At 45.5% G+C, this 72,089-nt stretch overlaps 2 protein-coding genes and 1 long non-coding RNA gene across 6 annotated transcripts in view; 1 reads left to right on the top strand and 2 right to left on the bottom strand.

The window, feature by feature from the left end:
- Window positions 1-6,948: 6,948 nt before the first annotated feature.
- Window positions 6,949-36,333, bottom strand: LOC111840205 (extended synaptotagmin-2-like). Of its 4 annotated transcripts, XM_072710837.1 has the most exons (24): window positions 35,345-36,333; window positions 27,492-27,533; window positions 26,118-26,252; window positions 25,928-26,004; window positions 25,759-25,831; window positions 24,384-24,473; window positions 20,665-20,720; window positions 18,643-18,763; window positions 18,157-18,333; window positions 17,675-17,757; window positions 17,516-17,564; window positions 17,211-17,300; window positions 16,818-16,913; window positions 15,472-15,573; window positions 14,301-14,363; window positions 12,560-12,634; window positions 12,354-12,440; window positions 11,719-11,868; window positions 9,826-10,232; window positions 9,468-9,566; window positions 9,255-9,386; window positions 9,015-9,120; window positions 8,853-8,902; window positions 6,949-8,305 (listed from the first exon to the last, which is right to left on the bottom strand). In XM_072710837.1, the coding sequence occupies exons 1-24, from the start codon at window positions 35,747-35,749 to the stop codon at window positions 8,260-8,262; spliced, it is 2,811 nt and encodes a 936-aa protein (XP_072566938.1). In that variant the 5' UTR covers window positions 35,750-36,333; the 3' UTR covers window positions 6,949-8,259. The 4 variants fall into 4 exon arrangements, with proteins under 4 accessions (XP_072566938.1, XP_072566940.1, XP_072566939.1 ...); XM_072710839.1 differs by lacking the exon at window positions 15,472-15,573; XM_072710838.1 differs by lacking the exon at window positions 14,301-14,363.
- On the top strand, window positions 34,698-49,867 carry LOC140588779 (uncharacterized). The gene is made up of 3 exons (XR_011989978.1): window positions 34,698-34,789; window positions 41,765-41,821; window positions 49,785-49,867. It is a non-coding gene; the product is annotated as an uncharacterized lncRNA (long non-coding RNA).
- A 20,618-nt stretch (window positions 49,868-70,485) lies between these two features.
- vipr2 (vasoactive intestinal peptide receptor 2) overlaps window positions 70,486-72,089 on the bottom strand; it is a 21,108-nt gene continuing 19,504 nt past the window's right edge. The window contains exon 13 of the mRNA XM_023804725.2: window positions 70,486-71,694. Coding sequence (XP_023660493.1) covers window positions 71,521-71,694 — 174 coding nt within the window. The 3' untranslated portion in view covers window positions 70,486-71,520. The remainder of the gene's footprint in view (window positions 71,695-72,089) is intronic.

Raw genomic sequence — 72,089 nt, forward strand, 5'->3', positions numbered from 1 at the left:
GTCACATTAACACTGTCACGATACACAAAGTAGGCGTTGATGAAAAGGTGTGTCTAAGAACAACTAGACACACAACACTGATGCTCCATCTGGTGCCTAATGCCACAGCAGAGCCAAGATGGTGCCCAAGGGAGGCCAAGGAGACCCGCTTGTCTGTGTCAACATGTGTCAGGGTCGCGGAAGGTTTCCTCCGTGTCGCCCTCACACCTGTCAATCACTCCGAAAGCCCTCCCTCAAACCCCCTACAGAGCACCTTTGCTCTTCGAACCCCGAACCGGCGGCATGGGAGATATGCGAGCCATGGATGAGGCTCTCCAGAGCTCGTACGGGATGCAGAAATGAATTTATCCCTACACTGGCACATTAAGCAGCAATTACACAGGCGGGCCGTGAGATGTGATGAACGACCAGCGAGATTCGGCATAACGATAAAGGGCAATTAGCAGATTGGCCTATAAGGTGCCATTAATCACAGGGGAACTGGGGGTGATTGGGTCCGGCCAGGAGTGAGCGACGGCATCGATCTCCCAGATGCGTCCTGCGGCAAAGTTCACTGGTGAAAAGACGCCTTAATCCCTTATCTGTCTGTCCAGTTCCCATGAGGCAAATCCGGTGCCGCAAGGAGCCTACAAAGGCACTAAATGACCAGATCTGGCTGCCGACAGAGTCCCACAAAGATGGAGGCTGTCTGAAGACTGTAGCGGGATGTTTCTGAGGTGACTGCTGTAGGCCTTCAACAGGTTGATGCAGTGTAACTCATGTGGGAGTTTTACTTACATAAAAATGTTCTGAGGGCAGAACAAAAATGATTGGTTCAGAGAGATAACCAATTAGATCGTAGATGAGGTGGGATCCAAGCAACTAGAGGAGGCGGGACTAAGACATCTGATTGGTTAGTCCTGCCTCCTCTAGTTGCTTGGACCCACCCCTTCTACAATCTGATTGGTTGTCTCTCTGAACCAGTCATTTTTCATTCTGCCCTCAGAACATTTTTGCAAAAGTAAAACTCCCATGAGCTAAAGGAACACTTACCTGTTACATACAGCCAAGGGCCAAATAAGTAATTCAGACACTATCAATTACATTCATTTTACAGACTTGACCTGCATAACCACACACACACTCCCAGATTTGGCCAATAAGGCCTTCCCCATTGGCTGAGAAACATGGCAGGCCATCCCCATTGGCTGAGAAACGCGGAAGGCCTTCCCCATTGGCTGAGAAACGCAGCAGGTCACTGACATGGTGCAGTCCTAGTGAGATACCAGGATATGACAGAGATATGAGAGCGCTGTGTCTATTTAGGAACAATGTGATTCAGAAAAGTGTTATTATAGTTGTAACCTAAATACATACATGGATATATGAATTTCCGACAAACGCCTTTGTTTGCTGTGAAAGGCTCCGGACCCTGTACTAGACAAGCAGTTATGGAAGATGGATGGACGGGCATTTTGATGTTCTAAAAGGAAATGCTACTAAAGACAGTTATTACATTTCCATCCCATCAGGGTGCCTGTCTAATCAATGAGAAAACCGCCTCTGAGAACATTTAGGAGCCAAGGGAGGCTGTTGCTATGGAAACGCATCATCGCTGTACCTGCAAGCTGTGCTTCAAACAAAATCCTGAAAGACGGGTCCATGCTATTTGTGTATCCCCATCAATAGAGCACGAACGGCGCCATAATCTCCTAACACCACGCGAGGCTCGCATTCAGAAACACACAAGGAGCTCAGCAGACTGGCTCGACTGGAGTAATACCGGGTTAGGCTTCCTGCGATACCACAGACCTCTCTGTTTCACTCAATGCTATCAGACCTCACATTGTCTTCTCAGAATGGGCGGCAAAGAACAGCAACAAGCCTGGGGCTGCCCCACCTTGTGAATTAACAGCAGATTTACAGCAGCACTACTAGAAAAAAACAACAAGCACGGCTATCTCTTCTAGGTGCAGACAGAGCTAGAAAAGTGCAACGGACACTTCCTGGAGGGGAAAAAAAAAACATGGCAATGTTCGACAAGTGAAAATGTCGAGTTCGGTATAATCAGACTAATTCGGGGGCTGAATAGGTCGCAGGCACACATTTTGGTGTATATGTCGACATTTTAAAGCAGTACGCAAGAAGCCTGGACTTCCTGTCACGAAATGAGATAAGGAAAACAAGACATGCTTGATGCAAGGAGCCTAATTGGCTTTTCAGGCGCAATGCACAGCTCTTTTCTCCAGCTCTGTACTGTTAAAGAATGATTCTATAATTCACTTCAAAGAACAAAACTCACATACTGGGAAAAACAGATCAGTCTGAGTATTTATCACATGCTTCTGTGCTTAATTATTCCTCCAGAACTCCGACGGGTAAGTCATCCTGACACATTTGCCATCCACATCTTTTGGGGACGTGGGTATCAGTACAGGCCAATGTACTACAAATGTTTCTCACCGAGAAGTGTGAAAGGGGGGGGCGGACTGTTAGATGTACTTTAACAATACAACATTGGGGGGGAAAAAAACCTTGGTATGTGTTATTATTCTAAATACCACAACTAAAAATGGACTCGAATCTGTTCGATTGACAGCGCGCTCATTCAAAGACTTCTTTTTCCCATTCATTGCTTTTAATTTATTTTCGGGTTTTCTAAGTCAGGATGCGTCTTCAATGACAAATATTTCATGAACACTGTTATCAATAGTGTTGCTGGATTGCGGCAGACAGAGATATAATATTCTGGATGTTTGGTCAATAACTTCAAAAAGATCTCAATAGAATTTCCTTTTATCAAATTACTCCGGTCTGGCAGATGAAATGAACATATGAGCATTGCCACAATCGCTGTGCCGTCCTGTCGATTCTACATTGGATTCCACCTTATCTCACTCCACATTGACAAGGAACGGATGACATGTTAAATTAAGTGTGGCTGATTCACAGATTCATTCATCAATAGACTTCCTGACAGTGATCTAAAGGTTGTGCTACGTTTTTCAGACACCTGCATGGTCACCCAAGAAGGGTACAGACTTAGACATAATTAGCTGAAGACCCAGGTGCAGTTAAAGAAGCAATTGAAATATTTTTCGACAGGTGAGAGTCTTCGACTTAAGTCTTCCAGGGTGTCACCCCCAACCACACTGTACCTGCAGGACGAGACACGAGTCAAAACGGACTCATCGTATTGTACTATTGGAAACTTATTCGATCAAATAGACTGAGTGCTGCTGGACGATACAGCAGTTAGCTGATCTCTCGTCCACGCAACATGCCCAAATGTTTCTCGTAAGACTAATTCATGTATTCTTTCAAAAAACTCTAGTAAAAAAAAAAAAAGATCAAAAGTATGCATCTGGAATATGAAAAATTGCTTACGGGAGCAACCAGATATATTATTCATATTTATATCTTTAAACATACAGTCGAAATCAACACTTGCAGAACGCTTAAAAACGCCAAATGGGATGTACTTTCTGCCGACTGATGTATACTGAATTAAAAAAAGTAAATGCCATAAATGTGTAATTGAGCCGTAAAGCTTTGCAATATGTCGTAAAATACCCAACCTTTCATAATATTGCAGGCAAACATAAGAAGATGCAATAAGGCAAAGATCCACAAGATGGCGCCAGGATACAGGAAAACTTAGCTACACGTCGATAAACTCCATTTAAAATTCCGATTGCTGGGATTTTCACGATTACAAGCCTTTCAGATTAATAATTTATTAAATTAATTAATATGATCAGTGATCATTAGATAAGTCATGATCATCTTACCTCAAATGTACTAATCAGGTGTTTGTGGTTCATTGGGCTACGCCTGTGTACCTGTAAGGTCGCCGGTTCAAACTCTGCGCTGCTACGGGTGGCCGCCCTTCGCGGATAGCTTGCTTCTACGAAGAGCAAGTTGAAGGAGGCGTAAAAAGAGTTTCCCCACGGGGATCAATAAAGGAAGGATGATTATTATTATTTAAAGGAAGTCTACAAATAGCGCTGCAGCTAAAACGGCCCTACTGGTGCCGCTGAGGTATATATTACTTTCCTAAATAGACACGAGAGTCCTGGTAGTCGATACTGGATGAGTAAGCTCCAGTCAACAAATGTAGATTCATCATTGTTTACGTTATGTAATATTAATTTTGATGCAATGTACATGTTGCCATATCTATCCATTTTCCATACCCGCTTTTCCAGTCGAGCATGACAGTAAGCAAAGAGTCTATCTTAAGAAACAGAGAGTGAAAGATGGGGGGGGGGGCGCAGCGGAGGGCAGGGATGATACTCGCAAACAGACACGCGCTCATGGCAGTTTAGTGACACTAATTCCTCTAACCACATGCGGAGAGAACATGTAAACCACTCGCCGCGCCGGACCTGCTGAGGACAGAGCGCTACGCACTGAGCACTCGCCCCGGCTTCACGTCCATGTAAATATTGTGCGTTGTGGTGCCAAATTAAGAAAAACAGAAATACATACATTTGTTCCAGTGGGTATGCATGGATAGGGGCAAGGGCAGCTCTGGAGTATTTATATAGGTGCATCTGAAGAGGAAAAAGTAAACTTCTTTCTAAGAAAACACCGTCTATTCTTAGCTTACACAGTAATCGTGACTGAGCAGTATATTGAGGACAGCAGTATACCTGCCTGTTCATGTAGTTATCTACTCTGCGAGTCGCGTGGCAGCAGCGCAGTGCATAAAGTCATGCAGATACCGGTCAGGAGGTTCAGTTAATGTTCACAACAGAGTGTGGGGAAAAAAATATGATCTCCGATTCGTTTATTGGTGCCAGACAGGCTGACTCGAGTATTTCTGTGACTGCTGATCTTCTGGGACGTTCGTGCGCAACAATGCACAATGCAAACAATTTACTCAGAATGTGCCAAAAGCAAACAAACAAAAACAAACATCCAGTGAGCAGCAGTTGCGCAGATGCAAATGTCACGTTGATGTTAGAGATCAGACGAAAATGGCCAGACTGGCCCCAGCCGACAGGCTATGGTAACTCAGATAGCCACTCTGTACAACTGTGGTGAGCAGAGATGCATCTCAGAATACACAACATGTTGAACCTTGAGGCAGATGGACCACGACAGCAGAAGATCATGTCGGGTTCCACTCCTGTCGGTCAGAAACAGAAAGCTGAGTCTGTAGCCGGCAGAGGCTCACCAGAACCGGATAGCTGGAGACTGGAAAAGCACAGGCTGGTCTGCTGACGCACACAGATGGTGGGGTCAGAATTTGATGTCAACAGCTTGAATCCATGAACCCAGCCTGCCTCGTGTCAACAGTCCAGGCTGCTGTCGGTGCTGTAATTGCGTAGGGAATGATTTCATGACACAGTGTGGGCCTATTAATACCAATCAATCACCACATGAATGCCAGAGCCTATTTCGGTGATGTTGACCATACACATCCCCTAATGCACACAATTGACCCATCTTCCAATGGCTACTTCCAGCATAATACACTAAGTCACATGTTCTTCAGTGGCCGTCCCAATCAATGGATCTGAATTCAGTAGAATATCTTTGGGATGTGGTAGAATGAGAGATGTGCAGCATGGATGTGCAGCTGACGAATCTGCATGATGATGGATTAAAAATGAGAAAATCCAGGCCAGGAGGAATTGTGGCTATTCTGAGAGCAAAGGGAGGCTCTATACCCGGTAACAGTGCAGTGTTTCTAATAAAGCTCTCAGTGAGTGTTATTCAATTCTGAGAACAATTATAGTTCTGGGTATTTGGAAAAACCATTCCATGTTCTATGATTAACACCGGGGGGGGCATGGGGCTCCGCCTCTGGATATGGCCAGTAAAACACACGGATGACCTACTGCGCTCCCCTAGCAAGAAAACAACTGATCACTCGGGCGACTTTTTGCGGCAGTTTTTTCTTCTTTTAACTGATATCGATTTTCACATTAAGCTTTTCTACATTTATAAATTCTTTGTGATAGGCAGCCGGCAGAGGTGAGCTCGCGTTTCTCCATCTCCAGCACAGAGTAACTCAGGCATTAATGAACCTTTGCAAAGGGTGGCCTGTTTTTTTTTTTCTCCATCCTGACCTGCAGTTGCACTTTCTACGGGAGTTACACGCACCCACGCCGCAGCCCGGCTAGATCCTCACTGCAGGGCAGCTGTTAAAATGGGGCACGCTGTTGCGCTCTCAGGAAAAGCACTGACCCTGCACCGCTCAAGCAAAAGCGTAGATCCTTTCATTAAGAAGTGAACCAGAGGGGAAGAGTAGCGGTGTGTGGCTCAGCGGACCAAGACTCTGTGCCGGTGATCAGAAGGTCGTTGGTTCAAGCCCAGCCTCGGCACATCAGTGGCTCATTGAGCAAGACCCTTAACCCCCAGCTCCTGGGGTGCTGCTATGGGTGGCTGCCAGTTTGCTCTCACCTAAAGAGAGCAAGTTGGGGGAGGCGTAAAGAGAATTCACATATTTAGAATTATGTGTATAATCCCATAAGGGGTGCCATGAAGGGGGGGGGGGGTAAATCATGACAATTCTAAGGGCTCCTCAGTGACAGAGGCCCATAAAAATCTGGAACAAAACTGGATTAGTTCAGATTATGGGCCCAATATGATGTGCTTTCATGGGGTCCAAAATCTGTCCCCTGCAACCAGTGACCCAGTAAAGGGACACAGTGACCCTGCAGTCCGTCCCTCTATGCAAAGGAGACACGGCTGCATGCCCCATTTGCAATTTAGAGCCAACAGCTCACATACCCACAAGGTTTTCAGCAGACATGCAAACTGCATGCGTAGACCCTGGGCTGATATTCCACACCAGGGCCCAGAAGCTTCCGGCTGCAGCACTGGCCACTGTCGTCTTCACTGCTGGTGCAGCGTACTTTTATGTTATGCAGTTAAAGCAGTTACGTTAAAGCACATGACACTTTTACAGGAATAACCTCAAAGAACAAAAACAGCATACAGGCCCAATGCCTTAAGTACAGTAATAGCTCATTTATTTATTTAAAAGCTTTTGAGGAGACAATCTCAAGTACAGAAACCTTAAAAGCGTCTTTACATATCTGAATAGTCTTTTTTAAGGCACCAGATAAATAAGTTACAGAGGCATATCAGCTTGCAGTGGAAGTAGGAAAATACCAAACAGACAACTTTCATTCTCATGAGTTCCCTTTTAGAGAAAGGAAAAAGGTGATAGAATATTTAAAGATCTGGTAACGACATCATAAAATGACGTGGTCCATTTAAAACATGAAACTGTCCGAAACCTTCTCTGTAGCCCCGACTGTCATTCTGATTATACGTTACAGAGATACAGGACATCGATACCCAATATGCATTCAAAAACATTCACGTAATTAATGTGTTTTGTGACAATTACAGCAGTGAACCCCGTCGATACACGCAGATCAACGTAATACCTCACTCAGAAGGCATGTCGCGTGCAGTGCGGCGAGGTCGTATTAAATATGAAGTGTGCGTAAAATACGTGCGCTTAACTAAATCTGCAGTGAGACTACAAAAGAACATCCATATTGGAATAAAAAGTTCCTGGCTGATTTCTGAGTTGGGCGGCCATATGAAAAAATGGAAGCAGAATAATCTGATGTCCAATCGCAGAATTGCGCAAGGACTGTTATGCGTATAATACAAACAAAAAAATTAAGATAAAAACATACCATTACGAGAATGAAATTTAATACACGAGAGGAATATAAAGCACGACGTACAGATGCATTTGGCTTCGAACCGCACCGGAAACACGATGAAAAACTTGCCTCTTTGGTTGTCTTTGACAGATCGTAAAACCGGCCGGCGCCAGCTGACTGGACTGGGTCCAAAGCTTTTACGTTTCATTTAGTTCATTCAAAAGCACAATGTACATTTTCCTTCTTAAAAAATACTTGATACAGCTCATCAGGTAACACTGAACACCCCCATCGCTGGCCCATCTGGACGATGCTAATTACACGCCGTACGCGGACCACAGGTAGCGCGACACTCTCCATCCATCCCGAACATCATTGCTTTGAAACGCTGACCCGTTCTTGGGTACCACGTACTTCCTTTTTTACCTATTGCACACAAAGCATTAGCAAAAAACGGGGGGAAACAGGGACATTTATAAAGGTATAATGATATAAAAGGAAAATTAGGTTTCGTGTGTTTTAAATAACAACGATCGTGATGGCTAAAATGTAACACTTTAGAATAGGTTGTTACATCAGTGATGATTTTAAAAACGGAACAAAGTTATATGACGAGTGCCTCTCCCATCCCCGTATCACTCCTTTAAGTATCAAGAGTTCTTCTCGAGCCATCCTCCGTCAGCTCAAACCTGATGGGGGAGAAGAAATGGAAACAAACTATTAGTTGTAATTAACAGTGTATCGATTCACTTCGCTAGTTATGATCGTGGTTGATGCAAAAATTTTGCAGCATCCAGCAGGGGGCAACAAAACTTAACACCCAAAACCTGCAGATTAAGCGCCTTCATAAGATTCCGCCACCGTCGCTTCTGCGCGGTCAGATATACGTCGTTTTGATATTGCGCAGTGTTTTTAATTCTAAGACTTTCGTGGTCTATGTGCGTAAATTAACATTCTTCATGGTTTTATCAGCGAAGACAAAATGACACCGAGGTTTGCAAAATATATGAATAATACGGTAATGTAGCTGATTATTGTTGTTGTTACCACAGGCATAGAAAAAATACAAATGTCAGCCTACTATTTTTCATGCACTAAACTGGCATTAATCTCATCTTCCGGACCATTTAAGTAATTAAAATTCAGCTTATAGAGAAGAGCCGATCTCAGCCTGTGACCCTATTCTGTTCAGCAGCGCACAGCAGCTGACGGATGCCAGTGGGAGAGGCTGTTTACCACTGAGTCCAGCCTTTGGAGATGTCGTCACACATCAGATCGACCATCACCTGCAAACGGGGATATTTTCCATCGTTAAAAGTTGCCACATTACAGAAGGCCAGTTTGGGTTATTACCACTAGGGGGCACTCCGGTTGTCGGAGAACAAGCAGCGGCCGTACCTTTCCCAGAAGCCCCTTGTGTTTGGACAGCAGCCCGCCCCCATTTTTGACAGCCACGTCCAGGGGCCTCCTGTGGAGCTCCGCCAGAGAGACGCTAAACTCAAACCTGCCAACAAGCAAGGATACAACTGCTGTTCAGCCACTGTCCAGCAGGAGGCATCAGCGAGCCCGAACCAGGTGGGTAAAAACCGCGATCGCCCATGAAGGTGCGGAGGTGACCCTGTGAGGGCCGGCACTCACGTGTGGTCGTACACGGGGTTCAGCGTCTTTTTTATGGTGTGGGTTTTTCTCCTGCCGGAACGCCGCTTGTCGGGAAGCAGGTACAAACGCACGTAGGGGTCCGAGCCGCTCTCCGTGAAGGCGATGAGGTTCCTGCGTGAACCAGTACTACGCTTAGAGCCACGTCCAGGGCTTTGCTTTCGGGAGACTGGCGCCCCCTACAGGCAGACTCACCTACAAGCATGAACCACCACCATCAGCTTGTTTCTCTGGGAGCTGTGTCTCACTGTCAGCTGCACCTCGCCCAGGGGGACGTGGTTGGGGGCTGAACCACTGCGGGAGGAAAGGAGATGTTGATATCGCCATGCCCACCGCCCCACACAAAGCCAGCAGATACTGGCCGAAGACCAGCACGGCTCTGAGAAGTTGACGTCGATTTAGCGATCCTGCGTATTTTATAAATACATCCTGACGTAGTTGTGAGAGAGGGTCCTCTGTCTAAAGATACCCGACCGCATGAATTTAAAGTGAGTCGACCCTTTAGACAGCTGCAGCCTGTTGGGGGTGGGTGTGGGGGGGGGGGGGGGCGTACTTCTGCAGCTGCCGTAGCCTCTGCTGCAGCTCCTGGGTGGCGAAGGGGTTGGAGATGTCGGAGGCGATGCTGGGAGTGGGTTCCTTGGCAGCCAGCTGGGTCTGGGAGCCGGAGACGGCCAGACTGGAGGAGCTTAAGCCCGCCCTGGCCAGGTGGGCGGGGCTACTCGGGCACTCCGGCACCTGCCGCTCGTGGTCGCAGGTGGGAGGCGCCGTCGCGGGGGTCGGGGGGGCCGCCACGGAGTCCGGCGTCTTGCTCGCGGTCGACTTGGCCACAGGGGTGGGGGGCTGCTCCTTTCTGCCACTAACCCCCCCTGTCTTGTCACCGCCGTTGACACTGACGCTGGCCTTCCTCACCTGGACCGAGGACGGCTGGTGCGATGGGTGAAGTTTCTCCAAGCAGAGAACCTGGATGCGAACGAGGAGAACGCTTCACACACTATAATATACAAGTATGGATTCATCTGCTCATGTACGCAGAGACCTGTACACACACACACACGTCACTCGTCTGTATTGTTTTATCATCAACATTGGATGTTCTTCTACTTTTGCATTTGCCTTGTGAGTTTTGATTTGAACAGCTCTCCTGATGTCAGGTTCTTGCCATGTTCCTTAAATGTACTGTACAGCTCTCCTGATGTCAGGTTCTTGCCATGTTCCTTAAATGTACTGTACAGCTCTCCTGATGTCAGGTTCTTGCCATGTTCCTTAAATGTACTGTACAGCTCTCCTGATGTCAGGTTCTTGCCATGTTCCTTAAATGTACTGTACAGCTCTCCTGATGTCAGGTTTTTGCCATGTTCCTTAATGTACTGTACAGCTCTCCTGATGTCAGGTTCTTGCCATGTTCCTTAAATGTACTGTACAGCTCTCCTGTCAGGTTCTTGCCATGTTCCTTAAATGTACTGTACAGCTCTCCTGATGTCAGGTTCTTGCCATGTTCCTTAAATGTACTGTACAGCTCTCCTGTCAGGTTCTTGCCATGTTCCTTAAATGTACTGTACAGCTCTCCTGATGTCAGGTTCTTGCCATGTTCCTTAAATGTACTGTACAGCTCTCCTGATGTCAGGTTTTTGCCATGTTCCTTAATGTACTGTACAGCTCTCCTGATGTCAGGTTCTTGCCATGTTCCTTAAATGTACTGTACAGCTCTCCTGATGTCAGGTTCTTGCCATGTTCCTTAAATGTACTGTACAGCTCTCCTGATGTCAGGTTTTTGCCATGTTCCTTAATGTACTGTACAGCTCTCCTGATGTCAGGTTCTTGCCATGTTCCTTAATGTACTGTACAGCTCTCCTGATGTCAGGTTCTTGCCATGTTCCTTAATGTACTGTACAGCTCCCGCCCAAGAGCTAACTTGTATTTGGTTCTAGTCCCTCACTGGAAGTTTAACATGAAATGTTAAACTTGGTTCTGCTCCAAAGTGACAAACGCGATTGGATCAGAGAGCAGGATCAGCCAGTCCCTGCAGCGATGGGGCTTAAAAGCCTCGTTTGAGGACCCTGAAGTGACATCACTCTACCAGCCATGGGAGTTGAACCAGTGACCTTCTGATCACAGGCACAGTCCAAACCCATAGAGCAGGGGGTGTGAAACTGCAGTCCCTGAGGGCCGGAGCCCTGTGTATCTTAGTTCTTCCCCTGTTCCACCACAAACGACTCAAGAGCTGTGTGGTAATTAGCACAAGAAGTTGAATCAGGTGGGTTAAACCCAAAAATGTGCAGGGCTCCGGCCCCCCAGGACTGGAGTTTGACACCCCTGCCACAGAGCCTCATCTCATCGCACAAATACATCTATTAAAAAAGTATATGTCAATACAAACAAAAGTAAATTTCATCACACATCTGAATGTGCGTAAAGACATGTGCATAAGCGCGGCCTTCATCCTCACCCTCAGCACCACTTTCATCTTCAGCGTGCACTCAGGCCCCGAGTTACAGAGCGGGAACCGCTGGTCGAGTGTCATGTCTTCAGTGTCCAGCAGGCGGCGCAGGGGGAGGGACAAGGTGCCCAGGGAGCAGGAGTGCTTGTCGTCCTTCACCTAGAGAGAGATGCACGCGGCCGGATTAATGTCACTTGCAGATAGAGACATCCACGTTTTGTCGTTCGCTGGGACAGGAAAGCATAGTGACATGGAATATAAAGATATAGACACACATTATCCTGGTATGGTTGCTAACACACACACACACACACACACACACACAATGTTGGTGTACCTATCAAAATGGGGACCGTCCATTCATTTCTACGGGAAAAACCCTAATCCCAATCACGACACCCTTAACCCCTACCCATCCCTAACCTTAACCATAAGTAACCAACCCAAATACAAGACTTTTGGCATTTTTACTTTTTTGATTACATTCACAGATTTTTACAGAACTGAGGTTATCCAAATGGGGACCTCAAAAGATGTCCCCAAAAGTAGGGAAATTTCAGGTTTTACTACACTTTGGGGACAATTTGGTCCTCAAATGTGATCTATGCAAACCCACACACACACACACACACACATTCCTGTACCTCCACCTCCAGCTCCTGACTTCTGGGATTGTGTATAAGGAAGGTGAAGGCCTCCTCCCACACCGGCTCGTTGGTCTTGTGTCGGGTCTACGACAGGATAAGAAGGTCGCATGTATTATATCTGTACACTGGAGCCAAAAAGCGCAGCGACATTGCAGACACAGGAAGGGGGCGCCCTTGCTCCCATGCCCTTAGGACCCACTCACCTTGCTCTCGAAGGTTTTGTGTCCAACAGTAAACTGGATGAATGGGTTGGGATCACTGCTCACCTTCTTGCCGGACTGGAGGTTAAAACAAATTAACGTAATTCCAAAATGGCCGGCGTACAAGCTACTAGAACAAAACAAGCCAGCCAGAGTTCAACGGGCCTCGCGGTGCCTCGCGGACCTCAGCCCATTAGCCGTTTCACGTGAAGGGAAACGGGAGTGTCGTGAAGGAAATGACCCTGCAGAAAGTCATCATCTACTCAACATCAGACAACTTCGGCTGCTTGATGTGTTCCTTGACGCTCCCAAGTAGTAGCACTTACAGGCAAATTTTACTGTCTTTCATTGTTTGAAATGACTTTGAGGTGACTGACTTGGATGGACGTGGGGATTAATTCCTTCCAGATCTCTGGAAGCCCTCCCAATTAAAATAGTCTGACAAATGCTGGACTCTCAGGAGTGAGACTGATTGCATCTAAATATACCACAGAACTCGTGACGACGACATAAATATATTGATTCCATATATACATGTATACAAACTAAACATGTACTATGTATATACCAATATATCCGGAGTACGACATTACAAGCGACGTAATGTCGACATGTTCGTCTAGCCAGCTGTGGTCGCCGGCCACCTGCGGCAAACGGAACGTTCGGCAGAAACTTCTGGAATCCTTCCGTTTCTAGGCTGACTGCATGTATGACATAAGAACTACACCAGTCAATAATCCCCTTGGCGATTCCTTTGCCGAGGAGGTAAATTTAGCTCTCGTAACATCCCACAACGCGGAGAGGAGGAAAAGCCCAGAGCAGCGTTTTAATCGTTTTATCACTTGGGCCCCTGAACCTTGGCAAAACCTTGATGGTCATATCAAAAAGGGAGATCAAACTGGGACAAGGAGGAGTAAAACTGGATAAAACCAGGCAAACTGGATAGATTGTATACATGCCCTACTGAGACCCAGAAGTGAGTTTTTCATATCAAGAGCTTGAAGGTCATTCCATTAGGATGGTTAGATATACAGCATGGAACACAGATTCAGTTCACAGGCGTTAGAGGTTTTAGTCGGTTCTGTTAACATACCAGCTGGGCAAACAAATGCACAACCTGCCTCACATACTGTCCTAAAGAAGAGTGTTAGTTACTCATGGTCAGATCTGTACAAGGGAAGAAACGTTCCTGAGGGAAACGCAAAGGAGGGACGAGTGTGCACTGGGTGGGTGGTGACCGGGTCAGTGGTGTGCTCAAGGGCACTAGTGCAATCACTAAATGTCACGTTGACATGTATAGTCGTAGTCACACATTAGGACTAAGTGTGTGGTCATAGTGTGTCGTGTCATGACAGTGTGTGGTCCTACTGTGTCGTGTCATGACAGTGCATGCTCATACTGTGTCGTGTCATGACTGTTTAGTGTTTCATGCCATGACAGCATGCGGTCATAGCATTTCATGTTATGACATATGGTCATAGAGTGTCACGTCATGATAGCGTGTGGTCATAGCTGGTCACATCATGATAAAGTATATGTGGTCATAGCGCATGACAGAGTGTGTCAGTTCGGTACTGAGTGCCGTCACGCCATGTCCCGTCATGAGGAACCCTTACAGGGAGTGCCGTGTTCTGCATGAGGAACCCTTACAGGGAGTGCCGTGTTCTGCATGAGGAACCCTTACAGGGAGTGCCGTGTTCTGCATGCCTTGGTTCAGGCCCACATGTGTGTTCTGGTACTTTACCTTGAGGGCCTTATTGACTGAGCTTCTCTTCAACCCGTCATGGTTGAACTCTAACGGATTGCGCTTTCCAGGCAGGAGAGAATGAACACACCAGGGTTATTTAGGCATGCAGAGATGAGGAACGTACATCAAAACCAGGCCACAGAAACAGACACACAGACACACACTGACATGGTTATGGAGTTAAAGTAACCCCCCCCCCCCAGACAGAAAACACCCAACCACAGCACCGAAAACAGGCACAAACTAAAGGAAGCAACACAAAACAGCGAAAGGACAAGACAGATGTGATGGCGGGTTCAGCGGCGAGGGAAAGGAATGATTAGAGGGTTTTGAGTCTCTGCTGTCGGGATTAGATGAGATTCCCACAAAAATAACTGGACTTGTGTAGGTTGGGTTGGTCGAGATAAAGTTGTGGTGTACAGACTCCTAGCTCTTCCCAGAATGACAGCTTGACTTGGGAGGAGAGACTGTACAGCCCCTGATGAAGTCTGACAGTGATTAAAAAAAAAAAATACACAAATAATAACAGCCGAAATGAATCACGTGACAAAGGGATGACTGCTCAGCTCAGTCTGTATGCCTTCAGTGGCTCTAACTGTGGAACAAAAGGACTTAATGGAACGAACAGGGAGGTGGTGTGGGCCACACTGGACATTTCTGGCATGCATATTATGACTGGAATTCGCAGAGGGGTTATGTGTGCACAGAGAAGCCTTACCCAGCATGCAATGGGCTTGCTCAGAATGCGAGGCAGCTGATAGGACAGAAGCAGCAGCAGCAGGATGGGGGAAAAAAATACAGCCAATGAGATGAAGGGATTATGACAGCATGGTCCAGAAAGAGGTCAGACTAGAGGGGTCATGTTTATCCATTTAAAAAAGGACTGTTTTTTTTTTTTAATCTATTCCCCAATTTTACCTACATGGCTTCCGCCAATAAGTTCACAACATTACTGAACTACAAGCAGGTAAACATCACTGAAATGCCGCTGGCTTCGAAAACACTGCGCATGTTCAGCCGTGTTAAGCATCTCAACCGTGCAGCAGAGGCATTCGCACATGCGGGTTTTTTTTTTTCCTCTCGCAAACATCCTTGTTGTTTTGGTTGCCACGACAACACCCAATCACACTTCGGCTAATGCTAAAAGGCAAAATTCCAGGAGACTCACAAATAACGTTCTATAGAGTGAGGTAGTATTCTCACAAAAGACTAGGCCCGAAGCTCTCCTCTCTTTTAAGTATCCACTGCCAAAGCTGCCTTCGAAGACACTCTTAAAGGGGAGGAAATGGAGAGAAGAAAGCAGAGAATCATGGGACTAAGAGACGAAAAAGCCCCGCCCCCCCCCCCCACAGTTACCGCTGAAGCTCACCCGGCGCTAAACACAGAAAGCATCGCTGTAGGGGTACACCTTACATGCATTAATGTGTGCGTATCTGTACATGTAACACGGCATGCAGACCTGTCGTGATGGATGTCTGGCCGTTGGAAGCTGGGCCGGAAAACGGAGGGGAGGGGGGGGTGGAGGCAAGTTCAGAAAGGAGATTTGCGGTTTGGGGAAGGAGCGGGACTTTAGTAATGGGGGGCGCGCAGTGAGGATGAGGTCACGCACGGAGAAGGCAGGGGGAAGCACGCGCGGCGTCACGCCGGGCGACGCTGTCGATGAAATGCATCGTGGGACGTGGCAATGCTGGCGGGAGGCTGGGCCCGGGATGGGCGGAGGATGTAGCTGCGTTTCGCTCAGGTACATGCTTCGTGTTAGCGTTTAGCACTGCTGGTCCACAATCCATGCTAGCCTCAAGTTTCTGTGCAAAGATGGCACTATGATGGCGGAAGACGTTCTAGCGTGTTAAAAACTGAATTTTAGTTACTTGCATCTTTAGCTAATATATTGAAGCAACCTGAAATTTTTACTCATTTGTACAGCTGAGAATTTCACTAGTGGAATTCAGTACTTGGGTTGGGAACTAACAACCTTGTGGTGCAGAGAGGTGTAGTACTGGCTTTGTTGCCGCAATTATTTTTTGCCACCATCAGTGGTGTCATCCCCCCCCCCTCCCCACCTTAGCAGGGCTGTGATGTCATTGTCATGAGCAGGGGTCCCAGCCCTGGGGGTAGACATCCCTAGTCACTTGGGAGATGAACCCAAGTCGTTCCTCAGCTCAGCGCTGTGCGAGGTTCAACCCGAACGGCGGTGGCTTGTGTACACTTAGCACGCTGCCACTGTGACTCAATTTATTAAACATTAATAAACTGACAGGCCACACTCTGGGCAGACACACGCAGACACGGACACACAGAGAGACGCACCGCAAGGCCACACACCAGATACGCATTTCTTTTAATGCTGAGGAAGCCCCAAAAACATTCAAACTAACCAGAAACATGAAGGTACTCGCAGTAATTACACTGATACACATGTAACGCTAAAACCTTCTTCCCATAAGCCACTTGGCAATTAGATTCGGAGGTAAAAAGGCACCGACTGGCGGGGGGAAGGGGGGGGGGGTTACTCACGGGGAGGTTCCGAGCCGAGTCCAGGTAAATGAGCAGAATTGCAGAGGAGAGGCCATCGTTGGCCTGCCCCCTGTCCGCCTTGATGCTTGTCAGCACCTGCGGGGAGGAGAATTTGGGGTGCGGGGTGGGGGGGGGGGGGGGGATGGTGTTACCACACGGCACTCCAAGCAGCCTGACCAGTTACGGTGTTTCTCTGACCCACGCACAGCTGGAGCGCACTGCCAGACAGGAAGCCCCCCAAAAATATCCGCAGGGGCTACACTGCAGCCACTGCACCACAGCCACTGCACAGCAGCCCAGCACCCGAGGCCGCCGAGCTCCGCCGGAGGGTGAGGGGCGGCGCCGCCCTGTCTGCCTCGACTGGCAGCGCGTCTCAGCCAGTGGGAACCTCACCTGGTCTAGCTTCTCCGGCGTGGGGAGGAGGGAGAGCCACTCCAGCTTCAGGTGAAGTTTCCCAGTGGAGACTTCATCTAGCTCGAACCACTGGAAAAGGAGAATGGCAGGAGAGCTTAGAAGTCTCTCCAGAGGCTGCCGCTTCTTATTCAGGCAGCAGGGGGCGTAGTAGTTAAGTGATTCGGTGCTCTACCCAGCAGAAGGTTCCTGTATCTGGATGTTCAGTTGCAACAATCGGCTGGGATATAAACTTACTGTTTTTTTTACTCGGATGAATGTTCTCATAGGATTTCTGTAAGCCTCACCTCATCCACCCTCTGCTCCTTGTGTAGTTCCGTCATGTCAATCATTAAACTGCAAGAGACAAAAAAAAGAAAGAAAAAAAAAGTATTAATTGCAGGGCAAGGCTGATTTAAGGAAAAGCAGATAGATGAAAATGGATAAATGACACGATGACATTTTACCTGCCCAGGAAGTCGTCTTTGTCTGGGTCCTCATCAAAAACCTCGATTTCCACGTGCTGTCCTGAGTGCTCGTACACGAGGGCCTGCAGAGAGGGTTAGGGTTAGGGTTAGGGTAATGAAGACAGCAGAACAGCAAGGTCGGGTGATGGGCAGAGAGCCCTATAGCACAGAGAGTGGGTATGGCGGCGGGCAGAGACAGACCACAGCACACCCACACAAACAGAGAGGCTGACAGACAGCAAACAGGACACCTCCACAAACGGAAGGTCTCTCAGACAACCAGCTCATTAAGGGGGAAGCAGCTCTTGTGCTTCACCGCAGATGATATTTCCAGTCCCCAGGGAGCGACAGACCGCTTTCTTCCCTTCATCCCTTTTTAGGTCATGTTCCACTAGAAGCCGGCTTCACAGCTCCAAGACGGTGAAATTTCACAGATTTCTCTTGGGCTGAAACGCTCGTCTGACCACACAGGCCCGGCGTACCTCGTAGACCTCGTTCCACTTGGGGTTGACGGTCTCTTTGATGGTCTTGCTCTGGAAGAGCTGGTTTCCAATCTGGACCACACCGTAGGGGTCCGACTTCCCTTTGATCAGCCCCCTCAAGAACTTGTCTTTGCCCAGCAGGTCCTGCGCCTCCAGGAAGTGGATCCTCAGGATCCCCTGAGAAAAGCATAGGAGGAAGAAAGTGTCAATATGGGGGCAGTTTCCATGGCTACAGAACATGTGTGTGGGGGAGAATTATAAACCAATCCATGTAATCCCGATAATAATAGTAGACGCTGCCAGCTAGAGAAGTAGCAGATGGGGTCCCTGCACAAAAAACCAGACTAAGTGTGGGTTTGTATACGACATCTATCTGCAAGTTCAATGTGTTGGGTCAGGAGGCCGAGTAGTGGGCGGAGTCAGGGTGGACTGTGGGTGTGGTCACTTCCAGTGGCTGGTGGGAGGGGCCAACAGGTGGCCTCTTACCTTGGGCATGGGGAAGCGCAGCTGCGACAGCTGCACCTGACCCACCAGAGGTATGGTGATGCGGTTGGGCATGACCAGGTTGTTGCAGATGATGTCCTGGATCAGGTTGTCGCACAGACCACTACCAGCAGAGAGAGAGAGAGAAGGGGGGGGGGGGGGCAGGACGTTACCCCCACAGCTGAGCTATCGCTGCCTCCGAGGTGCACAAACCCTCCTACTGAAGGCGTGTATCTGTCAAAAAAAAAAACTGGGCTGCGTTCACGCCAGAGGCAAATCGGGGCCAGAGACCCTACTTTCCAGCGGAAGTTCAGAACATCTATGAATAGAGCTCCTTTACAGTGTCACCCACTTCAAACCCAGCACCAGAAGTGGGGGCCGGAGCACCACGGAAACTACACAGCAGAGTAAATGAAAATATCTCCCGAGTAAAGTACAAGGCAGGAGGGTGCGCCAACACCTCTACTTCCTGCTTAGCTTTCGGGCGACCACACCCATGAGAGCATCAGGAGACGTCAAGAAACGCCTCAATAACGTTCATCTGTTAGAGCAAACAAACCACCACCTAAGATTACGCAGTGAACAAAATGTCAACCAAACAACTGACAAGATTAATGCGATTTTACCAGTTGTTCTGCAGAGGGCGATAATTCAGCCACAAATAAGGTACGAATAGTTACGGTCTGTGTATATTGGATACGTAGAGCTGAAAATTCAGATTTTGTCTCATTGTGTTCACAAGACTGCTAGGCTTCCCTTTGCCACCAGGGGGCAGAGGCATACTTTGCATCTGACTCCAACCAGAGGGCTTGTTTTAAAGAACGCCCCCCCCCTTTCCAATGATAAACCTTAATCCCTCCCCCACAGGCTCCCTCACTGCAGAAAAATGCCAGACTTACAACATATTTAATTGCGGCCACTGAAGGGAAACAGAGAGCGAATGTGCATGGAAAAGACTAATGAACCACCCCTTGTTTGTTGGGGGGGGGGGGTGGAATGTCAGACTGCAGCAGAGGGGCTTAAATCATCGGACACTTATTCCCCAGAACATCACGGTTTTCCAGACAAATACAACCACCGTCCACTAAAAGTTCATTAGCGTAGCATGCTAGCATTTTATTTCAGGAACCTCTGGATGAGTGTGCATGCTAGAAAAACAATAATAGGTTGAAACATTTTTAAATGGTGACAGGGGGAATCTTGTGACTGGAAACTTTAATCCTTCTTTGTGGGTCAGACACACTCAGGCACAATAATGTAGGGGTCGGGGCAAAATTGGGACACCACTTTTCCCAAAGCTGCCCTCTGACAGGCAAAATGACTTAAATAAAATAAACTAGATCCATTCCCGGAGCCACGATCCCCTTTATACATTTCTGGCACGAACTACAAATCACCCAAAGGTAACCTGAGACACCCAGCCCTGGCCCCCCCCCGCCCCGGAGGCTGTGATGGGAGAGGCCGAGGCATCCAGGGGGTGGCGTCGGGAGGGGCAGGTGTTGGGTTGCCAGCCGGCCTGATTCGTCCCATCAGCTCCCAGGGACTGCAGGGGAGGGGGGGGGCGTCTTCAGAAAACATGACATCACGGTCTTGAGCCAATGGCTTCACAGCAATTCTTGTCCAAAAACAAAAATAAAAGTACTGGAGGGGAATTGGAGGTAAGATCATGCTGCTCGAAACCAGATTTTTAGAGCGACATAGACCAATGGCAGAGCTACCACAAACCTACATTCCAGAGCAAAGGACTGAGAGCAATTTTCACAACAGATCCTCCCAGGGATGAAGGAGGTCATACCAGCCTGAGCGGTTGGGATGTCAGCGCCCTACTGCCCCACACCATGCTGATCACGGTGACCCACTCTTGGGAACTTGACGAAGTAGTGAAAGCAGCTGGGCTGGACTGTACCATTTCTGCACTTGAAGGGGGTTTGCTATGCCGCACAAACTTCGAGGGTTAAACCAAAGGCAAATCGACCTCTGCTGATGGACAAACGAACCAGATACGAGAGTCTCTCCAGAACTTACTTAAGCCCAGGAATATCCAGCATGTTCGTCAGGCCGGTCCAGTTGATGTCCAGAAGCTGGGGGGGGGGGGGGGAAACAGAACGGAAAATACTAAATACAGAGTGACCTTCTGAAACACAGACGGCTGCATTATAGCACGGGATTTATGCCTGCGAGGATGAAGTGGGGGGGTGGGGGGGGGGGTTAGGTTAATGAAGTGGCACGCGACACGTCCCCGATCCTCAGGAAATGAACCAGTGACATTGAGCAACGACCTGAAGGAGAACGAGCAGGGAGGAAGGTGCTGGGGGCACGGCAGTCGCTCGGGCAAGCTGCGGCCGGGCTACACCCTGCACCCTACACCCTGCACCCTACACCCTGCACCCTAAACCCTGCACCCTGCCCTTTAATCTGTTTAAAACCCATCTCATTATGCGCAGCTTTAATTGTATCAGAGTTGCTATCAAACGAAGATTCTAGAACAGGTCTGTCAAATCAAAAAGCTTAAAAAAAACAACAAGCTTTTCTCTTGCTGACTGTGCTGACAGGACGATTACAAGGGCAATATCTGTCACATGACTAAAAGCATGGGTCACGTGACCTGATCTCCTACGGAACACTGCAATGCACCGCGAGGCCTGCTGGTGGCGCCCAGCAGAAATCACTCCTTACGGTCAGCTACAGCTTCAGCAAACATTTTCCTTTCTTGAAAAGGATCAAAGGTGGCTCTAAACCTCGGACTCTACAGATTACCATGGAACTAACCGAGGGGAGAAACAGGACGCACTGAATGTGACGCAAGATCTAATAAAATAAGTCACGCAATGTGACGTTTTTCTTCTGGGACCTCGAGAGACTGACTATGCAGTGTCACACAATGATGGGTCGGGGGATTTGCAACGAAGGTCTGCCAGAGGATACAGCGGCAGGAAGTGCCGCTGAAGCAGCGCATATGTGCTGCTTCAGCCCCCTGCGGTCGCGTGTTTCACGCTCACGGTCACGCAAACACTTCGAAATCCTTTAAAAACACCTCAGGAGGGGAGTGAAGGTAACCAGCAGCGGACATGGGATCTGGATGCAGTTGGCTGGCTGTTTTTTTTTTTGGAAATCTTTGAAATATTCATCTGTATAAATTTGGGAAAACATATTAAAAATAAAAACGAGACAATCTAGGTCTTTAGGTGCCTAAATAATACCACAACAGCCCGAGCCAGTGCAGGACAGACTGGGTGCTCCGGTAACAGCGGGAGCCACAGCCCGTCTGTGGCTGACAGCTGGAAGTGACGATTTGCATCATGGCCACACCCCCGTTAAAGACCAGCCGCTCTCACCGGGGCAGGTCGCCACGGTGACACCACAGACGAGCTGGCTGCCCACAGCTAAGATAGTGTGTCGTTTGGCAATAAAAACAAGAACTCCTCCGCCTGGTAACCAGTTTAGGGAACTTTTTATAGGCAGTAGACGCATAAAAAGTAACAAAAAAAGAAAATAAATAACAGCACAGTCTCCTTGTTTACACATACGCATAACATCATAACACCATCCCACTGCCGGGTGTCACATGAGGGTGTTTTGTGAAAACTCTCTGCAGAAGGAGAGACCCACAATCTGACCCTGGGTTTGTAGACTTGTGCAAATTATCACACCATGAATCATCAAGGACGACGCCGTGACTTGTTCGGTTCACCATGAGAGGAATGTGGAGAACCTCAGGAAGGTAGAGAATGTGACTAAATACCTTCCCTGCAGCACACATCTGTGTTTAAACTGGGCCTCCGGGGCAATAGGGGGAGCTAGACCTCCCTCTAACTCCAGTTTCCTTTGAGATCAATCGAGCTGTTCGTGGTTTAAACTCATTCTAAAACCGGTAGGCCTGATGAGCTCGAAGATAATGTTTGAGTGACGTTTGGAAGTGCTTCTGAATATTGGAGTATAGGCACAATGGATGTAGCTCTTTATGGGTGCCTTGCTCTGCCTTGGACAGATAGAATGCAAAGAGCTGGAGAGTCCAAGGCAGATAGGAAGCATGGAGAGGACCAAGGCGCTCTCTCAGAGGGTCTGTGCGATGTCACACTGTTCTCCATGAATAATGGCCAAAGCAGCTATGACCCATGTGACTGGAGTCTGCAATTAAAAGCTGTTTTCCCATATAAGGACGGGAGGTGGCTGTGAGTGGTGGTAACTAAGCCGGGCAGCTGCCATGGTAACCAAACAAACATGCAAAATCAGAAAATCTGTCCAGGTCATGGGCCTCACCGAGGCACAGGGACTGAGGCGGGGCAGTTAATCTCAAAGTTTACAAGGCAAACTTGACCCGCGACGGCACGGCAGCGCTAAATGATCACATCCCCTTGATTAAAGGAAGAAAGATCTGTAGCTTTCCTGTGAAGATTTAATCCTGTCTTTACAAGGTCATCTGTCTCCTGAGGCATTTTCATGACTAAGGACAAGAAACATTGTCTTGTTTAAGGGCCTAGAGTCCTGGTTGTAAAGCCACGAGCTGTGTCTCAGAACACAGACATCAGTCCCAGTCCAGCAGGGGGCAGCCTCTGCGCTGGGACACGCCTGTTCACCAGAGAGTGCTCAGCGCCTCCCGGGAGCCCCCAAACAAGGGAGACCCCGTAGACAGCAGCAACCGCAGGAAGTCAAAAGGCCACTTCCTGTCATCTGCTAGGTGCCGTTTGAAAGCTGCCCTGTGACATTTCATGCCCAGAGAAAACCTCAGCCATCGCCTTCTCAACTGCCAATCAGCTTTTAAACCAAAACAAACGCCGCTCTGATGTCAGCCCACATGACTTAACAGGCAATGCCCAATCATGCTTTCTCCGGACCAGCACTGACAGTGGTTAGTTACCCAGATTAAATAATGCCAGTTTAAGGGCACAGACCAACCTGATTTTCCACTTCAAACCCTGAGAAAGACCTTCCTGTCGCATACTCAGCCAAATTACTGAAATTCCCCAGAAAATATTCAGCCACCACAAGGTGCAGTGACTCTGGATTAAAGAGCTGGGCAATAAATTAACATACTATAAAAAGACCCAACAAAAACAAACACTTTGCTCTTTCCGGTCCTCCAGTCTCCAGATCTCCAAGGACCATATATGCCAATTTGAGATGGAGAGGACACTGGGCAGTGGGAAGCGATTCCACTCCCTGAAGCCACTGGAGACCCTCTGATGATACAGAGCCACAGGAGATACAGCATTGCCCTTCAGAGGCTGGGCAGGGCAGGGCATTGTGGGAAATTGTGTTCCCCGTGCCAATTGTTTGCTAAAGAACATATCAAGCTGAAATTTACAAAGTGCCTAAAGCAAACATTGCATGATATGGGCCCTGGCTGTAGGACGTCTGAGAAGTTTTTAGGTCACCTTTGTTCTCTGATATCTAAAAGTCCCAAGCCAGTGTCCTCCGTCACAACACAAGCTATGAGACAATGCTATCAGAGTCCCACCCTACCCCCCTCAGGCCTCCCGATTGGATCCTCAGAGCTGTCACTCAGAGGACTCGCGGGACCTCTGGGAGTTATCAGCACACGTATGCGGGGTGAGGCAGCATAATTTCCTGACGTTTGGGGCACTGTAGTGTCCATTGAGAGCGGCTATCGGGCTCCGATCAGCATAGGATGTTGACAAACAGCAAGAGATTAAATAGGAAGGGTGTGTCCAGCGAATGCTATCTAAAATAGTACTGAAACCAGAACAAGCGAGTTTCTTGTGAAGAGAAGAGGCGGTACATACCGGTTTCTTCAAGAAGAAGATGGCCAAGGCTCCAACCAAGGGCATGTCTCCCAGCAGAGGCTCCATGACGACCCTCAACACACCATGCAGCTGTGATACACATGGACAAAGACAGTAAGATGGCCAGTAATGAGTTACTCCGTCTTCTGATGGTGTCTCGAGGTTAGAGGACTCCACGGATGCTTTCTTGCGCCATCTGGAAGATATGAGGTCATATCAGACATAGATAGACATAGACAGACACACAGGATATCGGGCTGATGGGCTTTCAAGATAGGGACCGGATGCTTAAGACTGGGAGTAATGTTCACGTGTCCTGAACGTCTGTTGACACTGTTCCGCACTTCAACGCACATACGTCACCTCTCTGACTCAAACCCAGCCATGGTGGTCTCAGGAAATGAATCAGAATGAAAGTGGCAACAGTCACATGAAACCAATGGTCTACTGCAAAGAGCTTCGGGGATGGACTCCTGGATCTGCTTGGCCCAGAATAGCTCTGGATGGGAATGACATGTTTGTATCAACGTGCCCTTATTTGGGTGGCAACAGGTCTCCAGACGACTCTTTAAAAGCTAGACTGCATTTTCTCGTCTCTGTCCTTGTGTGGTAAAAAATGAAAAGAGAAGAAAACAAAAACAGCTCGACAAAGTCACTGAAATTTGTTCGACCTGCTTTTATTCGCCAGTAAATTTCTCAAGTGTTCAAAGCAGGCTGCCAACAGTGCACAGACAACGCAAAAATCATACGCCGAACCGTACGCAAGTAAAAATGAATGCTGAGAAGAAGAGCAGCTAGTCTGCTTCACCAGTAATTACCAGGAACAATGAGTTTCTGTTTCTTCTCACTAACTGGGAGGTAACAAAAGGAGACGTGCGTGTGGCGGGTCTGGAGCGAGAGAGAGGTCGCCAGGGGGCAGAGAAGAGTGCATCCAATTCCATATTAGCACTGGGCCCTAAGGGCAGAGGCTCACCACTATGACAGTCACCTATCAGGGACACAAATGACCGCCCTGCTATGTCACTGAATCCAGATTAGTGCGACATTCCCTGAAAGAAAAATCAGCTGATGCAGAAATTTGTATAGTACCTCCACATGACCCAAGTCCATAGTCCAGCCATATGGGTTTTGCAACCCATGGGTCCTGTATAAACCTAGGCATGCTGCAGGCCTGTCTAAATATTATGCCTGTCCAAAAAGCCTAAGAAGAAAACACATTTTCCCTTTCTCAAGGCTACGGGATGCCAGCACATTTATTTCGAAATGTATAACTACTCACAATCAATCCCACCAAGCCAAAAAAAAAAAAAAAAAAAAAAAAAAAACACAAACGGGGACTAAACTAGCTAGCTTTTTAATGATAAGGACCCCTCACCTGTACGCTCTTAATGCCGGCCCTGCAATAGTAGCGCTTGATGTCGACATCGATTTCCGTGTTCCCCACGAAGCTGGTGGGGCAGAAGCGGACATCCCATCAGCACGGAAACGAGGGAGGCGATGTGGGGGCGAGCAAGCGGCGGCGGAGGGGGGACGACGTGTGTCACCTTATCTGCAAGTCCATGATGATCTGCCTCTGGTCCACGTTCTCGCTGTAAACCTTCACGCCGTTGATTCGGAGGGGCTGGGGAGATAAACGAAGAGATGTCAGGACTGAGGGAGCGGCGCCACTTTGGGTCGGTACAGGGTACCGCGGAGTCCAAGCGCAAGGACTCCGAAGCGACTTCAGCCTGCTACCTTGTCCCCCATGTCGATCTTGGTGAAGCAGAATGTGTTGAGGTGGGGGTTGGCTCCCTTCACCGCCGGCTCGATGGTCTCACGAAACAGCTTGTCCACAAACTGGCAGATGTACGGCCACATCTGTTTGACTGTCTGTGGAACAAGAGGAGAAATATGGATATAGACATGTGGACTGGCTATCACCCTCGAGAGTCTTGTCCGAGGTCACCCCCCGAGAGTCTCGTCCGAGGTCACCCCCCGAGAGTCTCGTCCGAGGTCACGCCCCGAGAGTCTCGTCCGAGGTCACCCCCCGAGAGTCTCGTCCGAGGTCACCCCTTGGACAACACTGAGTCTGAGCTGGTGAACAGGAACTCTGCCTGAAGTCACGCCCCCCCCCCCAGATAGCTTGTATGTGGTCTTTCCAGGGTGCTGTATGCTAAAACACACCCTGAGGTTGTCTCAGATCATCACGTACTTTGAATCTCTGACGAAACAATGCTGCATTGTTTGTGCCGGATGAACAGCCATGTGACGTGTATCAATTAATATTGTATGAATAACAATATTCAGGGAGTTACACAAACATGGCTTTGACCTCTTATTTTGCAGTGCAACCTCTAATGAAGTTTATCTGTCCTGTTCCTAATGTCAGTGAGAGGTCACGTCTCACTGATAGCTCCCTTATAGCCGCAAGGCCGTTGGGCTGAGCGCCAAAGCCTTTTGGCATGGATATATGTGAAACTGTAGGCACTTTTCTCTATACTGCGATCAGGTTTCGATTGTTAGCATTTCAGTGACACAAATGCCTGACAGAATGATTGACCAATGAGTGCTGGAAGAACAAACACTGACAGTGAAAGAAAGCTCGCCCTCTGCATGGCGATCGTACCGCGATGATCACAAATCACCACCCCCAGAAGTCGTCCCTCTGATGCCCAATTAATTTTGATCACCAAGGGAAAAAAAAATAGGTGACATGCTGCAGTAACATTTCGTATCATGTGACTCTGAGCACCAATCGAACGAGGGCTTCACAGCTTTAATGCAAATCCTCATTAGCGAGGTATGGGTGCACTGCCCTTACGCCACCCTGAGAATAAGCTGTATCACAGAGATTGGATCCCCTTGGATTACCAGGGGACATGACCGAATGGGGGGGGGGGGGGAGAGAGAGAGAGAGAGAGAGAGAGAGAGAGAGAACGAACAAAAGACAGATAGAAGACCAGTAGAGTTCCAGATACCATCCTATTTATAACACTCTGCTGCAACGAAGTCAAGAAAATGTGGAACAGGGCAAAAGTTTAAAAAAAAAAAAAAAAAAAAGGATTACCTTCCCACCAACGCCGGGGAACAACAACAATCCAAAAATGTAAGAGATAAAAGACGACTTACCTTGTTTAACCACTCTACTCTCTCTACATCTGGGAAGTGAACCTGAAACCAAAGAGCCGGGCATTAATACTGACATACACACCATTTCCTATGAAATTAAATGACCCTTTATTTGCCGTTTGCACAAGTATGACTACAGGTATGTTGGAAGGGGTCTCTTCGCCAGTCCCACCATGATCTCCATGAGACATATAGCAGGGATGGCAACTGGTCAACTGGCTGGAGTGAGATTTTCAATTCGAGACAGATCTGCACACACATGCACACGCATTTACATGCATGCAAGGGTTTTATTACCTTGCAAACAGTCTGTACGGTTTACAACCTACCCCGAACGCTTCTGATGTAGCTAATTTTAGGTTTATAATGGAATGGAACATAGATTTGCCGTAGGATTTCTTGTGCGAGCGCGAGTCTGAAAGCACGAGTTTCACTCCAGATGCGTCATACAGACACATATACAGGCGAGACCAAGCACGGGGTCAGCCGGGACCCCTAGTTAAGGGCCTTGTTCATACAGTAGGCCCACGGACATGGGACTATTCCTGCTGAGACCAAGACCGGCAGTCTTCTGGTCACAGTCACAGAGGTGTAGCCTGCTGAACCACTCACCACACACATGATAAGTGTTTAGAGGACACATTGTATTGAGAACCATTGTATTACTCTATTTCTTAATTATTATTATTATTATTATTATTATTATTATTATTACTACTACTTCTGATTTTTTATTTTTATTTTATTTGTTCTATTTCTTTAATGTCTGGTTCTGTGTGTGTTTTCTCTGCATTCCTCAAATTACCCCTCGGGGACAAATAAAGTTTTTTTTATTTGATTTGATTTGAAAATACAGGAGCATTGGACATATAACCAGCTACGTGGAGCCTGTGTGAGGGGTTGGCATCCTGGATCGACACAACAGGGCCAGGGCCAGGGTCTCGAGGCTCAGACTCAAAGTGGGAAAACCTTGAGCAAAGATAAGCAGACGTCTAGCATCAAACCGTAGCTCTGCAATGTACGTCACACGTGAGCCAACCGTCGATGAAGAGAACAGCGACGAGCAATGTTACAACCCCAGCGTCTGGCCTGAGTGTGTAATGAGCCAACATCTGCCTGCTGGGACAGCGTGGCATGATGATCAGAGAGCGGACGGTCCCTTGGAGAACAGGAGGGCACAGTGCCAGCATGTCATCTGAAACAAGGGCTGCAACATGCCGACCAGATAGTAGGAATGCTGTGTTGAACTGGCAGGCCCAGCTCTGGGCAGAGCCCCAGCACGAATGATGCTATAGTTTATTGTGGTGTATGAGTATTACCCAGTCACTGTATCTTTACAGAGTTGGCCTGAGCACTGTCCTGAGCCATAGCCAGTTTTGGTATGTATTGGGTAGCTAGCATGAGCGTTAGCCAGAGATTTAGCCAGTTATGCCAACTTCAGGAGGGTTAGCGTGAAACATTAGCAGGTTAAGATTTCAATTAGCTTCGGGGGTTTAGCTAATTGCAACAAACTGAACATTAACCTGAGCTCAAGGGTGCTAATGGTGCTGTCAGCCAGTTGCAGCAAGAATTATCCTAAGCATTAGCCAGAGCTGTAGCCAGTGATGGTATGTTTTAGGGGGTTAGCGTGAGCATTAGGCAGAGCTGTAGCCAGTGATGGTATGTTTTAGGGGGTTAGCGTGAGCAGTAGCCAGAGCTGTAGCCAGTGATGGTATGTTTTAGGGGGTTAGCGTGAGCATTAGGCAGAGCTGTAGCCAGTGATGATATGTTTTAGGGGGTTAGCGTGAGCATTAGGCAGAGCTGTAGCCAGTGATGGTATGTTTTAGGGGGTTAGCGTGAGCAGTAGCCAGAGCTGTAGCCAGTGATGGTATGTTTTAGGGGGTTAGCATGAGCATTAGGCAGAGCTGTAGCCAGTGATGGTATGTTTTAGGGGGTTAGCGTGAGCAGTAGCCAGAGCTGTAGCCAGTGATGGTATGTTTTAGGGGGTTAGCGTGAGCAGTAGCCAGAGCTGTAGCCAGTGATGGTATGTTTTAGGGGGTTAGCGTGAGCGTTAGGCAGAGCTGTAGCCAGTGATGATATGTTTTAGGGGGTTAGCGTGAGCGTTAGCCAGAGCTGTAGCCAGTGATGGTACGTTTTAGGGGGTTAGCGTGAGCGTTAGGCAGAGCTGTAGCCAGTTAGGGCAACTTCAATGTTAGCCAGAGTGCTAGTTTGAGTTTTAGCAGGTTAGGACAAGTGTTACCCTGAGGGCATCAGCCAACTGCAGCAAGCAATAGTTTGAGAATTACACTGAGCATTAACCTGTGATAAAAGGACGCCAACATCAGGTAGAGTATTAGCAGAAAATTTTAGTAAAGCAATTCAAGAACTGTATCTGCTAAGGGTGCAACATAATATTGTTTTCTGATGGGAATCCCATTTTCCTAAGAACTACCAGCTGCCCCCGGCTATATTCCTGACATCAAGAATGGCGTCCTCTTTGTCCATCTTTGACAACACATCACCTGTTATTGGCATGCTTTTTGAAAAAGTACGCAGCCTGTCAGTTTCCTCTAGGAAAGAGCAAGGACATTGAAAGCATTTAGAACAAGGCGATTAGCTAAAGGGCAGCCGGGAACGTGCACTCGCTCCCCGCTAATGTGGCGCAGGGGAGTGTTTAGCCATAATGGACGGATCCACCTGCATGGTCCTGCTGAAAAGCTAAAGGCTTCACAGCCCCCCCCCCCCCCCGGCTCAAGCCAGTGCAGCCTGCTCTCCTGTGACTGAAACAGGCAGCTCTGTGACAAACAGCCTAATTAAATGCATTTCCCAAATTGCGCAGCACTGTAAACACACTCCACTGGAAGTGGATAAACATGCCTTGAGGTACAGCAAACCGCTCGCAGACTCCTGGACTGCGTACGCTAGACCGAGCTTAACACACACACACACACACACACACACACACACACACACACACTATTACTGTTATTACTATTCTCTGGCTGACACATTTAAACACCTGGGTGCTCTAGGATTCAGGTTAACTCCTCCTCCCTGGGGACTTCCCTAGGAATTAAGCAACTTAAGCGTTACAAGTTTTGTGTCGTGAACCATCGAGCCACCCTGGACGACTTGGCCAGGTAAACATTGAGTAAATTAACAGACGGAGCCATTCCTTCGGCGGCTTGCTGTCGGAGACAGTGAGAGCCTGTGACGGAGGACAGGAAACCAGCAGGGTGCTGCTGAGGTGTGCGGATCGACACGGCCGTGACACACTGGCACAATTTCCTCTCTTCCTTTTTAGGACTGAAGGACTGAAGGCTTGTGGCGCGGTACGGACGGGGGAAACACACACGGGACTCAGGCCAGGCCCTGACTCACGCGGAAGATATTTCCTGAATCCAGCAGCCTGGAGAAGGCGGCCGGAGTCTGGAATAAAAGCGTATAGCAGTGTCCACAGTCTCTGTGTGGATGAGTCAAAGGGAGAAGAGCATCATCTGCTGCAATTCAGCTTTTCAACGATCCTGCCCCCCCCCCCGGCCACTGTTTATCCCACATTCCAATAATGAACGTGAAAGGTCATTAAGCAAAACGTTGATCACACGGCCCGAATGAATTAGTCTAAAAACACTCCCCCCCCCCAGGACTACTTACACAAGAGTGTTGCAAAAAAGCATCCCACACAGCCTGGACCTGTTTTGACAAACAAGAGCAGAAGTGAGGCTCCACCCACCAGCCCTCTGCCAATGGGATGCTCAGTCTGCATGGTGAGGCTCCACCCACCAGCCCTCTGCCAATGGGATGCTCAGTCTGCATGGTGAGGCCTCACCCACCAGCCCTCTGCCAATGGGATGCTCAGTCTGCAGGGTGAGGCCTCACCCACCAGCCCTCTACCAATGGGATGCTCAGTCTGCATGGCGAGGCTCCACCCACCAGCCCTCTGCCAATGGGATGCTCAGTCTGCAAGGCGAGGCTCCACACACCAGCCCTCTACCAATGGGATGCTCAATCTGCATAGAGAGGCTCCACCTATCTGTTCATGGCAGCTCGATTCTGCAAATGGCACAAGTGCGTTTCGCCAAGACACGCGGACACTGCCGTCATTAAAGACCCAGCATATATACATGATGAAAGTGTCACGGCGGAGCTGGCTGAAAATGTCCCTTTGATGCCTCCGTAGCACTGGGAATTGGCTTGTCTATGAAAACCAAGAAGGGGCACCCTTTGCCAAATATTCCCAGTCACGTGACAGACGCCTTGGCATTCCCAGCAAGCTGTTTCACAGCCCATGGCTGCATTTGAAGCTACTCCAAAAATAGCAGAGACTTTTGAAGTACAAGTACAAAGGAAACCCATCGCGGATGTTTGTAAACAAGGCCTGTAATGACGGTACAGCCCTCAGCGATTTCCCCCAGTGCGGTTAGGCCAAGTCCCCGCTGCGTTTGACAGCTCTGGACAGTGTGTCAGAGAGCCGGGGACAAGAAGCTTTGTGTGCCGGTTTGAACGAGCTGAGACTGCGGACGGCGGCTCTGAAAAATGCGTTAGAGGCATCTGAAGGACCCGCTTCCTCAGTAATGGATGGCCTCGCTGTGGATTGTGGGCGGAGCCTGCCATGCAGGACTAGGGTGGGGCCTGCATAGACAGTAGGATGTCTACCTCGTGGACCCTTTGGCTCACCAACTGGGATCGTGCGCCACAAGCATCAAGACACCCATTATAGCTAGCAATGGACCGCTACGCTAGCACCCAGCCCCCACCGGCTTCCGTCAATGGCCTGTCAGGCAAAAAGCATACTGTACCATCTCTGTACCAGCTACCCCCACACACGTCGCTGAAATAACAGGCAGCCCACCGGCGCCAGCCAGCACAGACGGCCGGAGACGCAGCCCGGGTGACAGCATGCTTCCGATTCGCCGCGGCGATCGATCCAGGGCGGCATTTGTGGGGAAACACGCCGCCCCCAGACTCCCACCCAGCCACCCACACGCGCAAACAGCCTTATTCCTGCACAAAATAATGACCATCCGCCCTCGGCAGTGATGGGAGCCTCCGCTGCAGGCACACTGCTCTGAATCAGCAAGTTCTCCTAGAACCATAAGGCTGGATCCAACCAACTGTGTCTTCGGAACGGGGGGGGGGGGGGGGAGGTGTGCGACCGGGAGGCTCACAGCAGTAGCTGCTGGCGAGCTGGGGTTGAATAAGGCAGCGACGGCTGTGCAGCTGGTCGTGGACACATGGCGTGTCATAAACAGTCCTCCCGCTCAAAGCCCACCTTTGTTTTCACGACACACAATGGGCCCCTTTCATCCACAAGGCGTGCAACAGTCCCTGAACACCAACATGGCCTGGCCGCATATTCTGGCAGGTGGCGGAGGGTTGACTTCAGGGGGCCCATCAGAACCTGCTTTTTTTTTCCCCCTTCAGAGCTTCCTGTCATTTTTTCCGCGGGTCTAAGGGTACCTCAGTTACACCACGTGTCTGAGAGGGGGAGAGTGGGACAGGCAACAGGCACCCATGACCGCATGTGGGTCTGCAGGGACCCAAACGGCCAGACTCCTCAGAATAGTTTCCCACTGCTCTGCACGGCACGAGAGCGGCCAATGAGGACCCACTATGCAAATCAGGACATCCTCTCAGCCAATGGGAAAGAAGGCACAGGCAAACATTTTCTGTAAAAATCAATCCATCACCACAGCTAACAGCACACCTGGATCTAACCCCAGCTACTGTGTTAAGCATCAGTTACGCTCTGTTAACTCAGACTTCTGCAGAAAGCCTCGCAGACAACATATCCGAAAATATGGGAAAATGGACATATTAAAACAAGCTTTTGACAGTGAGGACGTGCCTCTGTCAAATAGACAACTTTCCAGCTAACAGTGCATACAACAGACAGGACCTCACACTGCTTTTATTTACACGGTACTCCAAAGTGCCCGTGTGCTGTTCACTGGACTGCTGCCACGGTTGCGGACGTCCCCTGTGAGCGTGCGTGTGGGTTTTCCAGCTCTGTTTACACTGCCGGCAGCCTCAGAGGCGAGGGACGCCGTGAAATTAGCACGTTTACTCAAATAACTAGCATAGCCGGACGCTTAAGCGCAGAGGTGGAACGAAAATCGGTACATAGGCCTCAAGATATTGGCATTGGCTGATTCCGGTGGAGCCTCGGAGGTTAGTTTCAGGCCTCGAGATAGAGGCCAGCGTGGACGCAGTGTTGCCGTCTCCAGGTCAACGGGGAAGAGAAAGGCTTCCGGTCGGTAGACAGCAGGAATTTAATTAGGAGAGTGAGCTGTGTAATAGAGGGTCACCACAACACATCGATGCCGTCAGGGGACGGCGTTCAATCAGACGTCAAATGAGCCCCCGTCGGCTCACCGTGACATAGCAGAAAGGAAGGAGGGAGAAAATGACGGCGATGCCGACGTGGAACGCGGCAGGAGCACGCTGGGAGTTACCAGTCACACGATTTACATGATTTATTGCAATAAAAAAGGTGAAACTGCGAAGGAAGAGAAAGGAAGGCTGGTGTGCATCTACACTCAGGGGCAAAGGGGACCGTGTCGCAAGCCAAGCAGGAAATGTCACCATGCAAATTAAAAAATGCCAGTGAGGGCCGACTCCACTGGACTCTGAACGCCAACACTGGGACAGACCCCAGAACGAGGAATGTCGAGATTAATCCATCATTATTTTAATGAGCCAGCCAGGCATCCATCCATCCCTTTCCCATGACAGCGGGAGGTAGCAGTGAGCCTGGAGGCTATCTCAGGATGCAGAGGGTGCGAGGACTGGGGGGGGGGGGGGGGGGTTACCTTAAAGTCAGGTGCTGTGCAAACCGCCACATGTTCTGAGACGTTAAAAATGGCCACTGTTAGCACGAATCGACTCTCGTGTTCCCTGCTCACAGCCTCACTTGACACACCCTGTTTTTTTTATTATTATTTTCCACTCCCATAAACCCCCCCCCCCCCCCATACTGTCACTCCAAACAGATCCTAGAGGCCTGCTGGGTTGCAGTAACTCCACACGGCAACTTTCGGTGAGCCACGGCGGATTTTCGGCTTAAAATAACCGCTCTGGGCACCCGCCGGCATGCACTGCCGGTGCCTAATTTAAGATACAGTGAGAAAGGGGGCTCTGGGAGTAACGGCTAGAACTAAAGCCACATCACCACCCCCCCCCCCCAACCCAACCCCCAACCCCCAACCCCCAGACAGCTGTGGCACTGCGAGGTCACGAGGAGCCCCACTGCCCCACAATGACTCACAGAGGGCAACAATGGATAAAACAGGAGGGGCACGGGTTCAAATCCCAAAAGGGTAAGATGATTACTGTTTACCCTAAAGAAAGAAGGCAAGTCTGAACCAAGAAATGCGTGTCTATGAAAACACCAACAGGCAAACTGCAGTTAATGTGTACTAAAGATAAACAGATTAAGTCTGAACCCAAACGTAGCTTCAGTTCAGCGGTGCACGGCAGACATGTTTAATTTAACGCCAGGTGAGGTGTGACCAGTTACAGTGAACGTCAAAAACCACTAATCCAGCCTGTATTTTGCTTGGCGCTTCAGACTTTTGTTTGGAACAAGTTTCATTTCGGCGCTAAACAAACAGTAAGGTGACAAAGGTGGGCGGGAGGGTGTTTGGAGAAACGTGAATTAGATCAATTAAGCCTCATGAATTCATGGGCGGAACAGGAAAAAGCTATAATATGATGTTAAGGTTTCCACTGGCGTGGGATCAGAAAACGTGACATGTACACGCACCTTGTGATTATAGGTAGTTCAGATGGAGAACTTTGTGTTTCTCCTTGGCACGGTGACGCATAAAAGTTAGCTGAAGTAAAAGGCGTATCTGTAAGTGCCAGGTTCTTACCCATGGTGGCAGCTCCGATGCTGGGAGACCCTGCCGGACCGATTGCTCCTCTTGCTCCAGGAAAGCCAAAGCTCTGTTCAGCCTGCCATTTTTATTCCCTTTATTCCTTCTCCACCAGAAAAAAAGGGCCAGCCCTATTAAAACCCAGCTGAAGCTAAAGGCGAAATACCCCAGCACGTAAATGGGGAAAATGACAGCGAAGGTCTTGGCGAACTGAATCCACATGCGAGTGACATCGGCGGCGGAGGACCGCGGTTCCCTCTCCGGACCGGCGGGACGTGGCGAGTCCGCGGCGCTCACCGGCGGACCGTACGCTCCGTCCTGTCCGCGTTCCTGTTTCTTATCCCGGGAGCTCGTCCCGTCTGGATCCACTTGGTGCGCCGCGCTTTTCGCCCCGGCGCTCATTTCCACGCCTTTTCTCTCCCAACCAAAAGTTTCAAAACGCTCCTTCGGGCAATAAAAAGTAACCAAAAAAGAAAAGTTCGCAATAAAGTAACATGAGCGGCGTGCAGTCAGTCGAGGGGGGTGTTCCCATGCTCGCCCGATTCAGTCCGCATGCCGCATCAACGTAACTTACGACTGAATGAAACACCCTCCGTCAGGCTGCCCTTGATACGTGGACGGATATCCAGCCAGACAGCGGACCTGCAGAAACCTCGCCCCCGCCAATCGAAGGGCGATTACTTCGCAGGTTTTTAGAGATCCAATCTCCGCGAACAGCTCAGACCTCGCATCGATCGCTCTCCACGTTGTCAGATGGCGTCCGACTCGCCCCTTTCCATCCGCAACATCCGCGATCCCCCAGCTCCGGCGTACAGCCGAGCTCCCGCTTCCTCTCTTCCACTGCCGGCCGACGCCAGAGTGCTGCCAGCGTGCGGTGATGCTTCCTCCCCCTTCACTACCACATCCTGGCGGAGCCCCGCCGCCTCTTTCACTCATACACACGCACGCTGCAGGTTCATGGTTCAGCCCCCTACACCCCCCTCTACTTTCCTTTCTGTAACAGGAAACTGTCATTGAAAACAGGTCAAACTCACACAGTGAAATTTTAGGCCCACAGCGCCATCCTCTGGCAGGCTGGCGAGTTCGCTGGCGAGATAGGACTTCGTTACATTACGCACGGAATAAGATGCATCGTAATACTTGTTTTCACTTCCTTTTTGTTTCCTTTAAATTACTTTTAAAATTGAAGTTACATTATACATTACATTTATTATATATTATTATACTCTTTCGACGATTAATAGCGCCATATAGCCTACTAATCGCATATAAGAACAATATGAATCAGTAATATTAGGCCTAATATTAATTTGTGTGGTTGTATTTGTTCATCCTTGCATCTTCCAAGCGGTTATCCAATGCAAGGACTGAGTCCCTTTATCTCCTGCTTTCCATTAAGTCTCAGTATATTCAGTCTGAGTTTGTGACAAACACGAGCCTGTGCAGAAGTTTCATTTTATCTCAGTCATTAGCAGAACAAGTATAAAGAAAGGAGAAGGACAAAAATAGAACATTGGTAATGTCTAGTTTTAACAATCAGAAGGTTTCAATGATCAGATACTGCAGATCATTAAGGAATATCCACCCTGATCAATGTCGCTAAAATATATATATGATTGTACTACTGCACTTTGATTCATCATTCAGCTTGTATATATTATTGTATATATTATTATTTCTAGTTTTGTTTTTTATTGTATTTTATAACTTATAGCAGTGGTGAGGAGCACAAAGAGTTTCATTGTACAATGGCAATAAAGGTTATTCTATTCTATTCTATTCTATTCTATTCTATTCTATTCTATTCTATTCTATTCCCTTAATTGCCATGGTAAATTGTTACAGATGAAGGAGCAGGAGTGTTCGAAAGGGGCAAGTGAAAAGTTTGTGGGGCTGCAGTTGCTGGGTCAACAGTAGCAATAATAATGTGCTTCCAGTGACTGGCTCTAGGCTCCACTGCAATCCAGTGCTGCTTATGAAAGACAGGGGCAAAAGTCATAACCAGACGTGTCAAAATGAATTTACAGTAGATAGTTCAAGTGAGACAAACACACTCCGGGATGCTAGGGGGAGGCCTTTTTCCAAAAATACACTAGATTAAAAAATACAAAATATTAATCTTGATCCTGAAAAATTCGAATCTACTATTCTTATTCTCTAGTGTTTTTCAGACAGGTCTGAAAAGATAAAATGATCGTCTTCTTCTTTAACACTGGCAGGCTTTCTGTGTTTTCCACCTGCCTGAGACAATTCTGTGGTACAGGCCAAACCGGCATCTCCGTAAATTTATTCCCGCGAGGCCAATCCTGATTTTTAGATAGTCTTTAAAAATAGCCTACTGCTACCATTAGGAAATCACACCATCCACATTTACAGTCAGTCTGTGTGACCCGTTAGGTGACACAATCAGGGAATGGGGTTTCTGTGCACTCTGAGGTTTATGGCTTAATGAATAAATAGGCTTATAAATCAAATGGGCACTAAATTACAAGCTCCGTGGAAGGCAAGAGAAAATTTACCACTAGATGGCAGTAAGCAACAAGAACCCATTCATCCATGGATAGTTTCACCAATTTATTCGTAACCACTATACTTCAGCTGAAAATTTATTATAGTAGCTATAGCAAGCCAGCATTTTGGGGGCTGTAACCAGGGTGAATCTTGTGTTTTTTGTGACTAAGCAACAGGGCTAGTTCAGTAAAAAAAGGTACTAGCCCAGAAAAAAAAAATTATATAAACAATTTACATTTTCAAAGCACTTCTTAGTCAGTCACTACCAGTCATCCAGCTATACAAAATTTTTATGATTCTTGCATCCTCATGTTTTTTTTAAGTCCGCATTAGGATACTTTCGCGATCCATTAAATCTGATTGATATGTCATTTTCTTTTCTATCTAGTTTGATAACATCTGTACTAATTCTTTGCTCTGGAAAATGGAGAATTACAGCTGTCGATTTTTAAAATCGCGATTGATCGTATACTTTGGAGATCAATTACACGATTAATCGCATATACAACCATGTTGTAATAACATCCCATAGATTTTATAGTCTGTACAATTGAGTTATTCTAAATAGAAGTCTGAAAATAAAGATAAAATGAGGTTTCTGGAACTACGATGGTTGTCACATATGGAATTCTCAAACTATTAGCATGATTGTTAAAACATCTGAGCTAACCAAATGAATCGGGGCTTACTGACATGGCTTGCATTTAATCCTTCATTTTATTATTTATAGTTATTGTGAAGTAAATTAATTTTTAAAAGTACAGTGTACCCCTGTTTTGATCAATGAGTTTTAAGTTTTTTAAGTTTTTGTGGAGGATTTTACAGACTACGTAACACCGGATCCATCTCTGTTCAAATGACGCCTGCTAATCTGGCACCATGACCCAAACACGCCAGACTGATGCGTATGGACAGGCTGCAGCTGCATCAGAGAGAGTATAGAGAAAATAGTTAGAATTGTGACATCATACCTTTACTAGCCCCGTAAGTGGGAGACTCAAGCATTTAGATCCGTGAATATCACAAGGTCACCAGTAACGATGCAGCCAATGACAGTGAGAGCAGTAATGCAATCCTGCTGCACGAAATAGCCCAGCTCAATTAGCCAAATCCTCACATTCTACAGATGGGAAAACAATTCAGCGTAGCGCAGTATGGACATAAGGAGAGAATCACATGGTGTCTTTTGTTTATTTCTAGGGCATCGTTCTGAACAGCTTGGGCATTATCAGAGACCATAAATCAGTGGCATGTTCAGGGACCTGGATATCAGTTGAGTCCCGTTAATTTTAAAAAGACCCATTTTTCAAGTAGAAAAATCAAGGACATCTTCTGTTATCGAGGATAATAAAAATATAGCAATATAAAATGTGTATGTTGCTTGTTAGTTGAGATGTTTTTTATTTGTTTTTATTGTGACTTAAATGAGAACCAGATAACATTTTAGGAGTCATTCATAAAGAAATAAAGGAGTCATTCATAAAGAAATTCACATTCAAAGGGGTTCATAACCTTACTCACAACTATATATTGAACTGCATTGCATGTGAATTAGTTTTTGTCCCTTTTGCTTTGAGTGAGTTTTTAATTTCGGTAAACAAAGAGAGAACATTTGGTGCAAGCGTGTTGCCAGTTTCACTCTCAAGTTCCTGGATCAAACCATCTCTCAATATATTATTTATTCTCAGTAGTTCATGGGCGTCCTTTGTCTTCAGCCTCAAAAATATGGATTTCAAAAGTGACACAAAGTTGTATCTTTTATCAGATCTGTTTATGCTTTTAAAGCCCGTAGTGAAGCAGGGAAGCTGGTAGTGAAGCAGGTAGTGAAGCAGGGAAGCTGGTACTGAAGCAGGTAGTGAAGCAGGGAAGCTGGTAGTGAAGCAGGTAGTGAAGTAGGGAAGCTGGTAGTGAAGCAGGTAGTGAAGCAGGGAAGCTGGTACTGAAGCAGGTAGTGAAGCAGGGAAGCTGGTAGGGAAGCAGGTAGTGAAGCAGGGAAACTGGTAGTGAAGCAGGTAGGGAAGCAGGGAAGCTGGTAGTGAAGCAGGTAGTGAAGCAGGGAAGCTGGTAGTGAAGCAGGTAGTGAAGCAGGGAAGCTGATGTTACAGATTCCAGAGTGACTAAGAGCTTTGCTCTATGCACCCCCCCTCCTCCAGTCCTACTGGAATTTCCCTTCCACAGTAGTAACTTTGAGGAAGATGCTTTACCTGAAGCCCGCCCCCCATCCAGACCGGCATGGGTGTCACCTGCCTAGTGCCCTGTACTTCACCACAAACCTCTACTAGATGAAAGGTTATAGAAGATGGATGTATAAAAGCAAATAAGAAGCTACAAATTAATCTGCTACTGATGGTACATGAACCATTTACTACTGAATTTCTGACTGAATCATAGCATTCAGCAGCACTGTAAAGAACTTATGACCTTGCGACAGGACCCCGGACTAATTTTTCTGCATTTCAGCAAATGTATTTCAAATGTTGCATTATAAATGAAAGCCTTTTTGGGTAGCATTCAATGACGGAATAAAAACAAATGCAATGTCACATTCTGGAAGCTAGGGGGCAAAGTAAACCTACTCAAACACCAGTGAATGTGTGAGTGACCTGATCGATCACTGAATGAGTAAATGTGGACAGGCCTTAATCAACGGAAAACCTTCCATTACAACAACTTATCCTATTTTGTCTCATATGCCTGATGGTGGGCCTCTTTTTCTGACTTGTTAAACTTTGAAACGTTGTTTTCAGACCGTGTCCAACTGGCATTTAGGACACTCATCCAAGTCAGACGGTTTTTGGTGCTGGGATTTAGGTGTCGCTTACGCATCAATCCAGAAATTTCCCTCAGAACCATATCTTAAACACGGCCTAGATGAAAACTAATGAAATTGATGTTGCATGTGTGCCATTAATGTTGCATGTTACAGCAGTGATAGTGTTACATTGTCAGTTCTGTCACATTTCGATTCCTGTTATGGCAGCGCTGTAGTGTTACACTGGCAGCACGCAAACATTCATGTTACTGCAATATTAGTGTTACATTAGCAGCCTTGTAATTTTTACATTCAAGCTACCGCAGTAACATTTTACATTAGCAGTGATGTGACATTTACACTCATGATGCAGCAAAGTCAGTGCTACATATTATCGCTGTAGCATATACATTCATGTTAAGGCCTCAGTCACTCAGGGGCCCCTGAAATCGGCCCTTCCCTTTACGAAGCCCCTGGCTGACTGAATATCATACAACAAACAATCTTTTCATCACCTACAAGCTGATAAGGGCCATTTCTGTGGCCATTCGTGGACGGGAGCAGCAGTGTGGCAGAATTCGTTTCCAGACTGCTCTTAAACGACAAACTGGAACTGAGCCACCGTCCAGCCAGGTTTAGCCACCATCTGTGACAGACTACTATGAAACCCCCCCCCCCAAGGCCCGCCTGCATGTGCACACCAAATCCCATCATCTGTACCAAAGTGCTTACAAAACACCCCCCCTCTTTGTTATGTAATCACAGGACTGAATTTATTTTTTGTTTCTTCGCTAATGAACAAACTATTTATATATTCTTAGTTTTTCATTATTAAGAATATTTACTGAAATGTATTTAACATGTAGGACAGCTGCCTGGCGCTCGCTTTCATTAGTAGATGGACTTGGCTGGTAAGATAAATAGATAAAAATTTAATTAAATTTTCCAGCAGTATAATTAGTTTTTATTGCTGGACTGCTGAGAAGGTTTCACTGTGGCCTCAAACTGTCAGGATAGTAGGACTGATTCCTGCCCTGGATCTCTGTCCGCTGGGATTTTGTGGGATTTCACTTACAGTCCAATGGAATTTTAAAAGCTTTAGGTGAGTTGGTGTTTCTAAATTACCTTGAGTGTTTATCTGTTTGTGTCCCCAGGGCTGCTCTCCCGTGTCCCCAACCTCATCGTCCTCTGATTTTAGGGTTGGGCTTCAGGTCAGTAAAACTCCAGAGTAGATCATTGTTATGGAAAATGGATCGATGTATCGATATAAACCACCAAAACAGTCAGATGCGAAGTCTATTTGCTTGGTGAGGTGTGATTATTGTGGGTCATTCGCGTCCTTAGCTGTTATTATTATTAAAAACATGGTCAGCAAAGCATGTTTTCTTTGTCCTCTCTCACACAGCGCTAGGTTCCTGTAACATGATTTTAGGGCGAGGCTCACACACATACACTGATGGCATCCGTGTCAGTGTTACATTATCAGTGCTGTAACATTTACATCCATGTTACAGCAGCGTCAGTGTTACATTATCAACGCTGTAACATTTACATTCATGTAACAGCAGCGTCAGTGTTACATTATCAGTGCTGTGACATTTACATCCATGTTACAGCAGCGTCAGTGTTACATTATCAGTGCTGTAACATTTACATTCATGTAACAGCAGCGTCAGTGTTACATTATCAACGCTGTAACATTTACATTCATGTAACAGCAGCGTCAGTGTTACATTATCAGTGCTGTAACATTTACATTCATGTTACAGCAGCGTCAGTGTTACATAATCAGTGCTGTAACATTTATATTCATGTAACAGCAGCGTCAGTGTTACATTATCAGTGCTGTAACATTTACATTCATGTAACAGCAGCGTCAGTGTTACATTATCAGTGCTGTGACATTTACATTCATGTAACAGCAGTGTCAGTGTTACATAATCAGTGCTGTAACATTTATATTCATGTAACAGCAGCGTCAGTGTTACATTATCAGTGCTGTAACATTTACATTCATGTTACAGCAGCGTCAGTGTTACATAATCAGTGCTGTAACATTTACATTCATGTAACAGCAGCGTCAGTGTTACATTATCAGTGCTGTAACATTTACATTCATGTAACAGCAGCGTCAGTGTTACATTATCAGTGCTGTAACATTTACATTCATGTTACAGCAGCGTCAGTGTTACATAATCAGTGCTGTAACATTTACATTCATGTAACAGCAGCCTCAGTGTTACATTATCAGTGCTGTAACATTTACATTCATGTAACAGCAGCGTCAGTGTTACATTATCAGTGCTGTAACATTTACATTCATGTAACAGCAGCGTCAGTGTTACATTATCAGTGCTGTAACATTTACATTCATGTAACAGCAGCGTCAGTGTTACATTATCAGTGCTGTAACATTTATATTCATGTAACAGCAGCGTCAGTGTTACATTATCAGTGCTGTAACATTTACATTCATGTAACAGCAGCGTCAGTGTTACATTATCAGTGCTGTAACATTTACATTCATGTAACAGCAGCGTCAGTGTTACATTATCAGTGCTGTAACATTTACATTCATGTAACAGCAGCGTCAGTGTTACATTATCAGTGCTGTAACATTTACATTCATGTAACAGCAGCGTCAGTGTTACATTATCAGTGCTGTAACATTTACATTCATGTAACAGCAGCGTCAGTGTTACATAATCAGTGCTGTAACATTTGCATTCATGTAACAGCAGCGTCAGTGTTACATTATCAGTGCTGTAACATTTATATTCATGTAACAGCAGCGTCAGTTTTACATTATCAGTGCTGTAACATTTACATTCATGTAACAGCAGCGTCAGTGTTACATTATCAGTGCTGTAACATTTACATTCATGTTACAGCAGCGTCAGTGTTACATTATCAGTGCTGTGACATTTACATTCATGTAACAGCAGTGTCAGTGTTACATTATCAGTGCTGTAACATTTACATTCATGTAACAGCAGTGTCAGTTTTACATAATCAGTGCTGTAACATTTACATTCATGATACAGCAGTGTCAGTTTTACATAATCAGTGCTGTAACATTTACATTCATGCAACAGCAGTGTCAGTGTTACATAATCAGTGCTGTAACATTTACATTCATGTAACAGCAGTGTCAGTTTTACATAATCAGTGCTGTAACATTTAAATTCATGTAACAGCAGTGTCAGTGTTACATTATCAGTGCTGTAACATTTACATTCATGTAACAGCAGTGTCAGTTTTACATAATCAGTGCTGTAACATTTACATTCATGTTACAGCAGTGTCAGTTTTACATAATCAGTGCTGTAACATTTACATTCATGCAACAGCAGTGTTAGTGTTACATAATCAGTGTTGTAACATTTACATTCATGTTACAGCAGCGTCAGTGTTACATAATCAGTGCTGTAACATTTACATTCATGTAACTGTCAGGGTCAGCCCCTGCTGTGGTCCTTCCGTGTCCCTTCCCCGTTTGACCAGCAGGTGTTGCTGGTCATCCCGTTCTCATGTTAGTCTTTGTTCTCCCTTGTTTCCTGTCTGGTCTTGTGGCTCTATGTGTTGAGCATGTGGTTGTCTGTGTACCCTTCTGTCCTGAGTACCCTTCTGTCCTATGTTTGAATCCCACCTCCTGTTTTTGTATTTTGCTCCCTAGTGTTTCATTTGAGTTTCTTGTGTCTGATTTTGTATTTGGTTATTGGTTTTGTTCCTGGTGCCCTTGCTTGTGTCTTTACCTGTTCTGTAATTCCCCAGTGTTAGTTTGTTTCCTTGGTTAGTTCTTAGTTCCCCTGTTTTCAGTGTCTTTGAGTTAATTGGTTTCACCTGTGTCCTGTTTCCCTAGTCTTTGTTAATCAGCCTCACCTGCCCTGTGTTAGTCCCGTTACCCATTAGTATTTTAGTTCCTGCCTGTGTTCAGTTCCCGAGTGGTTCATTGTCTACAGTATGTCTATGGTAGTTGTAGGTTGAGGGGTTTTTTTTTTTTTGTGTTCTGCGTGCATTCAGTTTTTGTTATTTAGTCTTGTTTAATCCCCTTTCTGTTTTTGACCCCTTGTGGTCTTTTTGGTTTAGTTGTGTTTTTTGTGTTTTCTGTTTTGTTTAATAAACCCCTTTCTGTTCCTGGAGCCGCCAGTGGGTCGTCCACCCTTCTTTTCGTGCACCATGCCCCGTTCCCGTTCCCGTGCCGTCCAGAACCATGACAGTAACAGCAGCGTCAGTGTTACATAATCAGTGCTGTAACATTTACATTCATGTAACAGCAATGTCAGTGTTACATTATCAGTGCTGTAACATTTACATTCATGTAACAGCAGCGTCAGTGTTACATTATCAGTGCTGTCACATTTACATTCATGTAACAGCAGTGTCAGTGTTACATAATCAGTGCTGTAACATTTACATTCATGTAACAGCAATGTCAGTGTTACATTATCAGTGCTGTAACATTTACATTCATGTAACAGCAGTGTCAGTGTTACATAATCAGTGCTGTAACATTTACATTCATGTAACAGCAGCGTCAGTGTTACATTATCAGTGCTGTAACATTTACATTCATGTTACAGCAGCGTCAGTGTTACATAATCAGTGCTGTGACATTTACATTCATGTAACAGCAGTGTCAGTGTTACATTATCAGTGCTGTAACATTTACATTCATGTAACAGCAGTGTCAGTGTTACATTATCAGTGCTGTGACATTTACATTCATGTAACAGCAGTGTCAGTGTTACATTATCAGTGCTGTGACATTTACATTCATGTAACAGCAATGTCAGTGTTACATAATCAGTGCTGTAACATTTACATTCATGTAACAGCAGCATCAGTGTTACATTATCAACGCTGTAACATTTACATTCATGTAACAGCAGCGTCAGTGTTACATTATCAATGCTGTGACATTTACATTCATGTAACAGCAGTGTCAGTGTTACATAATCAGTGCTGTAACATTTACATTCATGTAACAGCAGCGTCAGTGTTACATTATCAGTGCTGTAACATTTACATTCATGTAACAGCAGCATCAGTGTTACATTATCAACGCTGTAACATTTACATTCATGTAACAGCAGCGTCAGTGTTACATTATCAGTGCTGTAACATTTACATTCATGTAACAGCAGCATCAGTGTTACATTATCAACGCTGTAACATTTACATTCATGTAACAGCAGCGTCAGTGTTACATTATCAGTGCTGTGACATTTACATTCATGTAACAGCAGCGTCAGTGTTACATTATCAACGCTGTAACATTTACATTCATGTAACAGCAGCGTCAGTGTTACATTATCAGTGCTGTAACATTTACATTCATGTAACAGCAGCATCAGTGTTACATTATCAACGCTGTAACATTTACATTCATGTAACAGCAGCGTCAGTGTTACATTATCAGTGCTGTAACATTTACATTCATGTAACAGCAGCATCAGTGTTACATTATCAACGCTGTAACATTTACATTCATGTAACAGCAGCGTCAGTGTTACATAATCAGTGCTGTGACATTTACATTCATGTAACAGCAGCGTCAGTGTTACATTATCAGTGCTGTAACATTTACATTCATGTAACAGCAGCATCAGTGTTACATTATCAACGCTGTAACATTTACATTCATGTAACAGCAGCGTCAGTGTTACATTATCAGTGCTGTAACATTTACATTCATGTAACAGCAGCATCAGTGTTACATTATCAACGCTGTAACATTTACATTCATGTAACAGCAGCGTCAGTGTTACATTATCAGTGCTGTGACATTTACATTCATGTAACAGCAGCGTCAGTGTTACATTATCAGTGCTGTGACATTTACATTCATGTAACAGCAGCGTCAGTGTTACATTATCAACGCTGTAACATTTACATTCATGTAACAGCAGCGTCAGTGTTACATTATCAATGCTGTGACATTTACATTCATGTAACAGCAGTGTCAGTGTTACATAATCAGTGCTGTAACATTTACATTCATGTAACAGCAGCATCAGTGTTACATTATCAACGCTGTAACATTTACATTCATGTAACAGCAGCGTCAGTGTTACATTATCAATGCTGTGACATTTACATTCATGTAACAGCAGTGTCAGTGTTACATAATCAGTGCTGTAACATTTACATTCATGTAACAGCAGCGTCAGTGTTACATTATCAGTGCTGTAACATTTACATTCATGTAACAGCAGCGTCAGTGTTACATTATCAGTGCTGTAACATTTACATTCATGTAACAGCAGCATCAGTGTTACATTATCAACGCTGTAACATTTACATTCATGTAACAGCAGCGTCAGTGTTACATTATCAATGCTGTGACATTTACATTCATGTAACAGCAGTGTCAGTGTTACATAATCAGTGCTGTAACATTTACATTCATGTAACAGCAGCATCAGTGTTACATTATCAACGCTGTAACATTTACATTCATGTAACAGCAGCGTCAGTGTTACATAATCAGTGCTGTGACATTTACATTCATGTAACAGCAGCGTCAGTGTTACATTATCAGTGCTGTAACATTTACATTCATGTAACAGCAGCATCAGTGTTACATTATCAACGCTGTAACATTTACATTCATGTAACAGCAGCGTCAGTGTTACATTATCAGTGCTGTAACATTTACATTCATGTAACAGCAGCATCAGTGTTACATTATCAACGCTGTAACATTTACATTCATGTAACAGCAGCGTCAGTGTTACATTATCAGTGCTGTGACATTTACATTCATGTAACAGCAGCGTCAGTGTTACATTATCAGTGCTGTGACATTTACATTCATGTAACAGCAGCGTCAGTGTTACATTATCAGTGCTGTGACATTTACATTCATGTAACAGCAGCGTCAGTGTTACATTATCAGTGCTGTGACATTTACATTCATGTAACAGCAGCGTCAGTGTTACATTATCAACGCTGTAACATTTACATTCATGTAACAGCAGCGTCAGTGTTACATTATCAATGCTGTGACATTTACATTCATGTAACAGCAGTGTCAGTGTTACATAATCAGTGCTGTAACATTTACATTCATGTAACAGCAGCATCAGTGTTACATTATCAACGCTGTAACATTTACATTCATGTAACAGCAGCGTCAGTGTTACATTATCAATGCTGTGACATTTACATTCATGTAACAGCAGTGTCAGTGTTACATAATCAGTGCTGTAACATTTACATTCATGTAACAGCAGCGTCAGTGTTACATTATCAGTGCTGTAACATTTACATTCATGTAACAGCAGCGTCAGTGTTACATTATCAGTGCTGTAACATTTACATTCATGTAACAGCAGCATCAGTGTTACATTATCAACGCTGTAACATTTACATTCATGTAACAGCAGCGTCAGTGTTACATTATCAGTGCTGTAACATTTACATTCATGTAACAGCAGCATCAGTGTTACATTATCAACGCTGTAACATTTACATTCATGTAACAGCAGCGTCAGTGTTACATAATCAGTGCTGTGACATTTACATTCATGTAACAGCAGCGTCAGTGTTACATTATCAGTGCTGTAACATTTACATTCATGTAACAGCAGCATCAGTGTTACATTATCAACGCTGTAACATTTACATTCATGTAACAGCAGCGTCAGTGTTACATTATCAGTGCTGTAACATTTACATTCATGTAACAGCAGCATCAGTGTTACATTATCAACGCTGTAACATTTACATTCATGTAACAGCAGCGTCAGTGTTACATTATCAGTGCTGTGACATTTACATTCATGTAACAGCAGCGTCAGTGTTACATTATCAGTGCTGTGACATTTACATTCATGTAACAGCAGCGTCAGTGTTACATTATCAACGCTGTAACATTTACATTCATGTAACAGCAGCGTCAGTGTTACATTATCAATGCTGTGACATTTACATTCATGTAACAGCAGTGTCAGTGTTACATAATCAGTGCTGTAACATTTACATTCATGTAACAGCAGCATCAGTGTTACATTATCAACGCTGTAACATTTACATTCATGTAACAGCAGCGTCAGTGTTACATTATCAGTGCTGTGACATTTACATTCATGTAACAGCAGCGTCAGTGTTACATTATCAGTGCTGTAACATTTACATTCATGTAACAGCAGCGTCAGTGTTACATTATCAACGCTGTAACATTTACATTCATGTAACAGCAGCGTCAGTGTTACATTATCAATGCTGTGACATTTACATTCATGTAACAGCAGTGTCAGTGTTACATAATCAGTGCTGTAACATTTACATTCATGTAACAGCAGCGTCAGTGTTACATTATCAGTGCTGTAACATTTACATTCATGTAACAGCAGCGTCAGTGTTACATAATCAGTGCTGTAACATTTACATTCATGTAACAGCAGCGTCAGTGTTACATTATCAGTGCTGTGACATTTACATTCATGTTACAGCAGTGTCAGTGTTACATTATCAGTGCTGTAACATTTACATTCATGTAACAGCAGCGTCAGTGTTACATAATCAGTGCTGTAACATTTACATTCATGTAACAGCAGCGTCAGTGTTACATTATCAGTGCTGTAACATTTGCATTCATGTAACAGCAGCGTCAGTGTTACATTATCAGTGCTGTAACATTTACATTCATGTAACAGCAGTGTCAGTGTTACATTATCAGTACTGTAACATTTACATTCATGTAACAGCAGTGTCAGTGTTACATTATCAGTGCTGTAACATTTACATTCATGTAACAGCAGTGTCAGTGTTACATTATCAACACTGTAACATTTACATTCACGTAACAGCAGTGATGGTGTTACGTCACCTTTATTTTTAGTGAAGCGCTTACTAACAGACTTGCCCAGCTTCAGCACACGCTGCATTACAATCTGAAGACGACGCACTGCGTCCTCTTTTCTGTGGCATCACAATCATCTTTGACAGTGAGCTTTCCACTCTCCGGCTGTACACAGCCCCACAGCTCCATTGCCAGTCATAATGCCTGTGAGAGGCTTCATAAGTACATGCTTCTGGGGTTTGTTTTGTCTACTGATGATAATTTACCCCCTCCCGTATAACTTGAACACAGCCACGTACCAGAGTGCTATGAAACAAATGCTCAATGGTTATTTTTTTAATATGCAAAATTCTTCATTCTTACAGGAGGCGTCTCACCTTCATCATACGGTACAGAGACTCCTCTAGGCACATGACACGTTTACTGTTTCCTTCCCATTGCCCACCCTACCCCCCAGTCCAGTCAATGTGTACCAGACTGGACCTGTAATGTATTTAAGCTTAAGTCTGTCACTACACCGCCTTCCCCCAGTCTGAAAGGGGGATCACATGTCCACAAGTGCATTTCGAGGAGAAGAGCGGGACGAGCTGAAGCAGACGGCAGGAAGCTCATGCGGCAGTGGCCGGCGTGGTGGCTAAGTGGCTGTATGACGTTGATCTGGGAGGGAAGCTGTACAGTAATCCTCCTGTGGATGGATGATGTCGGCAAGGAGAATGTGAGATTCTGGCCGGCGATGAGTAGAACTGTGTTTAGAGCAGTCGGGGATTAACCTGCCCCTTTTAAAGCTCCGCAAATGTTCCAAGGAGCGTTGTGGTGGAATGTTCTGGAATTCATCAGTGGACGCATGTGAAGGAAAGAGAAGAAGGATTGCATATTCCTAGAATCAACCCAAACAAACTCTAGCAAAGAAAGATGGAGACTATTTCCGACTTTAAGTGTGTGATTCGTTCAGGTTAAAGGCTGGATTCGGTTTAATAAATCACCTACTGCATAGTACATTAAGACGTTACACAGTACATGTAGCCTGGATGTCTGCTCTGTTTTGCCATAAATAGCTCCACTGGGAAATTTCCAGTCTTCAGGAAAGGAATTCCTACTGGATTTCCCCATTTGCTGTGCTTGGGAATTCAGCCCCAGATTTAGTGATTTAGTGTCAGTCATTCGCATGTGTGACCCTAGACAACCAAAGATTTTTCTGGACAGGTTCCTTTACCGCAGGTGAGTGATGCCTGGCGCCTGCCTTTAAGGGCTGCTGGATGTCCCACCGTCACACACTGAGCGTGACGCTCCAGAAGGGCAGGCAGCTGGGATTAGAGCTGACCTGACAGGCAACACCTGCTCCTTAAGAAGCAGACTTCTGAATGGGATTAAATCCATGGAACGCAGAACTCAGGAAGCAAACGGAACATCGGTGAGATCCACACACCGGCCAGCCACCCCCAGTGAGGTGTCGACCCGCAGGCACAACCCCACCGGGCCGATAACCTCCCGAGGTCCAGCAATTCGTCTCTGTCCCCTGCGGAGGACATCACATTTTTGCTCATATCTCTTATACTGCACATGCCACTCTGTAAATTCTGGTTATATCTTAAAGAGGACAGTCAGAGCTTTAAGATGACGCTACATTTTTGCAGACGTGACCATGCCAACCTCCTCTTCCTGTCAAAACAAAATTCTTAAATCATTATGATTTTTTTCTCCCCTGGATCTGACGAGGACATGCTGGCACATTTATGAGCTGCTCCACGATGACAAACACCACCCTTCACATCTGCCTGGTATGCCATTTCCAATTTTTAAGGCACAATTCTGAAATGAATTATCTTAAAGATGCACAGTGGTATTTAGGGGACAGCTGTGGGTTTAAGTGCCCTTAGATCTGTGAAGCTCCATTCTCTGCAGGTATCTCACGTGATTGTGATCCTGAGACGTGAGGCCAAATACCTGATCTTTTCACCTCCTGGATTCACCGTGGCTTCGTGTCACCTTTGGCTTTCTCACAATCATATTTGAAATACATAACTTGACTCTCAAACCTAGTCTCAGTGTTGACTTTAGCTCCATTTATAACAGCGCTTCTCTGTCGAATGTCACGCCATGCCGCCATGCTGGCAGCTAGAGTGGGCGAGGTAGATTTTTAAAAGCACCTTGGGTGATGGATCAGTCCAGCTCTGCTGTTGGACCGTACCACCTGTCTAGTTGATGGGGGGGGGGGGGCATGCAAATATGTTCTATCTGGACTCCGTATAGGGACTCATAAATATAATATGCTATTGTGCCCACATTGAATATTAAACGCAAGTCTGTTCAACTGCGAATTATAAGGCATCAATGGGCAGGAATTCTCAGTAACTGAGTCCAGAACAATGACATTTAAACAAAATTGATGCGGTGGTTTGTACTGTCACCTTACTCCTCTGGGACCCGGGTTCGAGTCTCTGCCACGGTTCCGTGTGTGGTGTGCATGTTCTCCCCATGTCTTCGTGGGGTTTCCTCCTGGTACTCCGGTTTCCCCCCACGGTCCAAAAACATGCTGAGGCTAATCGGAGTTACCAAGTTGCCCATAGGTGTGTGTGTGTGTGTGTCTGAGAGAGAGAGTGAATGGTGTGTGAGTGTGAATTGTGATGGTTCGGCACCCCAGCCTGGGTTGTTCCCCATCTTGCACCCGTAGCCTCCAGGATGGGCTCTGAACCCCCCCACAAATGGATGGCTATTAAGGAGACGTTGTGTTGTAGCGTCACACTAATTATTCACTAGACAGCTGAGATGAGGAGCAACCTGGAACCTCCTCTACAATTAGGCACCTGAGTCTGAGACCAATTACCAAGAAAAGCGTAATTACAGGGAATGTCATCTTCCTGGATTCCACTTCCCAGGAAGCTGTTTCTGTGGAACGCCCCTGTTGGCGTGCGAACGGAATCCCAAATAAGCAACGTTATTATCCGTCTCATTCGAAATGAATGGTGCATACATTCAGATGAAAAACATGTAGACCTAGTCAAATATGGAGCACCTGTTTGCAGCAATACCAATAAGATGCAAATTTTACCGTGGTATTCCTGTGCATGGGGGGGCCGTCAGGCAAGCCTGCGGCAGGGAGACTGAGTGGCTCAGGTCGACGTTTACTGGGCAGAGACATTGTTGGATATTATTGTAGTAATCATTCCTCAGATGTTGATCATATTAATTTTATAGGTAGTTGAATGGCTATGTGCATAAGTAATCAATATTTTCCTGGTCACCTGTGTGGCGACCCAATACGCCCTGGCAGGGTGAGCCACATAGAGCGAAAATAGAGCGTCAAAAGACACCTGACCTTTCATACATCCAATAATAAACAGATAAACATTGCCTCCTTTACCTACCCCCCCCCCCCTTCTTGCTTCTGTTCAGTTGAAGGTGCGATTGGCAGGTCGATTGACAGACATCTGTGTGAAACCGGCATGAATAATAGACCATCTGCTGGCGCTCTGCTATGTGACGACAGAGAGCTCAATGCCACACTAACCTGTGCTGGGCTGCTGCTGATGCAGGGACGCGAGGAGGACTGCGGCCCACTGACTGAGTGAGCGATCCATTCTCTCTCTCTCTCTCTCTCTCTAAGGTCCCAGGATGAGGGGGTGTCATTAAGCACACTGGTGCTTATTAATGACAGACATCTAGGAGACAGCATTGGAGGAGATGGAACGGGGGAGTCCCTAGTTACCAATCCAATACTCAGGAGCTTCTACACAAACTTAGAGTAGGTGTTGGCTGGGAGGAGAAGACGGCGGTTTGCTCTTCATAAGGTTTTAAGCCCAGTTCTACTGGTTCAGAGTTTTATTCTGACGATTGACCTGAAGATCCGGTTCCCTAGATCCAGCTGAACTGAAGAAACACACACATTAATAAAACAATTCATTTTCCCCCCGAAAAATCCCTGTTTTTTTTTTTATCAAGGTCTTTGAGGGTCTAATCAAACCTCATTATCGAGTTCGCTTTACCGCCACTCGGGGCTGCCTCTGGAAGTCCGCGATCGTCATTTGCTCAGCATGAGCATTGAGCTGATTGAGACTGAATGGGCTCCACCAAGAAAAACACTCTCCCCAGCACACGGCGTCCTGTGACTCAGAACACAGCTGGAGTCTCACGATCGTCTTCTCCAGTGACGGCCTGGAGTCCCATAGAAGTAAAACAAATCTGCCACTGGCCATTTGAGGAGGATAATTAAACCTGACGGGGCCATTTTGTCCGGACTACCAGTGTTTTGGGGTGTTTGCCAGTCGCCCACAGCAGGAGATATGCAATCTACCAATCAGCATGAGTGTGCAGTGTCATGTGACTTGTTTAATGAAGGCAATTGGCTTGGTGGGAAATGTACTAAGGGTGCCCAAAATTTTTTTGTGATGAATCAAGGGTGAATCTCAATATGCGTACTTGTGTTCTCGTGTACCAGTTTTACATCATCTTCTACCACCGAAGACCAGATCCGATAAGAACACAAGTTCAGAGGATGGTAAAAAACCCCGGATGTCGTTCTTGCCCCAAATATCAAGGACACATCGGTTGCATTTACTCTACTCTACTTAACTTATGAAGGATAAAATGATAATTTTACAGTGGCCTGACCTTAAGCTATGGCCTCTCTGTAATGCAAACAGTTGTCTACATTTTTCTCAGATACAGTAATTTAAGGTGCAGGGAATCTGTTTTGGATTCGTTATTTGGATTCGATACAGAAATTGCGTAAGTTTTGGAAGTGGCAAGAGATGGGATAAGTGTCCCGGAGACGGTTATTTTTAACACATTTTTACATGTCACAGGCTTGACACAAAACCACATTCTCTGCAAGAATAGCCAAACTATTCTCCGAAAGCAGAAGAACTCTGTCCTGCTGAGGAACTCTGACAGTTCTGTGGGATTGGGTGCCAAACGTTAGCGAGCTTCCAGGAGACGACGCGAGCTGCTTTAAGAGGACCTCGCCGTGACAATGTCCGTTACACAGGTCTGCCATGTCCTGTCACCGTCCACACTTCCCTGGATGCCTATTTCAGCTGATTAAGAGATACGGCTGAGGCACTGCTCTGCCTTTCACTATTAGCCTGCAAACGGTAGTTCATATTTCCTATCTATTCATTTGGATAATGCTTTTCATGTACTGTGTGTCCTGGGTTTACATTTTGTCTTGAGTTTTGCATGTCATTGTGTCAATGTACTTTGTATTCCCTTGCAACTTTATGCAACCAAATTTGCCCCTGAGATCAATAAAGTATACCATCCATCCATCCATCCATCCACCAATCCATCCATCCATCCAAAATCACAGACTTTCAGTCTGGCTCAGGGTAATTTTTTATGGAAATCCATGTCAATAATACTACTAAATAGTATTACTAATACTAAGTATTAGTACTATTAGTAATACTAATAATACCAATACTAAGTATTAGTACTATTAGTAATACTAATAATACCACACTAAATGGAACAGTACAGACCTTCTGAAGGAATAAGTATTGGACTATAAAAATAGCGAAGACGCAAAATATTGCAAGGATGTCTGAATCAGAAATCTTTTATGATTGTCGCAAATCATGCACACATTTTAAATTAATGGATGGATGGATTTTAAATTAACCCGCGTAAGACTTTTAGAGAGTGGGGCAGTGGTTAGCACTATCGCCTGGCATCTCTGGGACCCGGGTTCGAGTCTCCACCAGGTGTGGAGTTTGCATGTTCTCTGCGTGTCTTCATGGGGTTTCCTCTGCTTACTTTGGCTTCCCTCCACAGACCAAAAAACATGCTCAGGCTAACTGTAGTTGCCAAATTGCTCATAGGTGTGTATGGTGTGTAAGTGTGCGCTGTGATGGATCGCTGCCCCACCCTGAGTGCCTTGTGCCCTTATACTCAGGACCCCCGCAACCCTAAACTGCATAAGTTGTTTCTGAAGATGGATGTATAGGCTATTTTCATCGTCAGCATTTTACTCTGCCAACTTCCTTGCGCATTCCTTCCTTAACATACAGACTCTGCCGCCAAACAACATAAATGCCGTATCACACTGTCAGGATCGGTCCCTGTTTTGTGCCATTCTGTCTGTCATTTCCGTAAGTTCCTCATTTGGCCAGCAGGTGCTGCCAGCCATCTCCTCCTATTCCTTGTGTTTACTTGGGTTTAACCCCAGTCGGCTGATCACGCATATAAGCACCTTGTGTTTATGTTCTGCAGTATTGCTCCTTGCTTTCCTGTGTGCTCCTGGTCATCCCTGCCTGTGTCCTGCAATCGCGGCATTTCCTGTGTTCCTAGTCTCTCCAGATGTTCGAGTCCTTAGTGCTTAACGATTGTTAATAACCCTCATCTGTTCCTTGTAACTCCTAGTACCCAGTATTTGCTTAATCGTTAATGATCCACACTAGTCCCTCATCTTGACTTTGTTACTTGTGTATATAAATTCCTGCGTATTTTCGGTTCCCCCGTGTTCTAAGTCAGATACCCCTAATAGTAACCTCTGTCCTAAGTCTGCATCGTTGCTCTGTGTTGCTTTGTTTCTGCCTGAAGTCCTAGTTTGCTCCAGTGTCGCCTACCTGTCTCTGATGGTCCCTTTAGCTCTCAGTGTTTCGTGTTTTGTTTCGCAATAAAATCCCCTACTGGCCTGAAGCTGCCTGGTGGACCATCGCTCCCTGCCCCATTGTAACACAAATGACTTCAAAGCTTATAAAATATCTGCATTTGCGAAACATATCTGAAGATTCCGTACATCAAAGCGAAAAGGCTGTCACTCTGAAAGCAATGGTTTCCTGCCAACCATAAGGATACTAGCAAAATCATAGGTGATCAGTTACCACAACAAATTTCAGCATCCCAAGCTGTGATGAAGTATTATTTTTGTCTACATATAATGCTGTAAAGGAACTGGATTTGTAATGAGAAATTCAGTGGTACCTTGGTATATGTCCGCTTTGGAATAAGTCCAACTTGGTATACTTCCTGTTTGGACACGAAAAAGTTTGCTTGGTATACGACCTGGCAATAACAATAGATTTTTTTTCATAGGAACAGATTAATCATTTCCCCTTTATTTCTTATGGGAAAAATTCATTGGGTATACGTCCTGTTTGGTATAAGTCCAAGGATCTGGAACGGATTAAGGACGTACAGTATACTGAGGTACCACTGTAATTTAATTATCTGTATTGTGTTCATTCATTCTCTCTAGCTCGCTCTATTCCAGGTGCCTCTGTGGGAATTTTCAGGATCTTTGGGTCTCTCTAGGGCTATCCCGCATTTCCTGGGATTATGGGATTGTCTGGGATCTGCCCACCAGGCAGCCAGTCCAGCCTTTAATCCCAAGCTGTGCCGAGGTCTCGACGGCCCTGTGGTGCTTGTGCCGTCGGACGGCATCGCCACGGCAGCGGGATGCAGGGAAGCAGGCCAGCTGTGAATGCCTGATGTCCCTGGTGGAGCTCAAGAGCCGGGCCTCATTCAGCACTGAAACATTATTATTTCTGCAGGTTAGAAGGTAGTACAGCAGTGTGGGATATCGACTTGCAGCCAAATGGTTTTTAATCTAATCCAAGGGAGAAAAGCACTCTGCCGTCGTGCCACCCATGAGAGGTGGCATGCAGCTCTCTGGCTCAGGATTCTGTACCCCTGACTGGTCACTGACATAGGGGGCCCACAAGCAAGGCCCTTAACTCTGGTGGTCTAGTGGTTAGGATGCTTGCCTCAGCACCAGGAGATCGTGGGTTTGAGTCCCACCTCTGCTACTACCATCATTGAGTCCTTAAGCAAGACCCTTAATCCCACCTTGCTCCAGGGGGCTGTCCTTGAATTTAGAAAAATGTAAGCCACTCTGAATAAGAGTGTCCAGTAAATGCTGCTGGCTGACCCTGATTTGTATTTGTATGTAGCTTGGGGGGGGAGTAAATGTAATGTGGATGCAATCATGAGGAAGGTTGGAGCACATCTCCTGCTGAAGCCTCCATCGCTGGAGTTAAGATGAGCCAGCAGGCAGAGGGATCTCACAGAGTGGACCAGGATATTTGTGTCAATTATTAGCATGAGGAATCTGCAGCAGGAGTAACAACACATTGATATTACTCAGTGTGTCGTTCCCCACTAACTGAGAAGTTCATTGTGGAATTTATCGACAGCGTAAATATGAATCTCAATCCATTGTTATGTAAAAAGCAAGATTTTCCCCTTTAGGATAATGCTCTTTGAAGTTTTTACGCGAATCCATATAAGAGAACACCTATGCTGAGCTGGATGAATCCTTCCCCAAGGAAGGTGACACCTGTATCTCTGCGGATCAAGCGAAAGGTGAACAGCGTGCTGGAGCAAAACAGAAGCTGAAATGTAAAATTTAGCTGAAATGAAAAAAACAAAAGTTATTTCAGGAAATAGCTGACACCCATGAATCAGACCATAGAGAGGAAGACTGAGTTTTTTTTTGTAGAAAATAATGGCAGTAACACAGGAAAAGTCCTTGGAGTGTCCAGAGATTTTCCTATGATCTCCTCAGGAAATGCTCCCACATTTATGTAGGAGTTGCAATAATTAATCTATGGTTACAGAGACTTTAAAATATTTTAATATGTCAATTCCAAAAGATATACTTAAAAGCATATCTTTCAGTTGCTCTCTGATAACAGCTGAGAAGGATCCATTGACATAATGGACAATAAATACAATATTTAGCAGATAACCACAGGTTAGCTGGGAGGGAGCAAAAATGTGGACTGTCCTGTAAGGAGCTCAGAGGGAGCAAAAATGTGGACTGTCCTGTAGGGAGTTCAGAGGGAGCAAAAATGTGGACTGTCCTGTAAGGAGCTCAGAGGGAGCAAAAATGTGGACTGTCCTGTAGGGAGCTCAGAGGGAGCAAAAATGTGGACTGTCCTGTAAGGAGCTCAGAGGGAGCAAAAATGTGGACTGTCCTGTAGGGAACTCAGAGGGAGCAAAAACATGAACCGGCTGTGGGTTCAGGAGGAAACGATTGGGAAACATTGCATTACATCAACATACAAGCCCAGTCTAACACTATCCCACTAAGCACTGTGTTTATGCTTTACAGCCTTCACCCATTTATCAGCAATGACTTCCATACCCCCACTTACCCACAAATTAACAAAAACTTGAGACATGTACTCAAGTCTTTGTGGGGACTGTCCATTCATTTCTATGGGCAAAACTCTAATCCCAGCAATGACAACCTTAACCCCCACCCAGCCCTAACCTTAAGCAGACAAAAATATGAATCTTTGGCATTTTTAGTTTTTTGATTGCAGTCACAGATGTTTATCACATTTGCTCCCAACAATGTAATGTACATCTGTTCAACCCCCCCCCCCCCCCCCCCCCCAACACACAAACACACACACATATTATCTGAGTTGATGAATGAGACTAATTATTCCGGAAAGAGCCACAGTATAGATGTAGATATTTTATAAGACAAAAGCAGCTCTGGACCCAAAAGACTGACAAGCTTTCTATGTGTTGTGGAATAATTATGAGATTCCAGAAGCACAGAGGGCACCAGTGGAAATGGGCATTAAGACCCTAAATCTGCTGGAGGAAAGACCAGTTAAACAGCAACCATCCCTAGGCATCTTCTGGGAATAAAGCTTGCCCAATAGGCTAGTAGTGAAAACATTTAATCTCCACCCTCTGCTGACCTAACCCACCTTCAGCATCCTTGGTGGAAAGCAGTGGTTTGGTGGTTTTTCTTCCAGCAAGTTCAGCAAAGCGCTCCCATCACACTCTGGCCCTTGGTACCAAGTCACACCCGGCACACAGAGCAACCAGTAGATAAACCATAACTCCCAGGACTTCAAAGTCCTGATTGGTCATGAAACATCAACAAACTAAGCTGAAACGTATAACAAACACAATTCTCCTGCTCCATTGTAACTCTTTGTGCACCAGTTGGGGCGACTTCGAGTCTCTTCCTGCAATGGTTTCTCCCCCCCTTTGCTCCACTGTCTGCCCCTCCAAGGTCCAAGCTTCTGCAGAGCCAACTGCAGGCAGCTATCACAAAGCGAGGTCACACAGTATTCAAAACAATCTCTTCTGGCCTAAGGCCTAAGACATAACAGACCCAATATGCCTCCCCTCCCGGGCCTACTAATGTCCAATTTTACTTCCACAGCGTAAAACTCCACAGCTTCATGAGTCTCGGAAACACCTGAGCTGTTTTCAGGCAGAACATTCAGCCGCAGCAGATATTCCCAGATGATGTTTCCATGTAAGTTCACTGTGAAAGCTACACGCGAACGACAGGTACAGACAGTGCATCCTATTATGATCTGTTTCTGGAATTTTGGGGCAGATGTGGAGGGTGACTTGAATTCATTATTTAGCAGGGAGGTAAGGAGCATGCACTGATTACAGTGTGTTGCTGCACCCATCACATGACAAACCACCTCAGGGGTGAGAATCTGAGTGCAGCTAGTCACTAGTCTGAACAGTCCAGTGTGAGTTTTTTTTTTTTGCAGTGGCTGAAGTGTCAAACCTGCCACCACCCCCCCCCCCCCAAACTCTTCCCTGTAAGTTGGAGGACCTGCTTGCAGGGCTGGATGTAGATTAATGTCATACCACAGGATGAACCAATTGCAGGTTAAGGGCCATGCTCAAGGGCCCAATGGAGTAGAATTACTCTAGATATTCATGGGATTTGAACCAACAACCTTCCAGTTGCTAGTATAGAACCCTAGCCACCACTCCACCCACTCTATTTATTTAGCAGGGGCAACATATTTAAAAAAAAAATGATGGGTCAGCAACTGGAGGGGGGGGGGGGGTAAGGGCCATGCACAAGGGCCCAACAGTGAAATTGACCCAACAGGGATTTGAACCATCAGTCCCAACCCACTGAGCTATAGACCCCCCTCCCCAATAATAGTTGGATGTACTTGGTCCCAATCTGAAGGCCGTGGGATGAATGAGACCATCTGGATCATCAACACAGCAGAGCTACCTTGGACTTGTTTGTCTCCCATCCCAACGCACTTGATGAGGCCGATCTGTTCCCGCGGCGACCAAATGCTCCCAGCCAATCACGCAGCACGCTGCTAAACAATACAGCCTGACAAGTATCCACGCTTTGATGCAGGGTGCAGGGGGTCACAAACTGATGGACGGTTTATTGCCATTGCTGAGGACTGAACTGGGGAGGCAGTTGGGGATAATCAGAGGTTAATACTAAGTGATAGATATTAGTAATGGGGGACATTTCAACATGCCATCTGAGTGTTTTAAAGAGACCAGAGAAAATAAATTACTGGCGGCTCAGGTACTGGTGACGTTGAGTGTGTGTGTGTGTGTGTGTATCTGTATGGGTGTGTCTGTGTGTGTCTGTATGTGCCATGCCTTGTACCCAGTATTCCAAGGATAGACTCCAGGCCCTCTTGTGAACCTGACTGGGACAAGCAACTGGAAGATAGATGGATGGATGGATGGATGGATACAAGCAAGCAAACAGAATGTAACAGAGGAAAGTTCTCCTTAAAAAATTAATGTCAGAAGAGTCATTAGTAAGCAGAGTGGCGCAGCGGAAGCGTGCTGGGCCCATAACCCAGAGGTCGATGGATCGAAACCATCCTCTGCTATGATCTGACTTCTTCTGTCTAATAGACAATCCTATCAATGCTTTAACCACTGCAGTCATGATGTCTCTGGAAAGACAGTCAGGTAGCACAGTTTTTCCCAATCCATTCCTCCGGGAGACCCCTACAGTCCACGTTTTTGCTCCCTCCCAGCTCCTAGCCAATCAGGAACACCGAATACCTGGTACAGGAGGACTGGGTTGGGAAACACTCAGGTAGCACATCGACCTCAACATCCCCACAACCCCAGATCTATTCCAGTTTGCATTCTGGCGTAACAGATCAGGACGTGATGCCTTCGCCCTCACCCTGCATACTGCTGTAGGACATTTGGAAAAGATATTTAGCTTTTAACACCACTGTACCATCCAAACCGACGCTGAAGCTACAGGTGCTTTTTCACTGGCACCAGGAATCAAACCCTAACCCGAGCCGTAACCACGGTGACACTGGCCTGCTTACCAGCAGGGCCGAAAAACGTGACCAAACACGTGAGTGTGTCACCACCATCTGATTGGTTGAAATGCACAGAGATACCAGTGTTCTGTGCATGGATTATCTGAAGAAAAAAAGGGCAAATTTTATATATTATTCATTATTCGCAGCACCGCACATCACGTTGTACTGGTGCATTCCCGATAACTTGCAACTTGAAAATTTCTGAAATAGAACTGCTGAACGGAATGGATTCTTCACGCAAATTTACGCAAGTGAATGCTAATCCCGCTAGCGTTTGATGCTAACAGAACGTGGCGATTCTCACGGACGTCCTGGCTAAAATCAGCACGCAGTGAATCATGGCGTGCACCGTGTGAACAGCAAACGAGCGTCTGTTCGCCTGAGCCGACCGTTCTGTAGTGGAGATGAGACCTTGGTTTGAGCAGCTCCATCTGCGGCTGCATGGGTGTTTGACTCCCCAGCTAACAGGCCCTTGTTGATCCTCAGCACTGGCTTTCCGCGTGACCCCTCCCTTACCCAAATGCCGTACAGTGTACTCACCACGCCTGTGTTGCTATAGACCAGCTGCATCTCAAGAAGACTCATCAGAGGTTATTCTTCCTGAGGAGACTAAAGAGCTTTGGGCTGGGACCCAAAGCCGTGATCAGCTTCTGCACCATTGAGATCATCCCGCCTGGGTGCGTGATGGTGTAACTGGTTAACCTTAGATTACGGCAAAGGACTGTCCGGACAGCTTCAAAGACAACTGACACAGATCTCACGTGTGATTCACCCACCTTTCCTGCAGCCTGAAGAGGTTTGAGTGCATCACCAGGGACGACAGCCGCCCGGCTCACGCCTCTGCACTCCTGCCCTCAGGACAGTGCTGCCAGTCACCACTCCCACGTCTCACCTCGGAGACAGCTTCTTCCCCCAAACCATCACATCACTAAATAACCAGTGACCTGCATCTATCCACCCACTGCATTGTATTGCACAAGTATAATTGCACTATTTTACTATACTGCACTGTTTACATCCTTATCCCTACATATGTATTACTTATTTGTTCACTCATTCTTGTTTTGCACTGTCTTGTCTTGCATTGTCTTGTCTTGCACTGTCTTGTCTTGCACTGTCTTGGCTTGCACTGTCTTGTCTTGCACTGTCTTGTCTTGCACTGTCTTGTCTTGCACTGTCTTGCATTGCACTGTCTTGTCTTACACTGTCTTGTCTTGCACTGTCTTGCATTGCACTGTCTTGTCTTGCACTGTCTTGTCTTGCACTGTCTTGTCTTGCATTGCACTGTCTTGTCTTGCACTGCACTGCTGTTTCGGCCTTTACTGCACTGATTTTCTTGTCTCTCCTATCGTCCCTTCATGCCCCTGATCCCTCCGCTGCAACATGACAATAAACACTTGAAAACCTGAACAAGGGACAGATGAAAGAATTAATATGTGTGATTATGATCACCTCCCTTGCCGAGACAGAATCCCCCCCCCCCATTGCAGGACTAACACAGGAAAATAAACTGATGTTATATTACAACCAAGCACAGACGCAAACAGAAAGGCATCTGCTCTCATTGCTAATAAATAACGTGATTACCGACAGCAGGAAGTTACAGACTGCGACACTGAGACCACCCTGGATCCAGGGGCGCCTGCAGAATTTTTTGATTGGGGTGGTCATCAGGGGGCAGTTATATATTTCGGGGGGGGCGCACTAATGCCATGTCTATTCTACGGTCCCTCTTCGAAAACAAAAATAATGTGTATTTCCTTTTTTATTATTTTGATGTGGGGCGGCAACATGGGTGGCTATGTATTTAGCTGGAGGGGTCACCAATGCCACCCCTGCCCCCCCCCTTACATCCGCCCCTGCCTAGATCATGCAATGAACACACACCCAAGCGCCCTACCTACACTGGCCCATACCAACAGTCACAGCCATTGACAAAGGCTCCAACTCTGCATGAAAGATCACGGCCAGCCTGGACTTTCGAAAAGGTGTCTAGAAACAACCTGAAAGGGTGACTGGGACATTGGCTCCAGCCAAACAGGGCACATCTGGCACATGGCTGAACTTCACTGAGTCGTTCAATGTTTGTCTTTGGTATTCAAGATACTTTGAGGTTTATACATACTGCCAATATTAAGGCTTTGGATCTGACTTGAACTAGAAGCAGGGCTTCGAAAAAGGTCCTGCAGCCACCTCTGCATCTCATGTAGGAGGTCTGAAGTGGGCCTTCAGAGAGTTGCAGATCAAGCGACACCGCTGTCTGTCCAAAGGAGGAAGGCTACTGGGGTGCAATGGGGTCCAATGATCTTTGGGATCCACAGCAGGAGACAGGGGGGAGGGATCTAACTGGAGGGGAGTCTTTGTGGCCAAGGAGTGTTTCATCCTGTCTGGCAGAATGTAGAGAATTTCTGTTAATTCAATAACGATAAATCTTAGCACTGTTTCATGCTCTTATCGCTGTTTAACCATGGATCAAAAGACGAAATAATTTAGTCTGCCTGCAAAGACGAACTGAACCTCGTGATCGTGAATGTGTCATGGAGACTGCAGAGAGATAAATGAATACGTTTAACACGGAAACGCTACAGCCAGATGACGAATGATGACGAATGTCACAAAGGCAAACAAAGGTTATCTCAAACGGCACGCGTCCCGAAGGAATCAGGCAACTTCATTTGCATGGAGACGCTAACTACGGTTCTTTCATCATCTGGCTATTACCTAACAATCTGTCAGAATGAAATGGAATTGCCAGTTTGATATTAGACTCCATATAGGTCATTTTACAAGCAATCTGTCGTGAGGAAATAATTGTAAACCATTACGTCTGTTAGATCAAAAGCAACCTATTATTATTCATTTTTGTTGGTGAGTTTGTGCTGAAGGAAAACCTGGATGCCCTGAAACCTTGAAGATTCCGTTATTTATTTGAAGACTAACAAAGATCTCCCAGAATAACACATTACAGATTCCGTTCCATTGTTAACGCCGTAGAGCTGGTACAAAGAGTATTGTTAAATGTTTGCCTGCTCTTTTTTTTTCTTTTTCCCCGTGGCTTTTTAGGGGTCAGCAGGCATCACGATGAACTTCCCGCTGCCCCTTGTTTGCTCTCCTTAATGAGCCGAGAGCAGAAAGCGCGGCTTCCTTCCGTGGCCGTGTGACCACGACACCCCGCCCACTCCTCTGAAAGTGTGGAAGCTGGCGCATGTGTAGGATTACGATCATGAGGCACACAAATTAATTCATTCTCAATAAGATATTTGACGCTATTAATCCTACTGTCGTTGAATTCTATTATTGTTACAACTGGAAAGCTTGCTAAGTCTTGTTTCTTACGACAGAGTAAAAATGCTGCAGCGAAACTTAACCTTCCCGCAGTCCGTCAGTCTTATCGCCAGGATTTCAAAATGCCACAATCGCGTTGAAAAACGATGCCATTTTTGAAAATATCGTATGCTGCGGTATAAGGTCCGGACAGCATGAAGGTATGAAAAAGCCTGATCTCAACTCAGCTGACTGCTATGAAAGCGCATGACATGCGATGTTGGTATTCATCTAGCTCTGATTGCGAATGGTGCTTTGCTGTGCATACAGAGCCTGCATGTCACTTGCGAGCAACAAACCCCGTGTACTCAAAAACCCTTAAATCTGAGTAAATTTTGTTATATAACACAGAATTCTCCTGTAGATTAGTCATGAAAGACAAGAAGCATTTGAGTTTTCCTTTTGTATCAAGCAGCAAAAAAAGTTGCAGCATGATGTGTTTGATTTAATTTGCAATACTTGACCGCACACGTCCTGCGACGTGATTATTGCGCTGGAAGGAGTATTTCAGTGAAGCTGAGAAATCACTTATTATAACAGGCTATGACGAGTGTAAAGATCGTTACCAGGTAAGAAATGCACATTTTTACGTTTGAATCAGTTCATAAAATTAATCATTCAATTTGAAGAAATCGATATTTCAGTATCAATCCTACTCATAGGTATCTATTACGAAAGCACATGGGCGGTGTGTGGCTCAGTGGGCTAATCCTGTGTGCCTGTAATCCGAAGGTTCAAACCCAGCCTCAGCATGTCTGTGGTTCCTTGAGCAAGGCCCTTAACCCCCAGCTCCCTGGGTGCTGCTATGGGTGGCTGCCCTTCGCGGACAGTTTACTGTACAAAGATCAAGTTGAGGGAAGTGTAAAGACAATTTCCCCATGGGGATCAATAAAAAGTATCAATTGTTCTTCCATTTCAATATCAAAATGCCACGTGTTAAAATGATTCTAGAATTAATAATGCATTATGACTTTAAAACTAACGTCATGCGTTAACGCAATAAATTTCCTCGCCAAAATATATGTGTGTTAGCCTAATGGCTTTATGGCTGAGATCAAGCACGGTTTATGTCCTCAATGGGGAGATTTGTGTGTTTACATCAAACGCAGATGGCTGTGTGTTATATTTGTGAATGACTGTAGGGGGTTACGACGAATCCCAGCGAGGGTTTGCCAGACTTCAGTTTGAAAGAAGAAAAAAAAAACTCCCAACGCCTCAGACGTCTTATAACTTAACTGGGGTGATTTCAGCACCACAGGCATGAAGGATTTTCCATTATTTTACAAGTAACACCAGGCTTACACCTTACACACCAGCAGGAGAACTCCAGATATCTGCGGAAATCTACACCAGTCAACCTAATCCCATGATTACCAAGAAACGCTCCCATTACACGAACCAAGACTACAGGCGAGATTCTGTCACTGCGTCTTTGCCTCTTCCGACTATTAAAGAAAAACTAAAACTAAAACTTTGATAGGCCTGCGGTGGAAGAATGTGTGCACAGGTGCCTGCCAATGAAATAGCTTCATTTCCCAATCTGCTTCCAATTCTTACCAATCAGCTCATGGTCTGTCTTCCAATTTCTAGCCAATCAGCTCACAGACCTTCTTCTGTTTGTTACTGAGCCAATAAATTTGCTAGACCGCTTTCTGTTTCAGATTAATTGGTTAATGATCTTTAATTTATGTGATTTGACGGACCTAACTGATATTACTGCTTATTGATTTTTATAATATGTACATTAAACATTTAATGTGCGGCGTTGCCTGAAAGAAAAATAGCTAACTATTGTAAATAGCTTGCTAACGAGCAAATTTTCGGTTGTTAGATAACTTGTCTAATGTCACACAACAATATTAGCCTGTGGATTAACTTAAGGAATGTTAATAAAGTTTTCTTATACGTCATTCCTTATTGTAGATGCCATTAAACTTACTAACTTAGCAGTTAAGATAAAATTACGCAAAATACCGTAATCTCGTTAGCTAAACCATTTAGATGAATTTCATTAGGGCAGGTTTAAATTAAGATAGTGTATATCGTTTATTTAAAGACGAAAAAAAAATAACACTGCCCTAATAGAGGCTGCATCCAGAGAGGAGTGGCTTGATGAAATGAAGAAAAAATTGGAGAAATAATAATAATCCATTTTGTTTGCTGCTTGTTTGTTTATTCATTTATTTTTCCTTTTTTATACTGCATTGTATTTATATTGTATTTCATTTAGTCATTTTGCAAATGTTATTAAAGAAGAATAGCAACAAGATAAAATTAAATTTTAGACTCTGCTCACTAGTGAGTTGTGCTATTTTTAGAACAGGTCCGCGGGCAACTCATGTGGTCCTTGGGGGCGTCCTGGTGCCCATGGGCACCATGTTGGTGACCCCTGCTCTAAATAAATCATTTGTGTTTAAATTAAAAAGATCGAATTAACAGTCTTTAATTAAACAGATACAATTATACATGAATCTAATGTGATTTTTATTTTTTTTTTAAAAACACACATTTTAGGTATTTCAGTGGTATGTTCCACTTTCGAGGCAGAATTCGAACCCGAAACCTTGGGATCCAAGTTAATCTCCCTCACAATGTAAGACATGTTGGCACTTTAGGCAAAATGCATAGTAACAACTTCACCATCATAGAGGGTCTTCATCGGCGTCTCTTTTTCCTTCTTCCTCCCTTCTTCCCCCCCATTTTCCCTTCTACCTCCCTCAAGCTAAGGAAACGTTCCCCTGCTTTGGTGCCAATGGTAGTGTGCTTGTGTAGCATGTGAGAGGTACTGGGATTGATGTCAACATCCTTCAAATTTTTTGGGGGAGGTTATCAATCTTCTGCGCCTGGACGGAGAGCAATGTCCAACAGGGGAATTTCCCCACATGGATTAATAGAGCATCACCATTCTATTCTATTAAAATTTGCTTTATAACGTTTTCTTACATCTAAACAAAAAATAACCATTTAAACTGTAGGCCAGGATATGCAGAAAGTCAAATTTATTTGTAGTAACTTTATGACACAACAGTGTTAAATGATGAACGTTTCTAAACCCAGCGACTGAAGTATAAAATAAGCATGAAAGCAGCAAACCATAGTGTTACAAAACAGATTCATAATCTTACAATGAGGGTAATGAATAGTCTCATGCTGGATTTGACCTTCAGTTGCCCCGAAAAAGATATGGAGAATTAACCTACATCAGAGGATGGGGTCGTCTTAATGAAGGGATTGAAGAGGACGAGGAAATACCGACTGCACAAGAGAAGCACACTTTCAGGGATAACACCATGGCACTGAAACTGACGGCACTGAGTCCGTGGCCGTTTCTGAAGAAGGTCTGAACGACATGTCACAAAGGTCACAGACTGGCACCTGTTTACCCTGCACATGGACACATGCATGCATTTATGGGCTGGTAGAGAAGAATTCCCCGCAACCCCATTCAGGATAAGCGCTTCGAAGTCCAGGGCATTTGTTTTGTCCTGACCCTTGACCTTAAACCTAAGGAATAATGCAAATGAGCATTAATGACCAATAACAATGTTACTGACTAAGTCACGGAAAGTCTAAACGGCATGATGTCAAAGGTATTCCCCTTCATTAATAAAAAAAAGGAGACAGAGGATTAAAAAATAAATTACATTTGCGCTATAATATTTACACATGACTAATTTTATCAATCAATGACTGAGAATATAACATTCATGTCGTCCTTTCATTCACTTTCACACCTTTGTACAAACATGGGAAAACCTTTTTTGAAGTAAAATCCCACACTGGTATAGCAAGTTAAGATTTTTTTTTCTCGAAGATCGTGCCACTTTACGTTTACTGTACATCCACTTTACTAAAGAAAATTATGGATTCTGCTGTCATGGAGAAGCTGGAATCTGAATTTCCTGCAGCTACTTTGAAGGATTATTAAAGCAAAAGCAAGCTCAGAATCTATATTTTAGTTATTTTTCTTGTGTGATATTTTGCTGAATTGTACTTGCCCATTGGCTGCAACAAATGAAAAACTTTACATTAATTTCACCTTCATAATGCATTCATAGAACATTCGTAAGCATGTAAGTATACCTTAACATCCTAACATACATTAACAGCTTTAATATACATCAATAACAAACATTATATAATAACAAAATTAATATGGTATAATCATATAATGTTTATTAATGGATTTTAAAACTGTTAAGGTATGTTAGGATTTTAAGGTATACCTATGTGCTACTATGAATCTTCTATGGATGCATTATGAAGGTGCACTGAATGTTCTAGAACAGGTGTCACCAACCTTTTTGAAACTGAGAGCTACTTCACGGGTACTGAGCCATAAGAAGGGCTACCAGTTTGATACACTTTTCTTAATAAACATGTTTTAAATGCTTTTTTTTTTGATATTATCATTTTCAAATCTATATAAATGCAAATATGATTAAAGAAGAATAGCAACAGGATAAAATCAAATATTAGACTCTGCTCACTGGTGAGGTGTGCTATTTTTAGAACAGGTCCGCAGGCGACTCATGTGGTCTTTGGGGGCATCCTGGTGCCTGCGGGCACCATGTTGGTGACCCCTGTTCTAGAGATATAACATTCTACGATATATATATAATTTATATGTATATACACAGCCTCATTTCCAAAAAGTTGGGACTCTGCAAAATGTAAATACAGTAAAAACAGAATGCAATGACTCAAAATCATATAAACCCATATTTAATTCAACATAGAACAAAGACAACATATCAAATGTTGAAACTGAGAAAATATATCGTTTTATGACAAATATATACTCAATTTATACGGAACCCCTGAAGTGACCTGTGCAAAAAAATTCAAATGATCTTGCTTTCGCGTGTGCATGAGATAATTTCACGTGTGCACAACATAATTTCACGTGCGCACGACTTTCGCTTAGGCACGAATTACTTTCGCGTGCGTGCTAGATAATTTTGCGTGGTAGAATTTCATCCTACGTTTGTGGATGCAGCGACGAACTGTCCTCACAGACAATGGTTTTCGTAAGCGTTCATGAGCCCATGTGGTGATTTACACTACAGAATCGTGTCTTTTTAACGCAGTGCTGCCAGAGCCGGAGGACCCAAAGATCATGGCTATCAAATATCGGGTTTCAATAGAGAGAGATTTCTCCAGATTCTCTGAATGATATTGTGTACCATAGATGATGAAATTCCCAAATTCTTTGCAATATTATGCTGAGGAACATTTTTCTTAAACTGAGACTCTTTTTATACGTAATCATCTTACGAACTTTAGGTTGGCAATTAACCTAATTAGTTGTGAGATATTCAACCAGGTGTTTTGTTTTAGCATTACACATCTTTTCCAGTCTTATGTTGCCCGTCCTAACCTTTTTGAAGCATGTTGCTGGCATCAAATTCATATTGAGCATATATTTGTCATAAAACCATAGAATTTCTCGGTTTCAACATTTGATATGTTGTCCTTGTTCTATTGTCAATTAAATATGGGTCTATATCAGGGGTCTCCAACTCCGGTCCTGGAGGGCTACTACCCAGTAGGTTTTCTATCATACCCAGCTTCTGATGAGCCACACCTGTTCTCAGGTAAATACCAGGAGCAGGTCTGGCTCATCAGAAGCCAAGTGGGACAGAAAACCTACTGGATAGTAGCTCTCCAGGGCCGGAGTTGGAGACCCCTGGTCTATATGATTTGCAAGTCATTGTATTCTGTTTTTAATCTACATTTCACACAGTTTCCCCAACTTTTTCGGAAACGGGGTTGTATTTATCATTATGAAAGTGTAGTTGATGTAAAGCGATGCCTGTCATTTCTGTGCAAACATATGGAATTTGCTATAATAAAAGAAAAAACAAAATCAGTCTCAGAAGTGAAAATGGAAGAAAAATTAGTTTAAAAACGTCTCTCTACGAGTAGGGCAAGTGAAACTGGCTGAAAATGAAGAAATACACAAAGCACCAAGATTACTGGTCACACTAGTTCCGAGCAGGTCGACCACTGCACCTCTCAGCTTTGCGCTGAGTCCGACCTGTTTACATGAATCACTGACTCATCTAACTTTCCCACTTTTATGCCAGAAGAGTAGGACGTACTCAGGCAGCACCAGTACCAGACAAGCTTATAGGTTCAACTAGGAGTTGGTGTACAGGTCAAATCCCTCTTAGATCTCTTCACTGTCAAGTGTTCACTCGGTTACATGATGTCAGGTGATTTCTTAATGCGCATCTTCTTTAGTCACGATTAACTCGTAACGCAGCTGGTTCACATCTGTCACATTGGACACTACTTCCAAAAAGAAGAGTAATCTGCTTGGAATGTCCTTGGCAAAATTCCATCACTTAGGGACACTGGCCAGTTAGCGAGTCGACATATAACATCTGTCACTCTCTGCTGCCTCATTTTCATGGATTCATGTGGTTTTACGACGAGTAAAACCTAGTGAAAACTGACAGTTATTCCTAGACTTGTAAGCAGGATAACTATCAACTGTGTCATTCTGAGTAAGTATATATAGCTTAATTATAGATGTAGCTGACTTATTAACCCACGGACAGTCTAATCGAGAGAACACTTCGGGATATAACAGTGCATGTTTTTAGTTTGTCCATAAACCTGCACTTAACTGACTGGCCTCCATTCTTCACACTAAAGCCCAGGAAGGGATGTTCTACACTTCCTCATGGGGCTAAGGAAAGACCCCCACAAAGGAACACCCTGCCTGTCACAAATCCGTGCTCTCGGTCTGCAGGACGGACGGGGCCCGGGAGTGTCGTTGGTTCTGCTGCACATTGTCAGGGCCGTTCTGAGACACGCAGTAGTTGTGGAAGCTGTAGTCCTGGACTGGTCTGCAGCTCAGGCTCATACTTTCCCACTTCCTGCGTAGCTCCCCCTGCACCTGGGCCAACGCCAAGCAGACAAATGGAGACATGTGTTAGACTAATGGTGTGTTAACACAGCATTGTATTACAGTGACCTAGTGTTACCGTGGTTTCATGTTAGCATGACTTTGTGTTAGCATGGTGTTGAGTTAGCATGAGGTTGTCTCACCATGACTATGAGCTAGCATAGTGTTGTATTTGCATGCCGTTGTGTTGGCACTGAGCATTAGCTCGACTTTGTGTTAGCATGGTGTTGAAGTAGCATGAGGTTGTCTCACCACGACTTGGAGCTAGCATAGCATTGTATTAGCATGCCGTTGTGTTAGCATTGTGCATTAGCATGACTTTGTGTTAGCATAGTGTTGTATTAGCATGCCGTTGTGTTAGCATTGTGCATTAGCATGACTTTGTG

This window comes from Paramormyrops kingsleyae, chromosome 4 (genome assembly GCF_048594095.1).
Source record: "Paramormyrops kingsleyae isolate MSU_618 chromosome 4, PKINGS_0.4, whole genome shotgun sequence".
NCBI lineage: Eukaryota > Metazoa > Chordata > Actinopteri > Osteoglossiformes > Mormyridae > Paramormyrops > Paramormyrops kingsleyae.

What these genes read in the sequence shown, in the direction of transcription:
- LOC111840205 (XM_072710837.1), bottom strand. Translation starts at nt 35,749, where the DNA reads ATGAGCGCCGGGGCGAAAAGCGCGGCGCACCAAGTGGATCCAGACGGG. An exon ending in TCTTCTTCTTGAAGAAACCG is followed by an intron (nt 20,721 to 24,383) that starts GTATGTACCGCC and finishes CCCCCCCCCCAG; the next exon opens with CTTCTGGACATCAACTGGAC. An exon ending in CAGTCAATAAGGCCCTCAAG is followed by an intron (nt 12,635 to 14,300) that starts GTAAAGTACCAG and finishes TTTAACCTCCAG; the next exon opens with TCCGGCAAGAAGGTGAGCAG.